General features: G+C 36.5%; 4 protein-coding genes, 1 long non-coding RNA gene and 1 pseudogene across 7 annotated transcripts in view; 4 read left to right on the top strand and 2 right to left on the bottom strand.

The window, feature by feature from the left end:
* LOC103322621 (xyloglucan endotransglucosylase/hydrolase 2-like) overlaps positions 1-506 on the top strand; it is a 2,261-nt gene extending 1,755 nt beyond the window's left edge. The window contains exon 3 of the mRNA XM_008224551.3: positions 18-506. Coding sequence (XP_008222773.1) covers positions 18-375 — 358 coding nt within the window. The 3' untranslated portion in view covers positions 376-506. The remainder of the gene's footprint in view (positions 1-17) is intronic.
* A 2,587-nt stretch (positions 507-3,093) lies between these two features.
* On the bottom strand, positions 3,094-6,992 carry LOC148920322 (F-box protein At3g07870-like). Its single transcript, XM_089044595.1, has 2 exons — positions 6,754-6,992; positions 3,094-4,106 (listed from the first exon to the last, which is right to left on the bottom strand). Exons 1-2 carry the CDS (start codon positions 6,990-6,992, stop codon positions 3,098-3,100), a joined length of 1,248 nt encoding a protein of 415 aa, XP_088900721.1. The 3' UTR covers positions 3,094-3,097.
* A 1,162-nt stretch (positions 6,993-8,154) lies between these two features.
* Positions 8,155-8,796, top strand: LOC107880328 (uncharacterized). The gene is given in 1 exon segment (XM_016791607.2): positions 8,155-8,796. A coding segment is annotated over 1 exon segment (642 nt).
* A 6,070-nt stretch (positions 8,797-14,866) lies between these two features.
* LOC103322628 (uncharacterized) lies at positions 14,867-19,465 on the bottom strand. Its single transcript, XM_089046687.1, is given in 11 exon segments — positions 14,867-14,996; positions 14,999-15,041; positions 15,163-15,261; positions 16,297-17,078; positions 17,190-17,299; positions 17,499-17,874; positions 17,877-18,332; positions 18,437-18,527; positions 18,731-19,026; positions 19,029-19,129; positions 19,131-19,465. Coding segments are annotated over 11 exon segments (2,622 nt in total). The 5' UTR covers positions 19,364-19,465; the 3' UTR covers positions 14,867-14,961.
* A 2,552-nt stretch (positions 19,466-22,017) lies between these two features.
* LOC148920321 (uncharacterized) lies at positions 22,018-27,047 on the top strand. Of its 2 annotated transcripts, XR_016124686.1 has the most exons (3): positions 22,018-24,861; positions 24,955-25,076; positions 26,831-27,047. It is a non-coding gene; the product is annotated as an uncharacterized LOC148920321 (long non-coding RNA). The 2 variants fall into 2 exon arrangements; XR_016124685.1 differs by lacking the exon at positions 26,831-27,047 and having other exon boundaries at positions 24,955-26,665.
* Positions 27,048-43,869: 16,822 nt separating this feature from the next.
* On the top strand, positions 43,870-45,898 carry LOC103322585 (phloretin 4'-O-glucosyltransferase pseudogene; annotated as a pseudogene). The gene has a single exon (XR_016124193.1). The product of XR_016124193.1 is annotated as a phloretin 4'-O-glucosyltransferase pseudogene (transcript).
* Positions 45,899-72,089: the final 26,191 nt, after the last annotated feature.

Genomic DNA, 72,089 nt, shown 5'->3' with positions numbered 1-72,089 from the left:
TGCTTCTCTACTTGCAGCTTCTTGGTTGACAACATTCCCATTAGAGTATTCAACAACGCCGAATCAGTTGGTGTCCCATTCCCTAAGAGCCAACCCATGAGGATTTACTCAAGCCTCTGGAACGCCGACGACTGGGCCACCAGAGGAGGCTTGGTCAAAACGGACTGGTCAAAGGCGCCGTTTACAGCATACTACAGGAATTTCAATGTCATAGAATCGAAAACATCCAACTCCTTCGCTGAGTGGCATACCAATGCGCTTGATGCTCCCAGCAGAAGACGTCTCAGATGGGTTCAGAAATATTTCATGATTTACAACTATTGCACCGACTTAAAACGCTTCCCACAAGGCCCTCCAGTTGAGTGCAGACATTGAAGGGGATTATTTTATATGTAAAATATTGATGTTAAATAATAAAAGAAATCTTTTCTTTCTTTCTTTGTGAGATTTTGGTGATGTTTTAAGATCTGTTTCATATAATAAAATTTCATTTTGGGCTCTTGTAATTCAATGGAACAGAAAAAACAGGTCTGGTTTATTTTTATGGGCTTTTGCAAAGTGGATCGGAAAACAAAAGCAGGGGTTTTTAAGGTGCACACAAGACCCATTCCACAATTACAAACACACTAACGCCCAAATTAACATCACAAAATACTACAAAAATTTGTTCAAGAGGCAAAAGTTGTAGCACTTTAATTTGAACAACCAAAACCCATTTTTATTAAACAATCTACCATAACATCCGAATAGTTATCTTTGGGCATCCAATATCTTTGGTCTAGATACTCTTGTCAAGGACAAAATAACAACTAGGTGCTTCCCTCTTGCAACATTCATCCACGGAAAGGACTGACCTTTATCTCTAGATAAAATATAGGGAAATTTGCACAAATGCCACATGAACTTTTAGGCACGTATATAATTACCACCTAAACTTTTAATTTTAATTTTTAACTGCTTAAACTTTGTAAAGTATTGCAATTCGCCACATATGTCTAACTCCGTTAAAATTTCTATTAAATCAAGTCATATACTGCATATGTGATATTTTATTTAAGGGCATTTCCATCATTTTTATTTTGAATGGAAAAAGCTTTTCAAATACCATAACTAAAAATTTAAAAAGAGTTATTTACACTACCACTCACTGACGTTTTTGGCTTTTTCACAAAACTCCTTGAGGCTTTAGTAATTACACGAACACCCCGTGAGTTTTAATTGTGATTGATGATTTCAAAATTCTCCAAATGACAAAGTTAACTTTGACCTATAGATGCATAAGAATGAAATCATTAATTTTTTTGACAAACAATTCAAATTGAAATCTCAATGTTTGAGCTGTCCTCAAGGGGTGTTAGTGTAAAAAACTCAATTTAAAAATGAACAAACAGAATTTAGTGCAAGATAAGATCCATGACGTCCCAAGACATTCCAAAACCTTTTCGTACCCACTAAACCCTTCGATCGCCCTCTCCAATTGCAGATGTTTACACCGTTTTTGGAATATCTGACAACTTAATAAAATTCAATTCTAGCTATACGCTCAATAGCTGTCGCTCATAGTGCAGCCAACAATTTCATGATTCAATGATCACCATTGCAGTATGGATCAGTGGAGAGAGATATGGAACAATGCGGTAGAATTGGTGTTGGAAAGGGGTGGTGGAGGTCGTGGGATAATTAGGTCAGTCCTTTAATTTTTTTTTTTTATGTTTAAATTTTGTGTGTTTTAGTTATAGTGAAATTGAAAAAAATGCCCTTAAAAATACACTTGACTTAATGGAAACTTTAACTAAGTTATATATAGGTGGTGAATTGCAACACTTTATAAAGTTTAGGTGGTTAAAAATAAAAATAAAAAGTTTAGGTGATAATGGCACACATGCCTAAAAGTTTAGGTGGTATTTATGTAAATTTCCCATATTTGTAGGAAAATAAAGTGCAATGAAAGTTTAGGAGTACGTCTGGAATGACGAAAACCTATTTATAACAACCAAAACTACTTTTGATTGCGTTTGATAGAACAATTTAAAAGTTCTTATGGGTCATAAAAGCCGTTTGTAGAGAAGTACATGGAGCTGCTTCTAAGAGTATCTCCAAGAGAGATGTCAAATGCAAAATGTTAAATTTGAATTTGATGGCTTATGCAGTTTGACATTTTGGAAAAATTTAACTCCACCTGGAATGCCAAATATCATATTATTTTATTATATTTTTAAAAGAAAATGGGGCTCATATGATAAGTTTTAAAAGAGAGAAAATGATAGTGCGGTCTATGACTAAACATATATTAATTAAAATAATATTTGACATCAAGCTTTTTGATATGTTATTTTTGACATATTTCTTCTGACCTTCAAATCCTTAGTACGATTTGACTATTCGGTTAGAGTAACTTTAACCTTCAATTTTTGTCATTTTATGTCTGTGGCAATTTGACATATCGGTTGAAGATGCTCTATCAATAGTGCTTCAAATAAAACCAACAAATTATGAGCAAGAGTATTGCCTCTTGTAGCAGTCTTAAATGGGCCCTGAGAGTGAAATGTGGGACCCATGTACGTACTTAACATTTAATACTGGATTGGCTAACAGTGTTGAATATATATGTAGGTTTTTCAAGAGTTCATGTATGAGTTTGAAAATGTTGAGAAGTTCATAGCTAATCGGAAAATGACCTAAAAATTTGGGTAGATTTATGTAGTTGAACCGAAAAAGATACTAACGGAAATATAGCCAATTTGTTTCATTTTAGCTCTTCATTTTTAAAAATCACAAAAATAGAGACATGAAGGGGTTTACCACCTTAATCAACTAAGCCTCCCAACTGCAACATGCATCCAATGAACGACTAAACTTATATCTAGATTCTAGATAAATTATATATGTCTAGGATATTTATATATTTCTACGAACATAAAAGCAATCGAAATTTGAACGGATGCAAATTAACACCAAGGATTATTTGCAACTAATTGGCGAAAGTAAAACGTAGTAATTAAGCATCATATCAGTAAGAAAAATAACCCCCCAAACGAACATAACTTGAAAATCAAGTACTTGAAACTAGCTATATGACACATGATATTACCATCCACTAACCCTTTATAACATCCTTAAGAGAAACTAAGCTTGGAATATGGACATTTGCATGACCCACCAAAGGAACCCTATCAATCTCAACCCTCACAAATCCCTTTGTTCTACTTGCAAATACGTGCAAGTCAGACTTATCTAACAACAACACTTCCCCTTCCTCTGTAAGATTCAACACTTGAGGAAAAGATAGAGACCAAAAAAACAGGCCGTGGATAATAATCCTAAGCTCTGGAGTCCAGGACTCTTTAACGCCATAATCCTTCATCACCCAAACAATCATAATATTAAGCATCTGAACAGTTACAGAGAGCCGACCTTTCAAGACTCCAAGCTCGAAACTAGGAGGCGCTGTCCAACTCAAACAACAACCAGGCGGTAGTGGAATTGGTTGGAAACACTCACATTCCAAGTCAAGAGCACATATGAAATCGGGGCTCTCCCCGCTGTAACCAACCCAATGAAGAAATCCATTAAGATAAACCCCATATGGCTGATCCGCAAAATGGTATGCAATATGGTATGCATAATTCCCAATGCCCCTCCAAATACCAGAACCAATCGTCATAACTGTTACTTCCGGTTTCTTAGACCAGTCATTTGCAATCTGAATCAGAACCACTTTATAGACATCACGCACGGGATAATACCTAAACCCCCCAAGCCTTCTGAAACCAATTTGCTTATGCACAGGGTGTATTGGAAGAGGTAAAGACTCCCGAGTAATGGGATTGGATATGGAAAGACTCGGCAATCCCCTTTGCTTTTCTAATACGCAGATGATGCCGTTGCATGAACCCACGATGTTGTTTACACTGACAGTTTGGGAATTTTGGTCTTTAAAAGGCTTCAACGTGACGGAGTTGTTGAAGTCCACCAAGAAGAGGCTCGTCGACAAGCCTATGCGGGATAAGCCGCCTTGGATCAGAAAGCAAGCAGGAGTTCGAGAAAACAAGTCTTTGCTGAACTGGGGATCGGAGAGCAAGCAGCGCCAAGACTTGCACACGCACCTGAATTGTATGAACCTTTTTTTGTTGGGATTTTGCAGAAGATCTCCACTATGATGTGGTCTGGCAGATGGAGAATATAGGGCTTCTCCTCATGGTCTTCTTCTTTTTCATCTTCTTGTTTTGTAGGTCGATCAGATTCAATGCTCTTTGGGGAGTGGCTTGGGGTCAGTCTCTTTCTTTACATTCTTAAGTATACGTATGTTTGTATGATATAAGTTATTAAGTTGTATTATACTTGTGTTATTACATATCTTAATCTGGTTGATTATATTTTTAATTATATATATTGAGTAGTTTTTTTTTACTTTTTTAGATATAATATTTATTTTAAATGGTGGATTAGTTTGGGTTATAAAGTTGACAAAGAAAAGAAACATAAAACAATGCTCTTTTATCATTGCTTGATGGCGTGGGAAAACATGAGTTGCTATCATTAGTGGGTTTATATTGAGAGAAATTATAGAATATTACGGTAGTATTATACTCGTTATATTGGAATGAAATTTATACTCTACACCTATAGAGATAGATTTATGTAAATCTTTTTCCTAGGAAAAAACGTTGATTTAGGGATGAAAAACTGAGCTCGCACGTTGAAGAATATAAGACCTGAGCTCATCAACTCATAGCTGGTGAAAAAACAACTGAGCCACTCGTGAAAATGTTTTTTCGAATTAAAATATTAAATTTAAAAAGTAATAGATAATAATGGTACTTGACACATATTTTAAAGGCTTATTTACTGTAGCACTCCCTGAAACTTCGGTCAAATCTCACTTAACCCCCCAAAGTTAAAATGACTAACTTAACTTGTGTTCCACTTTCCTCCTACCATTAACGCCATCCAAAAGACCGTCAAAAAAGCTAACGTGGCAGGGTCATTATGGTAAAAACATCCATGCTGGCCAATTATTGATCGTAATAAGCACCCTACGTGGCATAGTGGACCCCACATGCGTTGAAAATCCTAATCTAGCTGGATTTGGGGGTTTGTTTTCCCTCTAAAAATCATGTTTAAGTGTTTTTTTTATATAATACTAATGCTAGAACTGGTTATATCTATATATTTGTAAGTTTTTTAATGTGAAAATATTGATGATCGAGTGCTGGATATTCTTTAATTATTAGTGCCTAGTAATGTTTTATGTTTCATATAATAAAATTTGAGTTATGCTAAATGAACTCTAAAATTAACTGAGTACACTCTATGATTTAAGTACACCTTAATATTTTAATCAAAATGTAAAATTAACTAAGTACACCCTATTTAACTACCAAAAATACCCTTGGTACATCCTAATATACTATCACGCAATACCCTAATACCAATTCTAAACAGGTTTCTCTTTTTACATAAATTTGTGCCCTCTTTTTAGATTTTGAGTTTGAATCAAAGTCTTTAGGGTTAATTATAGTTTAGTACCATGTGGTTACACCCTTAAGACATGTTAATTCCTATCTTTTTAATTTTTATAATCACATACCCTCATCTTTTAAATTTGTTACAATGTGATTCTACCATTAGGGTTTCTGTCAGATATCTCTGTTAGTTGCCTACGTGGCATTTATGGGTCCCACATTTTTCTTTTTTTAATTTTGAATTGATTAATGTATGAATAAAATATTATTATTTTGGAAAAATTGAAGAAAAAGAAAAAAAATTTGTAGGAACTGACCAAACCAATGCATTTCTTTTCCCCCTTCTCCCCATGACCATCACCCCCTCCACCCCACCACCATACCAACCACAAAGACCTTCCCCATCTTTCTTTCAACTAATTTGCCGAACCATCACAAACCCAACAAGTCTATGCCACTATTCACGTGAATAGTGTCAGCCTTTGCATTTGTGGTTCTGAGGGCAAAGTCTAGGGCAAGTCTAAGGCAATTACTATTCATTGTACTTTATTTCCTATTTGTTTATACTTTAAACTATTAATTTTGATAAGCTTTTTAGATTATATTTTCGGTTGTCACGTGTCACTATTTATTATAAAATTTTCATTTAAAATTTAAGATAACATTTTTCGAATAAAATTTTCAAATAAAATTTTTGGATAAAATTTTTCGAATAACATTTTTGGTTTTGCCTTGACTAATCTATTAAAAAAAAAGAAATTGGAAATGCAAGAAATATATATATATATAAAAACATTAAATTGAATAAAACGGATTTTTTTTTTTTACCTCGTTGCCAAGATTTTGATGTGGAAAGTGAAAAATATTGGAAGGAGATGAGTTTTTATGAAGATTTGGTGTAGAAAGTGAATAAAATGGTTAGGTATTTATAGGGAAAAATAAAGAATTTTTGGTATTTAAAAAAATTCAGAATTTTTCAGAATTTGGGCTTATTTAAACCCCATATTTTTAAATATGCATATTAATATTTCATAAAATTAAATATTTATAAGTATTAGTTTTCAAAACTATATAATTGATAATTAATTTATATATATATATATATATATATATATATATATTAGTTGTATGGCGCGAATAGTGAGGACCAGAGTGATGGCTGGGGCAGGATTGATTTGGTTGGTTGTTGCGAGGTCCTTGATGGAAAGATCGAGATTGCAGACCAGTATTTGATGTGATCACAAGTCCAGAAGTGGCACTTTCTTCTCGTTCGAGGGCTGCTTCATACTTCACAAGTTTACCATGAAGAATCTCAAAAGAGATGCGCGAATCACGAGCACGGACAGTTGCTGAAATTTCTTTGAACTCGGGGCCGACGCCATTAAGGATGTGGATGATGAGATCGTCATCAGAGAGAAGGACATCAATGAGAGCAAGTTCATCAGCTATGGCTTTGACACACTGGAGGTACTCAAAATCAGTTTTGGAGTCGCGTCGCATGGGAGAGATGCGCTCTTTGAGGCCCATGACTTTGGATCGAGCCTTGCTGGCATAGAGTTGGTTGAGTTTGTCCCAAGCAACCTTGGATGTGGTGGCGGTGGCGATAAGAGATATGACTTACTCGGACAGGAAAGCGAGAATCGCATGAAGTAATAACTGGTCTTGGTGCACCCAAAGAGTATGGGGCGATGTTGGGGAGGCAGTGGCTGGTTTAGGAGGGCAAGAATGAGAGCCATCTATATAGCCCAAAAGATCATACCCCAAGAGGAGGGCATTGAACTGTGCATGCCATGACAGATAGTTTAGAGGTGTGAGTTTGATGGGTAATTGGGTAGCAGCGTTGATTGCAATCAACGAATTTGAGGTGTCAGTGCTGATCACCAAACTGTTGGGAGTGACGGTGGGGCTGGGTTCAGAGGTCTGTGTAGACTCAGTACTCATTGTGAAGGGTAAAAAGAAAAAAAAAAAAAAGGGAGGATCACTAAGATATACTCGTTGGAGCTTAAAGCTCTAATACCATGTAAATAATAGTATTGGAAAGGATGTTTTTGTATTCACTTAATGAAAAATATAATGAGCAGTACAAAGTTTATATACAGAGTTGAGGATGCTAACTAGAGTAACTAGATGTGTGATTGAATAAAAAATCAATTAGAGTTAATATACAAAGTCAACCTAAAGATAAATTAGGAAGGGAAGCCTTTGATTGATTCTAAGGAGTTGACGATGGAGCTGCTGGAAGAGCCTTATTATTTGGCAACGGCAAGATTGCTAGAGATGAGGCATTGATTTGCATTGACAGACAGCGGTGGTTCCCTTATATCCCAAACCTTCCAAAGGATAATGAGGAATTTGCTCTGGAACTTACTTATGAGTCTACTTGGGAGCCTACTGAGTCAATTGGATCAATCACTAGGCCTATAGAAGTTCAATCATCATCCGAAGTGATTATTATCAGTTCGGATGAAGAAAACTAGTACTGAAGAAGGAGAGTTGTATAAATGTTTATAGTTGTAGAAACAAACCATTAAGTTTTGTAAGATAAGTTTAAGTTTTTGTAAAATTGTGTGTACTTTTGTAAAAATTTTGAAATATAATAAATGAGTGTTTTGTTTATTCTTTCTCTTAAACATATATTTTACTATTTCATAATATTGTTTTTAGATAATTTTCTTTTTATTCATTTAAGATGGCTGAATTTGGAAATGAGTTCAATGGAAATGTTGGAGTAATCTTAGCCATTCAAGATATGGCTTCAGCAATTATAGAAAATAGTAACCAAGATCGCCATCATGAAACTAAAGAAGATCGAGTTATGAGGATACAAGGACAATTTTGTAAGACGAAACCAACGATATTTAAAGGTGAACTAAATCCTATGGCAGCTGAAGAATGGTTTAGGCAAATTATGAGAAAGATGGATAATCAAAGAATTCCGGAAGACATTAGAGTTGTTATTGCTTGTACCTATCTGGAAGGACAAGCATACCTTTGGTGGGAGTCGATTCTAAGTATGCCTAATACTGAAATGACAACTTGGAAGGCATTCGAAAGTATTTTCTTGGAAAAGTATATCCCAAGTACTATGAAAGCAATGGACGCAAGGGAGTTTGTTAACCTTGTCCAAGGCAACTTAACTGTTGATCAATATCAATCTAAGTTTGAAGAACTCATGCGTTTTGCACCATATATGATCTCTAATGATGTAACAAAAGCAAAATGATTTGAAGAATGATTGAGACAGTCAATTTTGGAAAAGGTTGCCATTTTGAAGTTAAGCAAGTATGCTGATGTGGTTGATAGAGCACATATAGCAGAAGCAAAGACCTAAAACTAAGAGAACTTGGGATTCAAGTAGTGGACAAATAAATAAATGGACAAGATTTAATACTCCTCAATGTCAATCACAAGAAAAGTTCGTACCACCACTATATTATTACTACAAACAAGTGGGACATGTAAAGAGATTTTGTCCACAACTACTCAGATATCAAGGACCTCAAGTATAACAGACATTCTATCGTCCTCCACAAGTACCTTTTTGTGCTCCACCGCCACCTCAAAGTTATACTACTTTTCAACCTCAGTCTAATTGGGCAAGGCCAGTTACTAGCCAATCATCACAACGTCCAGGAGGACAATCTTCTCAAATTAGACCAAGGGTCCCTACAGTTGGAAAGAAATCTGGACAATTCACACAAGGAAGAGTATACGTTGTGGGAAATGTGACAAATCAAACTGATCCTAAGACAATAGAAGGTATGTTTTTGGTATTCAACTCTTGGGCTAGAGTGTTATTTGATTGTGAAGCTACACACTCTTTTATATCCACATCTTTTGCATCAATGCTTGAGTTAGAATATGAAAATATGAAACCTTCTTTGTTAATTGGATCTCCTTTGGGTGGTAGTCTAGAAGTTGATAAAGTATGTAAATCTTGCATGATAAAGATGTCGGGCCATAGAATTGTTGTTAATTTGATGGTATTGGAAATGTTGGAATATGATATTATTTTAGGAATGGATTGTCTTATACATTACCAAGTTACAATTGACTATGGTACCGGTAAAAGAAGAATTACCATCAATACTCATAAGGAAGAAACCTTTAGTTTCTTTGTGAAAAAGGAAATCCATAAATATAGTGTTGGAGATTATAAATATTTGAGTCGGATAGCTAGAATCGGAATTGAAGAAGTAGAAAAATCTCCAATACAACTTATTCCTGCAGTAAAGGAATTTAACAATGTTTTTCCAGAAGATTTGCATGGCTTACCTCCAGAGTGTGAAGTAGAGTTTGCAATAGAAATATACCCATGTACACACCTATTTCTATACCTCCTCATCGGATGGCCCCAGCAAAACTGAAAGAACTTAAGATACAACTCCAAGAGTTACAAGCAAAGGAATATATCCATCCTAGTACTTCACCATGGGGTGCACCTACTATTTTTGTGAAAAAGAGAAAGATTTAACTCGTCGAAAATAGAATAGTCGCAACTGTACTCGCTTTTTCCTAATTAAAAAAATGTATAGCTAGTCAGCTATACTTATTTTGACACGTGGGCTCCTAATTCCTCTTTTTTCAAATGAATCTTAGTATAGCCACACGGCTAAACTCAGTTTTTTCTTATTTTTTTCTCGAAAACTAGTACAGCCGGCCGGCTGTATTCGGTTTTTACTTTTTTTAAAAATAACTAGTATAGCCGGATGGCTATACTCGCTACGTTAATTATTTTTAAAAATAGTATAGATACGGCCAGCTATACGTATTTTGACACGTGGCATCTAATCACAAGGGTCCTCTTTTTTATGTGTACAAATCGTATAGCCGCACGGCTATACTTGGTTTTTTATTTTTTAAAAATTAAAAATAGTATAGCCAATTGGCCGTACTCGGTTTTTCAGATTTTTTTTTTAAATTTCTCCCGACGAAAGTTGCCTCTACCAGCAAAAGTTTGTCGATAAACGTCTAATCCGTAAAATGTCGCCAGGCTTATCTTTTGAGATGCCCTTTGTGAAAGTTCCATATTGAAAATCCATACTCCTATAAAGGTGTTTATAAACAAAGTACTATGATGGTTTGGTAAGTGTGGTTAAAATTGGAGAGTTGGGCTAATGGGCTTGGCTATAGGCTCGGCTTTGATTAATAATAATTATATCAATCAAAAACTAGGGCCTTGGGACTTGGGGCTCTTGGGATCTGGAGGAATTTAATTAAGACACCCAAATGAAAATACGTAATTTACTGGGATCCTGTTTTTCTTTCAAATATTTTTCCCGCATTTTCATTTATCGATAAGAGTAGTTTAAGACACCCAGAGTAATTACTCGTACAAAGAATTTAGTACTTTCACATTTAATAGTGTGTATGTACGTACGTAATTTCATGTTTAATACACGTATTTTTAACAAAAGTGTCAATAGGACACACAAATTAACATATTATACAAATAATTCTCACCTATTATTGAATAAAAATAATATATATTAAAATATTATATAGTGACCTAACTTTTAAGTTGTGAAGAGATCCTTTTTTAAATTTAAAAAAATAGTATTTTTTATTTGATTATTTTTTTCAAAAATAGTATAGCCGAGTGGCTGTACTCGCTTTTATCCGGTCGGCTATACTTATTTTGTCACGTGGGCTCCTAATTCCTCTTATTTTCATGTGAATAACTTAGTATAGCCGTCCGACTATACTATTTCCTTTAAAAAATTGAAAAAACAAAGTATAGCCGTGTGACTATACTATTTCTTTTATTAAAAAAACCGAGTATAGCCAAGGCTATACGATTTTAAAAAAAAAATTGAAAAAACAAAGCGTATAGCCTGATGGCTATTCGTTGTCTTTTATAAAATAATTAGAAAAAACCGAGTATAGCTAGAAAAAAGACCCTCTTAGCTGCATAGTGTAACCTTTATAGATATTATTTGGAATGGCCGCATGTCTACGTATTTTATTCAAATTTTTTTTGGCAAATTACAATTTAAAAGATCGGCTACTATATAATATTTTAATATAATTTATGTAAAATGTTTCATGTATATTATTTGTATTCAATAATATGTGTATAGACGCTCGGCTATACTGTTTCTTTAAATAAAATTTGAAAAAACCGAGTCTAGCAGTCCGGCTATAGAATTTCTTGTTTTAAAAAATTAAATAAAGTCGGGTATAGCCGCACGACTATACTATTTACATTAATTTTTTTTAATAAAAAAAACCAAGTATAGGCGGCCTACTATGCGATTTATTTTTTAAAATATTTCAAAAAACCGAGTTCATAAAAAAAATTAGGAAAAAAGACCCTCCTAGTTTCATTAGTGTAACCGTTATAGATATTATTTGGTTATAGCCATGCGACTGTATGAATAAATAAGTGTTTTATTCAGAAAAGTTTTGGCAGATTAAGACTTAAAAGTTTGGCCACTATATAATATTTTAATATAATTTAATGTTTCATATATATTATTTGTATTCAATAATATGTGAGAATTATGTATATAATACGTAAATCTTTTGTTTATTATTAAAAATATTGTAAAAAAAATAAGTGTATTAAACAGAAAAAATATGTACATACATGTTCAATATGATTATTTAACATTTGATATACTATTTCTTAATAAAAATAGAAAAACTGAAGTATAGCCGTGCGGCTTTACTATTTCTTTAAAAAAATTGAAAAACAAAGTATATCCAGCTGTCCTTTTTTGGGTTTTTTTGAGTTTATTTATAGAAATTCAATGGTGTAAGGTTTATCTACATTATTAGTGCTAACAATGGGTATATCACTAAATATCTCAAGTTATAGCCATGCGGCTATAAGATTTCTTTTTTAAAAAATTATAAAAAAAACTGAGTATGGTCACGCAGAGACACTTTTTCTTTTTTAAGAAATTGAAAAACAGAGTATAGCTACCGGGCTATACTATTTCTTTAAATGCAATTTGACAAAACTGAGTATGGCGGCTATTTATTTTGAAATTTTGTTTGAAAAAAAAAAAGGAGTATAGCCGTGCGGCTATAATATTTTTAAAAAAAAAATTACAAGAACAGCGTATAGCCGTGTGGCTATACGATTTGAAAAAACCAAGTGTATCCATTCAGCTATACTATTTCTTTTTAAAAAAAAAATTAAAAACCATGTATAGCAGCTGACTATTCCATTTATCTTTAAAAAAATTTGAAAAACACAGGTCTAGTCGTGAGGCGATACTATTTCTTTAAAGAATTGAAAAAACAGAGTATAGCTGCTCGGCTATACGATTTCTTTATAAAAATGAGTATAGCAGCTCGGCTATACGATTTCTTGTAATTTTTTTAAACTATATATACAATTGCTTTTAAAATTGAAAAAGCAGTATAACGCCACGGTCTTTTCTTTTTGGCTTATTGGTCAATTCTCACTTTACCTGGACCGATGTTTTGTGTCTCACTCACTAATGGGATCCACTATTTGGCTAAACTAAGTGCCATGTGTGAAAAAAAATATTAAAAATTAAAAATTGTCTTTTAAAATTCTTAATTTAACTATTAAAAATAAAAATAATTCTTTAAAACAAAAAAATTCTTCCCCTTCCCCAACCCGATTATCCCTTCACACGCCATCACCACAATTACCACTCTCTCTTCCTTTCTCACAGACCCAAGTTCCACCCCTCTACTTGAGCCTCTTTTCTATCAAACCTTACAACCCACCATCTCCATCTCGAATTGGAAGCCATCAAATTTTGTTGCACCTTGAGCACAAAACATCAAAAACAATGAATTTTTTTATAAATTTGTTGGTTTTGAAATATCTGACAGAGAGAGGGAGATCACAGAGAAAGGAAAAGAGAGAGAGAGAGAGAGAGGGAAAATGAGGGAGAAGAAATCTGGGAAGGGTGGCTTGGGGATGAAGACGATGGGTTTTTTATTTTTTTGTTTTTTTAAATTTCTTATATTTAAATATTCATATACACCTAATTTATTAAGAGAAGGAATATTGGTGGGGGATGAGTAAGGTCAAAGCCTTAAATCCATAATTTTTAAAAGACAATTTTTAATTGTTTTTTTTCACACATGACATTTAGTTTAGCCAAATAGTGGGTCCCATAGGTGCCACATCAGCTTTTGAATTTTTAACAGACTTGATGGTGGGGGGCAAAGTGAGACACAAAACATTGGTCAATGGGGTAAAGTGGGTTACTTTAACTTTGAGGGGGTAAAGTGAGAATTGACCAATGTTTCAAGGGGCACTGTAGCACTTTAGCCTTCTTCTTTTAAATCGAGTATAGCCGGTCGGCTATACTATTTAATTAAAAAATTAAGAAGAAAGACCCTCCTAGTTGCATTAATGTAACCTTTATAGATATTTTTGGATATAGCCGGCTACTATACGAATAAAATACGTATGTGTTTTATTCAAAAAAAATTTGGCAAATTACAACTTAAGGTCATCCACTATATAATATTTTAATAAAATTTATTTAAAATGTTTCATATATATTATTTGTATTAAATAATATGTGAGAATTATGTGCATAATACGTAAATCTTTTGTGTATTATTGAAAATGTTGATGCCTTTTTTGGGAGTCAACTTAGAGAGAAGTATAGGATCTTCAATAGGGAAGAAGGTGAGGACCTTTGGAGTTGGAAGAACATGCAGAGGACAAGAAGGAAGGAGCAGTCGTCAAGCTTGACACCAGTGTGGTGCTTGCAAAGCTCTCCGATGATTAAGTCAGCTATATGTGGTAATTTTGGCAGAGTAACAGTAAATGTGAGAAAATAGTTATCTTTTTACTCGGGCACTGTTCCCTATTTATTGAGAAGCGAGAATGGAAGTTTTGCACAAAGTTTCGATGTGGGACTTTGTGCAAACTGTTGTGGAGATGACACATGTCCATAGCTCTAGGTTATGTAGTTGAGAGCTTCGGCAGGTGGTTACCACTTCGAAAAGGAGGCCTTCCTTTGGTAGATTGAGGTGATGATGTCACTCGTCTTCTAGGGGTTTGTCTATGTGTCCCCTTGGGTGTTTCTTTCCTTTTGCAGTCGGCATGTCTAATGCCGAATACGCTTGGTTGATTATAGTGTAAACAAAAAATATGTATTAAACAGGAAAATACGTACATACATGTTCAATACGAGTATTTAATGTTTGCTATACTATTTCTTAAAAAAATAGAAAAACCTATACTATTTCTTTATTTCAAGGTCAATTATTTAAGAAAAAATATTCAGCGGCTATAAGCTGACGAAGAAGAAACTCTTAATTAAAGTTAAAGCTGTTAAAAATTCAAGATTCAAGTGAATAAGGAATTTTTACAGAAATCTGGAATTTTTACTTGAATCTATAAGAGTGTAACAATGGGTACACACAAATGCAGATAAAACAAGATCATCTTTGCGTTCTTTTGTAATTTTTTTTGCCTTTAAATAGCAATATACTTCTTAATCTTGATAAGCAGCTTCTCAGTCCACTCTCTTTCTTGACTCATGGCTTGAGACTAGTTGCTTGAAAAGTTTGCTTTTGGGATGACATTTCTTCTACGTAATTTGCAAATGTGACCTTTGGTCCATGCACGCACTGTAAGAAATGAATTTAGCTAACACTTGATGCTTAAAAACCTAATTTGGGTATAAACACACAACAGAAGAACTTCATACATGCTAGAAATACTTTCTTACAGAGTATTTGGGACACTTACTGTGATTCTGCAGTGAATGTTGAGATCATAATTCATTTCATCAAGACGGTTTCTTGCATTCTCTTCTGCTTCAGATGCTTTCCTGCAAGCTTCTTTCACCTGAAATCAATAGAAAATAATTCTAGAATTCCATAGTCGAAGAGCAAAATCAAAGCAGAATACTTTTGAATAATCATGGAGAAAAGGTAACTGAAAATAATAAATTGTTCAATAGCAAAAGTGCTATGTCTAGAAAGAAAGATCTCTTGATTCTTGAAAAGATTCTTTCTTGGTTTCGGAAAAGAAAAGCAATGAACTGCCAGAAAAATAACATCCAGAAGGCCTAAGAATTTTGGTTTTCCAAATGAAAAGTTCAAACCAGATGGTAACATTTTGAGCAGATGTAGATTAGAAGTTGTTTAATTTAGTAACACCTAAAAACAAGAGCCCAAGATTCAGGGGATTGAATTGGGCATGTAAACGATGCAAAATCTAATTTAAACTGGTGTAAATGCTCTTCAAGCTTCTTGATTAGAAAAGTATTCTTCCATTTGCTTAGCATACATCCGAATGCTAGTTTTTTCAATATGACCAAAAAAAAAAAAAAAAAACAAATAACTGGCAGAATACAATAGTAATGTCACATGAATTGGGAAAATTAGTAGAGCATATCCCGTTTAGAGTACTATTATACTTTTGGTCGACTTTGGTGTACTACTGTATTGAATTTGAACTTTTTTGAAAACCTGCACTTCTATACTAACATGCTATGCATGAGACTTTTCTATTGTATACAGGCTAGAGGCCAGCTTTCAGCAAATATACTCAAGCTGTGTGGTCTGCCTTGGTAATCTCACATTCCTCATAAAAACTATGAGATGGAAGGCAACCGGAAACTGAAAGTCCAAAACATCAAATATAGTTTTGATTTCTATTGTGAATCAACAGTTATTCTAGTAAATAAGCATTGTGAATATCACTGAAGCATATCCAATTCAGGCGTTCAAATGCTGTATTAACCGAGCATACAAATAAATATGGACTGGAACTTGAAACCATATATTTTGATTAGTGTAGAAAAGACTTAGCACAGCAAGAGCCAGAAAATTAAAAATTTGTAATTGCATCTTTCGTTCAAGCTCAAGTGAAACTGACCTCATTTAAATCCATGACGGGAGTATTTGCACCAACAGCTGACATTTCTAACATCTTACGTAAACTTGATAGTTCCTTCATCAAATCTAAAGCTACTTCTTCAGCATCTTGCATCTGATTTCTAGAGAACTCAAATGCTCTCTCTGCATGGAGTCGAAACGAAGTGCAATTCAAACAAGTGCAGAGTCCTCTGCATCCTCGTGGATTTCTTTTAAGGATCTGTTTTCTGAGTCCATCTGCATGAATACCAGAAGAAACTGTTGCATCAATTTGGGATGAGTTCTGACACAAACTGTCGGCTTGAACTGGCAATGGCTTTCCCCCACTGGACAATGCTATTCTTGAGCCTATGTGGTCCTCTTCAGGACAATCAGATGATGAATTTGTGACTGATATTGCACCATCTTTTATCGAAGTAGCTTCACAAGTGCTAGGGCAGAACAAAGTGATTGGATCTTTTTCATGTCCCAAACTCACAATGTCAGGGGAAGTTTCTAATTTACTTTGACTACCTGATGCAGCCTGTTGAACATGTTGTTCCTTTTGTACATCAAATGACATTTGAGATGCAGCCACGTGTTCAGGAGATGTTAGATTATCTCCACCATAATTGGATGAGCCATTAGCACTGGTTAATTGAGGTGTTGGTAGAGTACCAGGATCACAAATCTGATGCTCGGAATGAAATCTGAAATCATTTGATTGATCCATTAGAGTTTCTTGCTGATTAGGAGTCAATGGGGGCTGTAGCCTATGCTCCAAATCCTTACTAGTATTTGCACCTATGAAAATTGATGATAAGAAAGGTTAGTTTAAATCCACTAAAGGCCCCAGGTTAACAGAACTATAATGCTGTATGATTATAAAGATACTTCAAATATAGTAGAACTTACAAGAATTATTTTTTTCGATATCCAAAAGATATGGAAGCAATCTTCTGTAGCTGACTGAACCTGGACTTCTAAATAACTTCAGGCGTGAACATGGATTCAAAACCTGTTTTTAGAACAAACACAACTTATATTAGTAGAAGGATAAACGAAAATTTAAAAAGATCATTAATCAACCAGCTTCTTCCTAGTACCAGAATGCCCAAAGATTTAAAGATATGTTCACTGGAAGTTATGATTTTCTAAATGAAATGGTATTCTACAGACAGCCAGACTGAGAACTTGGAAGGTCTGATAAATTCTTACCCGTTTCTCTTCGGAGTAGATTCCTGTTTTTTAACATCAACGCAGGTAGCGTCTGTATGATTAAATACATTGGATGGCTTCCCAAGACTTTGATTTGTAGTCTGAAGAACATATCCCGCTCTACTAATTCTTTTCACTTCCACCTCTAGTTTACCTAACATTTCAGCATCTGGTGGTGTCCTCTGGACTGATTCTTCATTTGAGTCATCTATCTGATTCAGAACCAGAACAGCATTGTTAACTCTCTGCTCGTTTATATGATTTTGATTTGAGTTCTCACAGTTCTGACCCATGACATTAACCTTGCATGAGTAGCACTCATCCATCATAGATGACGACAAGGAATTCATATCTTCCGCATTTTGAGCTTCGCCATTACCAGCTTTATCAGAAGTCCCGCATCTTCGGCTGGTGTATCACAATCAATATGCATGTCAATTACATGATCCTTGTTAACTTGAGAATCCTCCATAGCCGAAGAGGAAAGGGGTGAGGCATTTAACTTCTGAGCTTTACAAGAAAATCCCACATCAAACTTTTCATTCTGTCCATCGACAGGTGGCTTTGACAGACACTCATCCACCACAGTTATAGATGGTGACGCAGGAACATATTCAGGAGATTCTGAACTTCTCTCATTACCATTAGATGTTTCCTGGAAACAAACTTGTACATTTTCTAGCAAAGTAGAAGAACCACTGGTATGATACTCCCTGGAAACTTTGTGGGCATCAAATTGATGTAAGGAACCCGGTGGATTTTTCAAAGCTCGCATACCCTGGAATGGTTTTCCTTCTGAACCTTTATCAAGATTTGGATGTTGACAAAAATCAAGCGCACCTGTGGACAAAGAGTACTACAACTTTTAGTTTTCTGAGTAAACTTCTCATCTTGGCATTTGATAATCTTGACAACAGAAAAAGGTAAGAGAGTAAAGCAGTTACAAGAAATATCTTCGGCCTTAAGATATGGAAGCAATCTTCGATAACCGAATGATCCAGGAGCTTTGAACACTCTCTGTCGAGGCTTAAGGACCTGCTATTAGCACAAATAATACGACAATAAGGCACACACCAATTTGCTCAATTGTCTTGTATGACCCATAAATGTTACAATCCTATCTCAAGTTTATAATCAAATGGTAAAATTAAAACCAAAGTCCAGCAAAATTTCCACACCAGTAAAAAGAAACATTAGTACTTCAATAAAAAGCCAATTGAAGTGATAATTATACATACCAATTTGGTTTTATTTTCAAAATTGAGACGAACACCATTTTCCTTCACATCAGCCGATGATTTCTGCACACAATCCTGATTTGCATCACCACTCCTCTGCTCCACATCGGATGATATGCCTCTAATCCCTTCTCTCACTGGAGATTTAAGACTCAAATGATCTGTTCTTCGGGCTTTAGACACAAAACCCATATCCAATCTCTCAGTCCCTTTGCTCTCCGAATCATCTACATCTGGACCTGAGCGAGAAAACCCATTTCCAGAACTCTCAACCCCACCATTCTTCACCGACTTGGGCCATTTTCTTGTTCATACGAACCGAATTCGGCCCCAAATTTGTGGTGGTCAGTCAGATTCTCAAGGGCCTTAGAGGTTGGGGAAAAGACCCTTTTGACGCGGATCCTTAATCAGAGAGTGGAGGGGCATGTTGCCATCCAGAGAGCCTTGTATTATCGGCTCTACTGATCTGGGCCTTTTCGGGTTCGATTGGTGGCTCAGAAGCCCGGGATGGCCGTTACTATTTCTGACCAGACCGGAGCGATTGTTGTGATAGATCTGAGATTTGGTGCGGGTGCTGATGTCCATTGAAGGTGAAGGTCGCTTCCATTTCATGGAAGTGTGTTTTGCTTCCATGGCAGCTTCAGACTCAGATGGAGAGAGAGAGAGAGAGAGAGAGAGAGAGGAGGGTTTGGAGAAGGCCAGAAGCGGAAAAAGGGGTATTTCGCGGGAAAAAAAATGTGTGAGTGGGGTAGTTGATGGCGGGAAAGTAAGGCGTTAGGTTAATTTGGCGGTATTTTTATTTTGTGTGACAAGTTGATGTTTACATTGACCGTGTTTTTTGAAAAATTTTGGGCGAAGAAATTGGTTTCATTATTGGGAAATACCGTAAAATACCATCCAGGCCAAATTTACTTCTCCAAATATCATCCTTGACTTTGGACATTTTGGGAAAACTAAGTACTCTCTCTCTCTCTCTCTCTCAATGGTCGCTCTGCGACCACCACCACTCTAAGTCTGTTTAGCTGTTCTTGTGTAGGATTTATGGAAATTGTGTTTGTAATTGTTAGCTAAACCATGAATGCGCGAAACAAATTTAACATATTGTTGGCTTGTGCATTGAGGTGCAAAGTAAACTTTTTTCTTAAATGCTTTTAGGCTTAAGAATATCTAGGACCACTTTCTCTTTTATTATCTGCTCAAATCGGAGTTGATAACAAAACCCACCATCAATCCCCATGTTCTAAATCTCTCTTCCGAATCGCCTAAGTGAGTAGCTGGTTTGAACCATTGAAGCTTTAATATTTTTTACAAAAAAATGAAAAGAAAATCTCCATCGCCGACCTCCAATAGGTTGTTTTCTTGTATTCTTTTTGTGTTTTCTAAATCTATGTGGGTTTCTATCAAATGGGTTTTGTTTTGATTGCTCAGGTTTTAGTTTTGATCGTCATTTTCTTCATCTCTGTGGGTTTATATTTTGCTCTCAAATTGGTTTTATTTTGATTGCTTTTTTTTTCTAGGTTATCTATTTTTAATCTTCATGCTCATTTTTTTGTATGAAATGGTATTAACTTCATGAAATGATATTAACATTATATTTTTATGACATGGTATTAACTGTATTTTTATGGTTTAACAATTCTCAAATGGATTTAGATTGTTCTGGATATATGAATTTTGAAATTTGGAATTTTTTTTTTAGATAGTAAATGGTTTTTGGGTGTGTTTCATTTTCCATATAGGGTTTTTTTATAATTTCATGTCCTATTTTGATATTACTAAAGTATTTTGATTTGTAGGCGAAGAAATTGTATTATTGGGAAATACAATTATTTACTTCTCCAAATATCATCCTTGATGATTTTGGGAAAACTTTCTCTCTCTCTCTCTCTCTCTCAATGTTTGAAACAACCAATGCAAAACCCACCATCAATCCCCATGATTTGTTTTTTGTCGATTGATTCTTGCATTTCATATTGGGCTCATTTGCTTTTTCTTCATCTCTGTTTAAATTGGTTTTATTTTGATTGCTACTATTTTTAATCTTCATGTATTACTTTTGTTTTTCTCATAATTGTTTTATTGAAATTTGAAATTTTCTTTGTTGTTTGTATTGCTGATTCTGATGATTTGTTTTTTGTTGATTGATTCTTTGTGGTCACTAATATAATTGTTTTATTGCTGTTGTATTGCCGGATACTTATTTACAAATAAAGCCACTTGTCAAGGTATATGATTCTTTTGATGTTTTTCAATTTCATGTTGTTATTGGTTTTTATAAATCTTGGATCTGGTTGTTCAATCTAATGTAAAATTTTTGTCTTTCTAGTTTGAATTGTTCTTTTATGGTTTTTCAATCTGAGAATCTGACAAGGGGACATGAGGGAGATGGAAGAAAATTTCAGTTGAAATATTTGTTCCCTTTGGTTGTACAATAGAGAAACTTTTAGCCATGTTAGACCACATTCAGTCCTTTAGCAGCTTTTAGCTAGGGGACATAGGAGTCATGGTATTACATCTGCAATTGGTAGGGATTAGCAATCATATGACAGTTTAATTTGCTTGAAGCAAAATTGTTTGTATGCATGTTCCAATTTTTTATTTCCTTTTTGATTTTATGTCCATTGAATTGGAAAGAGGTATTTTGCAATTGTGATAGCTTGCTCTATTGTACGTATTCAAATTGCCTCAAAATATTTTCATCATTGTCTGGAGTTCAATACCAGCAAAAGTTTTTAAATAATAAGAAATTATGAAAAGCTTATACATAACAGACATATAGTTGAACTGAAGGAAACATGCATCCAATACTTAGGAAATGAACTTTAGCCACAACTTATACAACAAAAACATTCTAAATGGCGGATTCATTTTGTTTATACTAGTTGAGCTAAACCTTTTTCATTTTAAACAAAGTATCTTAGCCCAGTCTCTTTGAACACAAATAGAAAAAGGAAAAAGGGAATAGATCTTTACCTTTGATGACATTTTCTTAATTTCTCAAGAATGAATACCTTTGTTGGAAAGACATTTTGTTTCTCTTGATTTTGACTCATTCACCTTAAGGCTCCAATATTAGAGTCCTTTATCTCACCACACCAAATGCTTAGAAGTATGGATGCTAGTCTACTTCTTGATTTGACCAATTTTTGGTTTATGGAAAATGAGATACAAAGATGATCACTCATCAACCAAAGTAGTCCCTAGCTAGGTTTTCAACACTCATATATAGGACAACACTTATTTGAGGCTCCATTTGGTCCATGAGTCATGTCATCTTATGCGGGCCCAATAGCCTTTTGGGCTATTTTGTCCATTTCCTTTTAAATCATATTTAAAAGCCCAATTCAATATTTCTATATGTCAATATTAATTCCACAATTAATCTTTTAATTATAATTTAACTATTAAATTATAAGTTATAGTCTTGCTTAAGTGACCCGGTCGAACTATTTGACTTTAATCAATTGCTCCGGTCAGCATGTTGACTTTGACATTTGATTATCAATCATTGACTTGTGTCTCCTCATTTCATTTCTTCCTCATTTGTGCATCTAATCACATTCTTTGGGTATGCAGATCTGTAGGTTCCCTTTAGTAAGGTAGTGGGTTGACTCAACTCCTCAAAGATAATATACGAATTAAATTTCACAATTTAATTCTTTCTATTAATAAAGGTTAATTGAAACCTTTTAGGACATCCACAAACCATGGTTGTAGCCTAGTAGCAAGTCACGGTTATCCAAGCTAAATGAGACATTGTGAAAGAACCTATTCAAATTGGAATGACCGTGCAATTGAATCCTTCTCTTTTGTCAAACTCCTTATTCACATTATTAGATCATGAAATCCGATTGTCAATATCCTAATGTGAATCATTTCTTTTATATGATTATCTTGGTAAGATATGAAGACTTCTTCTTTCAAGTCTTATCTACTACTTTGCGCAGAGATTTGACTAATCATATCTTAGAGTATTCTATCTCCTTTACTGAGAGTAGAGATTCCTTATTACACATTCATTTGCTTCCATGACTCTATTGAGAATCCTGATGAGCACCTTTAAGTGATGCCTAATTCAGCATAATCGTATAGTGCCCTCAAAGATTAACAACAGTTACAAAACATCTATGATGTCTTATGTCTAAGGATTAGTTTGCACAATTACAATTTATGAGTTCTAGCTTGACATGTGAGTAAAGACTTCCTTGTTGAAACTCATGTGTTAGGATCGCGTCCAGTGTACTTGTTCTTCTACAAGCGCCTATACACATATCGATGTGTCTCCACACTTAATAACTTGAGACCTTATCATTCCCTACATATAGAGACGATACTGCGTGTACTGATCTTTGCGGAATATTAACGCTCAATCAATATTCCTATGACTAGGAACATATTCAAGATTTAGGGATGATGAGAAGTCTCCATGTATGAAATCTCATTACATAGCTCTCATATCCATTTGGTATTCCTTGGACTATAGTTGTTCTACATATTGAAAGACAATATAGGATTATTTCATGTATAAAACAACCTTTCTTGCCCATTGATAACATAATATGTCTTTTACCAAAGATGTCATTAACTCTAAATATTACATAATTACTTGGCTTTAAGGGCATATTTCTAACATGAACATAGTTAGCAAATTTGTGGGGTGAAAGCACAATGATTGACATGCCAGTCTTCATTTGATGAAAATAATTGATAACTTTGTATGGAAGTAAGCTTATTAAATATCTTAGATTCTATCAATGAATGAAATATTTGGCGTTGAGAGCTTCATGTTTTTTGGTTTGTTTTATCAAGTATCTTATATTCTATAAATGAATGAAATATTTTGATAGATTGGAGAGACTAGTTAGCTAGTGGATTTTGGATCATGACTTTTGAGGAGAACTAACAAATAAGTTTGGCTTATGCTTGTTATTATTAGGCCCTAAAAATTAGTAATTGGCTTATTTATTGTAGTGCCTGTTGTGAAATTATTGTAAGCGCACAATTCGTACAAGTAATATAGAAATAAGTAGAGTGTCGTTCCCACGAAGACTGTAATTTCCTATTAACTACCAATTATGATTAATTCATACGTTTATTTGAATAGATGATTAAGAAGATTGATTGATTTAAGTAAACTAAAACAATTATGAAAAATAGCAATTTAATTAATGATAGAAAATTAAGATGATGAGACACTAGAGCATCCGATTTCACCATAACCAATTCTACTTAATTTCTATAGCCAATTAACCCTAATTACTATCCATGTTGACAGTTGGTTTCTCCTAATTCATTCGATATCCCCTCTCGGGCTCAACCAAAAGTATTCTCAATTAACAACCAATTCTCTCTCGAGCAACGGATTTAGAAAACCAAGAACCCATTAAGTTCTATGAGAACCTACAAGAAAACTGCATGAGTCATGTTAGTCCCTCTCGAGCACTCATTCAAGTCATGGTATTTGTTACAAGAAGCAAACACCAAACATCTCCTCTCGGTCTCCACTTGGATCATCAATTAAATATTAGCTAGATATTTAAATCATTAAGAACAGTAACAAATACTCAACATGGGATAATAATCATAAATTAATATAACTATAAAAATTAAGTATTCATGGTTAGGCTACATCGTAGCCCTAGCAAGGGAAATTAGTTCATGACAGAAGAAAATATAAACAAGAGAATTATTGTCATAAAACCAATTTGGCCGATGGACTTGATCTTCAGAATCTTCACAGGAACACCTTCAAAAGCTCCTCAAATAATGCAACAACAAATTCTTGGCTCTCTCTGATATTTCTCTGGTTGTATGAAAGTTGGTGGAAAAATATAGTAGAGAAGACGATGGTGGAAAAAGATGATCTGGCTCTTAGGTTAAAGGTTTTTATTTATAGGCCACGGGAATCCTTTAAAAATAAGGAAGATAATATTTATTTAGGAAGGAAAGGAAAAATAGGAATATTAGAAAAACCAATACCTATTCTCAAGAGGAAATAACATGCGGCTTTAAGTCAAAGAGGGAATTGGCTTAGGGGTTTTAAAGGAAAAATAGGAAAGTATTCTCAAGGGTCCAGCCGATACCCATGCTTTGCTCCAAAAGTAGCTGACGATGGTAGCTCAATCAAAAAGGTAACCAACAATTGTTTCACAATTGCAAAGCCAATCAGCTTTTAATGATGACGATAGTGCAATTCTCATTCATATTGCTTTCTTTCCTTTCAGACCATCTCATTATTTTGTCATCTAGCATCTCTTGCAATTGCTCAGATGATGCAACCCACCATTTCTACAGTATCAGCAATTTACGTTGGGTTCTTCTTCATGAGATAGGCATTAATGTGATGGTAAGCTTCTCTAACTCAATCTCTCTGGCGCTGGTCACTGAGACTAGTTGTGGATATAAATTGACACTTGCATAGATGCACTCCAGGTGTTTGATGAAATGACAGAGTGACTTCTTGAGATTTTGTTGAGATGATAATTCCACCCATTTTGATCCCTTAAGCTTCCAAAATTATAGTTTTTGCTCCAAAGCCTTGCTAAGTATGATTTCCTACAAAATCTTCACCAAGCACATTAAACTAACCAATTTCACACGAAAATAGTGCAAATAGAGATAGATTATATACGCAAAATATGAATATATCAAACTACCTCAAACCTATCTTTTGCTAGTCCTCGAGCAAAATTAGAATTTAAAACAAAAACAAAACAAAACGAAAAACTAACTAAACCACTTTCGCAGGTAAACTCAATGGCACTTAGCATGTGCCACAAGCCGTTAAACCTCTAGGTGTCCCTAGTAGGAGGAGTTGTGTCTCCTGAGGGTTTACCAGTTACGATACCCACAAACGTTTTACTACAAAACAAAGTCATTAAATACACCACTTTAAGCAAGCTAATAAAAACCAATGCATGCCAATCATATTTGCATCACTACAGCTATGCCACTTTAAGTAAATAAATTATTGGTATGGACGATAAACCCGCACCATACTTTAAATAAATGTAAATGTGCAGTAAAATAAATTCATAAATTAAATTGCTTGTAAATAAATTGCTGGTATGGAAGATAATCCCGCAACCATACTTTAAATAAATGTAAATGTGCGGTAAAGTAAATTCATAAATTAAATTACTTGTAAATAAATTGCTAGTATGGACGATAATCCCGCACGATACTTTAAATAAATGTAAATGTGCGGTAAAGTAAATTCATAAATTAAATTGCCTCATGTATGGACGTTAATCCCGCACCATATCCTTAAATAATAATAAATATGCGAATAAAGTAAATTACTTGCTATATAGATGTTAATTCTGCACTATACTTTAAATAATAAAGTAAATGTGTGATAAAGTAAACGTGCTTGTATGGGCACTAATTCTACTTCATACTTTTTAAATGAAAAGTAAATACAGTTGTGTGGACGATAAACTCGCATCACACTTTTAAATAAATATTGCTATATGGGTAATAAACCTACTTCATACTGTAAATAAAATAAATGTGGGGATAACACCACCACCTAATACATATGAAGTATATAACATATTATATATTATGGGCAATATAACTGCGTCACTGTTCATATTATATAATAGATGAGGCATATGACAGAGAGGAGAAAAAGAAATAACCACATAGTGTTGAGCTGAAGAAAATTTAGAAGTAAAGGAGAGAGACTATCGTGCTGATAATGTGTTATAAAAATAAAAATAATAGAGTATGAAAAGTACCTTTGAATATTGGGAGTAGAATTGTATTTGCTCTTGTGATGTTTATACTGACAGAATTTCCTCTCAGATAGAACTCACTCTCTTTTGTTTCCTCTCACTCTTCCTTTCTCTTCTTTCTCCATTGGTGTTATTTTACAAGTGAATGAGCAAACCTATTTATAGGAAAATTGGATGGCTTCATTACCCAACATCATCATTAAGCTTTTGACTAATCTTCCTTCTTTTCCAACACCATCATTTCTCTTTATGTGGGCTTCATCTATATTATTTACAACAAATCTCTAGTTTTTAATTTTTGAAATGGAAGTATTGGGCTTGTCCATGGAATTATTGGCTTTGTTGGGAATCGGTTGTGCAGGTGAGGTGGGGATGTCAAGTTTATGGGTTATGTAGTGGAGATGGACTGTTCCAAATGAAAGAGGGAGATATTTGGGATGTCTAGAGAAGACTTTGGTTGGATAGGGACAAATCTTTCCACCGAGGAGGAAAGTGGTTGGAATGGCCGGGATGTTGGTTCTATAGAAGAAGGGGTTTTGTTTTTGTTATTGGGTTGCTGGGTTGTTTTTCAATTTTTATTTGAAACCCAAAATGGGAGTTGAAATTATAAAAAAACCCAAGCACTATTTAAACATATAAACACACCCAAAACCCATCATTACACACACTCAAAACCTATTTATAAACACACCCAAAAAGTTGACTTTGGGGTTGATTTTGGGTATGTTTCTATGTTTAAATAGTGCTTGGGTTTTTTTATAAATACATGTCTAGGATTGGGTTTATTTATAAATTTGTATTTTTTTTATAGCTTTATTTATTTATTAATTGTTTACATGTTGGAGGTGAGCTCCACTTTGCTACGTCACCTATTCAGGTTGGTGGGTAAATTGGCCACATGTATGGAATTACAAAAATATCCATATCATGTCAGTAATTTTAACAAACATTTGGATGGAGTCGACAATGGGGGGCCAAAGTGAAACGTAAAATATCAGTCAATGGGGCAATGTGGGTCACCTTAACTTTTAAGGGGCAATATGAGATTTGACTATATTTTCAGGGGGCATTATAGTAAATAAGCCTTAGTAATTTTAAGGACATCTGAGACATTATGTATTCTTCTTGTGGAGCCTTATGACATGATGTTTTGTTTAATTGGTTCTTGTGTATTCTTCTTATAGCAATTCTATGAGATGTAGGTGAACTAATTGCTTGCAATTAGCTTGTACTTAGTAGCATGCAATAGTCATCTTCTTAAGTTGTCTAAGAAGTGGAAATTATTTGGGCCTTTAAAATTCAAATTTGTTTTTTATTGCTTGTTTATTTCTATTTTTTTTTTTATCGTCATTCTATTTTATTACTTGTGCCATTTTATTGCTTTGTGGTGGACAGTTAGCTTCACTCTTAATATAAGGCTACTTGTTTAGGTGATTGTATCTTTCCCCTAAGTTCACCTAAGCTGGACAATTCCAGCACTTACCAGCATCTGGATCTTGTTAATCACCATTGGGTTCTTTGACACCCCACTAATTTAGATTTAACCAGCAAATCTCTACTACAATTAACTCAACTAAAAGATCACGTTGTCGTCAGTATAATTGGGTAATAATCATTTTCAGCATAATAGTTAGCTGAAGTCAGAAAAAATAAACAAACAAACAAAAAAGAACTCTTGCTTCAAAATTAGAATTGGAATTCACAGCAAAGGAATTAGAACTGCACTTAATTACTATGTTCAAACACAAAAATCCCAAGAAGACAACTATGTTAATCATTCAAGTGTTAAAACAAGACCTAACATCATTGCTATGGGCATTAAGGATTTTTTATCCCCTTGTTAATTCCTTTCAGTTTTCACTTTTAACATTTATGAGACTACTGCCATTGCCAAAACCATTCAATCTTATTGCGCATTTCACCTTTTTTTCCTTGTACAACATACAAAAATCCAACTAAACTAATCATCGGCTCATCAATCAAATTGAAAAGAGCCAACATTAAGAACTCATTTGATAAAACTTTCCATTTTCAAGGTTTAAAGCATGAGACATGTAGTAATGAAAAAAAAAACAAGAAAAAATAGAAAAATCTTAAAGATAAGTCAACTATGCAAAAGAAATGTAACCATTGTATAACAAAATAGAAAAAGCTCACATAAAACATACAATGTAACCAAACATACAGAACACAGACCAATTTTCCCAAGATGCACTGATGGTTGTTTTAAGATAAAAGACCAACAAAAAGTAGCAGTAGATTCTGAGGTCGCATTTGTATCTACTGCAATGTGTTATATTCCAACATTTGAAACGAGCTCAACCAAACCAGTTAGTACAACAGTGGGCAGTCACTAGCTGCAAAAAAATTGACAAAGAAATGGGTCAACCTCATATGGCCAAAAGAACATGCTTATTCAAAGGCAAAATGATGTTAAACATTTACAGAAAGACGAAGTTTTCAGCATGGCATATCTACAGAGAATTTATTCAATGGATATTTCTTTAAAGAACAATCTATCGAATCTCATAATATGCAGAGATAATATCTTCCAAAATCTGTTGGAAAATTTAATATTAACTAATATTGATTTTCCTATTTGAATGGAAATTAATAAAATCCATTGGGTTAAAGACATGACCCTTGAGTTAAAGACATCTTCACATGGGGGGTGACAACTCTTCAAACCAAGGGATGCATTGTTTGGGGTGACAACTATTCAAACCAAGGGATGCATTGTTTGCCTTTTCAGATAGGGATACCTTTTTGGAAAGGGTATTTCATCATCTATAAATAGATCAATCTTCCTGCAGTTTTAGATATTCAGTTTAATTCCCTACATACAGACTTTCACATATAGAAAGCATTAGAGTTTTCATAAAGAGAGGTTCCTGCATAATTTGGTTCAAAGTTCCTTGTGAATTGCAGTGCTTCTTTCACAAGGAGGGGAGTCGTTGTATCCTGGGAGGCGAACGCTAGTGAACCACAAGCACCAGTGTGGGGCGTAATTCGTCTTAAGGTCAGTGTCCAACACTTGCCTCGACTCAATTGAGGTTCTTCTAATTCAATTCTCCTTTTGTAAAAATCTGTTTTATGTGCAGTATTTATTTTATAGCAATTTAGCACTCATATTTCCAACAATCTTAAGACGAATTATATGTGTTAATTGCTATATACATTAATCTGTGTTTAATTGCCATATACATTAATTTGTGTTTGTGCATTTAAATGTTAACGTTGCAAAGGTTTGATTTTGGTACAAACAGAAAAACATCTTTTAATGAGTTGTTTATTCTATTGAATTGGTTTCCTGTTAGTTTCTTTTGTTTTATACAATTCAAAGTTAAACAAATCTAAATAATCGGGACCATTCAATAAAGTCTGCCACAAACACTAATTGCCTTCTGTATTGTTAAGAAAAAGGTGCAAAACAGTTTACATATGCAGTATGCACCCGTGTAGGGAATTTATGTATATTGGCATCACTGATTTTGAATCTAATGCATATAACAGTTTTAGTGCATCGTTGACTTGAGATTAAATTAGTTGCTTATATCGAATGCCTAGTTTAATTTCAACTCCATCTTTTGAATGAATACGCTGTTGCTACTGCACTCTAATTTTAAGTTGTTTCATATTGTGACTCTTGGATATGTCATAATCAATTAAGAGTTGTCGTGGCCAGTGTATATATTTGTGAGAGTTCCATGCATTGGAAGAGACTAAAAGTTGCTATGATATTTGCCATGACGAATTGCAGACCAAACTAAGTGGTTTCGAGTTCCACTGTCATTATGCAGATTTGGATGCCTTCAAGGTACTGTTAAGAAACCATTTGATGTTTTTTCATAAACGGGTCTTAAGGCTATGAAGATGTCCATTGGTTACACAAAACCAGATTTTGGGTTGAGTCGATGTTTGTTAGAAAATTTGATACTTAGATATTAAGTTTTCTAAATTAAAGGAAAGTGGACATCAAAATTTGGAAGTTTTGCTGGTGTTAGGCAAAACAAAATTTTGTGAAGGCAACCCATTTTATGACAAAACATATATTCTATGATTTTGTATAGAATATTAGGTTCATGCAATGTGCTGGGGCTGTTGGAGATATACTACCTATAGAATGAGATGCATATGTACAAAGGGTACCAAAGCCTTACCCTATGTATAAATTGATGTGCACTTTATAAAGAAAAATTAGTTTTATAATGATTTGCTTTAATCAATTAATGAGGGTATGGTAACTAGAACATGTTAATTATGTTATAAACATGGTTCTATTACTAATGCAACATTGAATTGATTTAAAGGAAGTTATAAACTAATACTATAGAACTATTATCTCATTCTTTAGAATAAAGTAAAAGTTTTCTCCTTCTTAGGCATATGAAAAAATGATTAACAGATTGCTTAATACCTTCCACAATTATGTGAAAATTGTGGGGGTGACAGGCATGATGGAAAATTTGGAATTCTATTTCCTGACAAAGAAAATAAGTTTTCTAGATTAGTACATAAGCACCACGTTTTTGTGGAGAAAGGCTTTGATATTCATAAGAGCCATTTAAATTTCTCTTATACAAGGTATGAGAAGGTTAGAGACCTTCCTATAAGTACCACAAATGTGGGGGTGTCTAACATATTAGAAGGTTACTCAGTTGACACAATTATTAAGTCTTAACAAAATAAATTAAAACTACTCTTGAATGTAATTTATTTCCATATATGAAATTATTATGGCAATATATTACAGAAATAGTCAACCTAGTTGATCCAATATTTAAAGGTCAGACTAAAGAGTTAGTTGATCATCGAGGGGAATAGGAGTATAAGCCTAAATATTTAAAGTCTCCATAGTGGATACCCAACCTGACCTGGAGATCCCAAGATCTAGGTTCAAAAGGGACAACCAAATTATGGATGACTAAGTAGTAGCACTACCGAGATTACATCTCTTACCCATGTCCTATGATGAAACAATGAAACAGTGCTGCCTGTAGCATGTTTTAGGGTAATCTTTGATTTTAATGATTCCTATAGCTTGGAAATCCAAGTGGGGTAGTGCAGGATACTCTTAATAGGAAGTCACCTATGTGAGTGTGAAATGAGGCCGTTTCTATGAGAATTTTTTAAGGCTTGAATTCTCTAAAGCTCTCATGAATACCAGGAATCGCTCACGAGCACAACCGATCGAACGGATATGTTTAGAAGGGTGTTGTGTGAGTGCTATTGTCTGGGTTTACACAAACGGCTGAACAGTTCAAGACATCACGTTCACTGATTAGCCAAGTAAATCCGATAGTATTTCACTATGGAAGGTTCAAGGCCAAAAGCTACCTATCCAGATGCAGTATTCTTCTAATAGGAACTCTCTCTAGTGTCTTCATTTTTTGTTTGCATATTGTTGAGTCAATTTCCATTCATGTGGGGGATTGTTGGAAAATTTAATATTAACTAATAGGCGGTTGATTTTCCTATTTGAATGGAAATTAATAAAATCCATTGGGTTAAAGACATGACCCTTGGGTTAAAGACATCTTCACATGGGGGGTGACAACTCTTCAAACCAAGGGATGCATTGTTTGGGGTGACAACTATTCAAACCAAGGGATGCATTGTTTGCCTTTTCAGATAGGGATACCTTTTTGGAAAGGGTATTTCATCATCTATAAATAGATCAATCTTCCTGCAGTTTTAGATATTCAGTTTAATTCCTACATACAGACTTTCACATATAGAAAGCATTAGAGTTTTCATAAAGAGAGGTTCCTGCATAATTTGGTTCAAAGTTCCTTGTGAATTGCAGTGCTTCTTTCACAAGGAGGGGAGTCGTTGTATCCTGGGAGGCGAACGCTAGTGAACCACAAGCACCAGTGTGGGGCGTAATTCGTCTTAAGGTCAGAGTGTCCAACACTTGCCTCGACTCAATTGAGGTTCTTCTAATTCAATTATCCTTTTGTAAAAATCTGTTTTATGTGCAGTATTTATTTTATAGCAATTTAGCACTCATATTTCCAACAAAATCAACCTCAATTTCTGAAATTCTTGTTACTATAATTCTTCATCCAGATATGACAAGACATTTCCCAATCCATGCAATGTATCCTACATCAGTTTCTGTAGAAATAACTGAATCATACCTTGGAAGAAGACTTCTTATTAGCCAATGAAACTCTGTAAACCACTACAAAAGCTCCTTCACCCAACTTTTTCCTCATAGTCAGTCATGGCCAAAAATAAAAATTCCAGCCGTCTGTAAAAAGTACCCACATTGTTTGGTTGTAGAGAAAATTCTACAAAAATATGAAATCAAAAAGTAAGAGTTGAACAAGCAAATCAAAAGGGGTAGTCATATTTGAGAAACCCAACCGAGCAACTTAACACTAAGCCCAAACACAGCAAGTGAAGGGCTAGGGGGTGAGAGGGCGAGAAAGAGAGAGGAAGATAAAGAGATATGTTACCTTGCACGAGTAGCTTAGAGAGAGAGAGAGAGAGAGCTGAGAGGGAAAAGAAAAAATGATAAGGGTCCAATAAGTATGTTATTTATACTTAATACTCCCAAAATGTCTAACCAAGAATGATATTTGGAGAAATAAGTTTGGCCTTGATGGTATTTTACGGTATTTCCCCTCATTATTTTCAATTACAAATTTAGGAAATTAACTCTCCCGTAGCTTTTGTTTTTCTTATAGCATAATGTAATAATACCACCGTTTTTCATAAGCCCCTTTCATCTCATGCAAAAATAAGTAGGACACAGGCTATAAAGGAGCCATTTCAATAACAATATGGTAGATGGGGGAACATGAATTTTAACAACCAATCACAAGGGAAATTTGCACAAACAGCAGACATGGGTAAAATTTCCCCAATGACCTGAGTCAGCCAAAAAACTGGAATGATATAGAGAGAATCACTCTTGAAAAGAAGGAGAACTGCTGGGGGTTCTTGGTCTGGTGTGACGTTGTCCTTAGAATTTTATTTGATCGTAATTTTCATTTCTTATTGAGGTCGTACATGGTTTAGATGAAATTGTTGTTGACAAGGAAATTATGGCTGAGTTATTAAGGGCGTTTGGTAAGGTGTGGGTTTGTCCTCAGAGTCAGAATTGTTATTTTTTGTTTGTTGAATAATACAAAAAGGCGGTTACTCTTTTGAGTTGCGCGGTGTTGGCTCTCATTTGGATAATTTGGTTGGAACAAAATAAGACGGCCTTTGAAGGCAGGGAAGAGGAAGTGGAGTTACTTTGGGATATAGAGCGATTAGAGCATCTCTAATAGTAGTACATAAATTTTTTTAAATTGAAGTTTGTTGCCCTACGTGGAAACTTGAAAAGCCTTATTAATTTTTGCTCCAACATACTCTTCAATTCAATTAATGCAATATCATGAAAAATAATGAAAACATATGAAAAATATCTAATGTAGTTATTATACAAAAAGAAAAAAATGTAAGTTTTTTAAATTTTCAAGGTAGGTTTTGTTTTTTCAAGGTAAAATTAAATATTTGAAGAGTCAAAGTCAACTTACCAGTTCGAGAGAGAGAGAGAGAGAGAGAGTTGCAACTTTGATGGTGAGGTTGAAGAGGGTGTTGGAGAGTTTTTCTGACGTGACTCGCCTATATTGCAAAACCACTTAGAATTCCGAAGCTGTTGAACAAGCTATTAGAGATATTATTTGAAGTGTTATTCTTCTTGATAAGAGCATTTCACCCATTTGCCATGGCAAAAGGTAAGGGGAGGAAAGAGCTATTACTAGATTCATATGGTAATAGACAAGACCCGAAAGCCCATCAATTCCACTTTGAAATCCGAGCCGAACAATGTGAGTGTTCGACACCTGCTAACACTGGGCACAAAGGACTAAATTGCCCTTTTAACTGAAATTAAAAGAAATTCAAATGTGACTTCTACGAAAGTGAGTCTCACAATAATGAATATTTCCCAAAATATCCACCTGTGAAACAAGCATATATGTTTAAATATATATATATATATGTATGTATCACAACTACCAGCATATATCAAATAATATACAAAAGAAATTAAGCATCATATCATTCTGGCCTTAGGCTGCAACAATGATCAAATAAATCAATCTGCTAATAAAATTCATCTCAACTACCAGAACAACAATAATGCATTGGAAATCTCAACCATTGTAACTCGTGGCTGCACCTTGTAAACATAGGCTGCCTACGTACCCTTACTGAGGGATCAAGCCACACGTAGTTCTTTCATTGCAAAACCACTCTAGTTCTCAAGTTTCATCTCAGCTTCTGTTTCAAACTTCCTGGCATTTCTCATATGGCAATATATAATCAACTAAATAAATAAAAGCATTTAGATTCAGGTAATAACACTTGGAAAGCCATAACTATCAATTCCTCGTGACATCATTGGTGACACGTCGACTGTAATCCTCACTGGACTCGGAGACATCAACCTGGTCCACAATCATCGCTCCCATAGTCTGGATAACTCTAAGACTCATGGGGCAAAATATGCTAGAAAAACTTATGATATTTAATACTATATAAAACAATGAAAGATAAAGATGAATAAACATACTAAAGTAAAATAAGGTGAAATAAAATTAGTTAAAGATTTATAAGTTCCAAAAACCCTTATACTCTTGCATCGAAACTTACCTAAAACATAAATATAAATATACATATATATATCCAACTTTCTCTTGTGACAAAAGTATATTGATTAAGAAAATAATAGTAACTGTATAAAATCCTCAATTTAGTTTAAAGCATCTCAGAACTTAAATCCTCTCCACCTAGGCGTACCCCTTTATTTCCGTCAATTCCTAATATCCGTCAATTCTTCTTGCAGGTCTCGGTGACACAAGGTCAACCCGAGCCGTAAGCAAGATTTAGAGGACCGTAGTCAACCTGATCCATAAGCTGGCGTCTCGGAGATAACACTTCAATCTGAGCCATAAGTGGCGAGTCTCGAAGATAACACCTCAATCCGAACACAAGCGGCACCACAGTTCAGCGTCTTTGAAACTCATGGGGCATACACTGTCTCAAGGCAACTGGGGGGTACCCTCGCGGTGGGTTTGGAAACCATAATATGTTATTTACATAAACTTTCAATAAATTGGTTCTCAACTAAACTTAAAATATATATACGAAAAGCTATAATCCTTCCTTTTCAACCATTGAATATATGTATCAAATACTTAGCTAGTTTGCTAGCTATATTAATCTTTGATTAGCATATCATTCCAATATTACATTTATAATCTTACAACACAACTAACCACATGAATAAATAAGCATGTGATAAATGAACAGATAATTAATTACTCATACTCTTCACATATGAACACAATAAATAAATAACTTCCAAAAAACTCCTAAGGTTGGAGCCACTAGCCAAAAACCAACTGAAACCGTCAGCATAATATGGGTACATGGGACAATCTGTAAAACTTCAAAATCGATCTTCAATACCTACATAAATGGATCAATACCTACATAAATGGATAGAGCATGAAGAGTAGATGAATTTTCATATCTTACTCGACAGATTCTGTGGTCGTGGTCCGAAAAATGCAAAAATACCGCCAGAAAAAGCCTAACCATGTTTTAGCTTCAATTCGAACTCATCCTTAGCCAATCGGATCATGTCTTAGGTGGGTTTTATAGAGGAGGACGAGATGAACACTTTTCGTGAAGGTGGCGTGGCCACCCGGTGAACGATAACATCGATTTTGTGGCTTGAAGTCCAATCACTGCTGCTGGGAGGAAGAAGGAGAGAAAAAAATAAAAAGAGTTCGGGATTGTAGCGGATACTGTAGCATTAAGAAATTTTAAAATTCAATTTACGTCCTTTTCGTTTTTAGACATTTTCTCCTTCGTTATAATTCAGAATTGGGCGTGCCGCATGTCTACGAACTCGTATCGTCGAGCTCTACACAATGGTACCACCCAAATCCCCAAATTCCTCCCCCGGTAAAAAAATAATTTTAAACCTGATAAAATATTCTAGGGGTATAATTGTCTTTTACTAGCATAATTTAATAATTAAATATTAATTAAGGACCGGGTTGTTACATGAATAGTGCCTACCCTAGCAATTTTTTTGTTAGTTTTCCACCCATTTTCATGGCAACCCAAAGGCAACTACTATTCACATGAGATATGAGGAGAGGAACTTGTATAGAGTTTTGATGTGGGAAGTAAAGAATATAGGTTAGGTATTTATAAAAACAATTATAAAATAAAAATATGAAAATTTTGGTTTTTTCCCCTTTATTTTCAATTTTTATTATTATTTAAATTGGCTGCTGACGTCACAATGACATCAGCATTAAGTCATCTAACCTAAGCAGTAGCCCAGGCTGGTGGAGCCCAGACTTACCCTGTCAAGCCCATGGCCATTGAAAATTGGAATTGGGGGTCTAGGGCCGGGGCCTCTTGCCCGGGCTAGCCCCTCCGGCTGAAAATACTCTTAGGAGGAACTTTGGTTTTTATTGTAATTTGCATTTATTAATTAGCAAATGTGAGAGACATAGAGCTTTTAGAGGGACAATCAATTGATTAGCTTTTTCAACAATTTCCTCAAGTATTTCCAACGCCTCATTAGGATCCTTTTGCATAAATTCTTCATTACACATGGACTCAACAAATGAGCGATCTCAAAGAAGAAGTCCCTCATAGATCTAATTGGCAAGCGCCAACTCTCAAAGTCATGGTACTATGGGCACATATTCAAAAGATCTTCTCTCCCATGTCTAATACAACGACCCTATTTTTGAGAAAAATTAGAGATTTTTTTTTTCTTCAAAGCCATTGTCTTATAATTTGGAAAATATTTATTAAAGAAAACATGAGTCATCTGATCCCAAGAACCTATAGATTTAACCAACTTTTTGCATTTTTTTCCCAAGCGAAATGAAAAAAACTTAAACCTTTAATTATTGAAGCAGTTGCATCAGTTCAGTTATAAAACAAGCTAATTGCATCTTCAAATTCTCAAACATGCACATATGGATCACTCTCCATCCCATAAAAAAAGAAGGTGTTGAATCTTGTGCTAGGTTTAAAATCATGTTTTGCCATTTTAGTTGGAAACATTTTGCATGAAGGGGACAGCTAGGATGCAAAGAATGATACAATGTTTTAATAAGATCACCCATAGTCTCAGATTTGCTACAAGTATCAAAAATATAGAAGTATAACTTGGTAATATGAGAATAATTGTAGCAAAATAAGTTTAAACAAGATTAAGTTTATTAGATGAAAAATATTCATTAATATAAAAGCACTAAGACGTCAGGCTACCACCTTTAATATACATATGTAATCCTGTCAATCTGATTCGTTTTTATAACTCAAATCAAAGTATATTTACGAAGTTTCCTTGACCGGAAAATTTGAAAATTATTTTCTTAAAAGAACATCATAAAAGATAAATTCTGATTACTATGATTATTCACAATCAAAGCTTAATTTCTTTTTGGTTACAAAGAATTCCAAGCATAACCTTACATGACAACAAACTATCATGACAACAAATCTCATATACTATATATAGTGGCAATAACTACGTAGAGATATTACATTGAAAAAATATAGAGCACAATATCTCGAGGTATACAACCAGTAAAAGATCTAACTAGACCCCTTATGCAAGGAGGTTCATTGCAATACCAGAGATTAAATAACAACAAAGCCAACGTACAGCACATAAGTATTACAAGATAGCTTAGAATTACAAAATATACCAATTAACTGGGCAAATGCTTGCCAACTAACAAGGAGATGCAGATCAGGAGGACCCAAATCCTTGCAACAACCAGTGCTTTAAGACGATCAAGAGAGAGAACAATCTCTCTAACTTCATGGGATAGGAAATACCCCAAGAGTGGAGAGCATAACCGCTCAACTTCCACCAGGGCATTCCAAATAATTCCCACTTGACCCCAAGGAGGTTTTTGCACAATAAAAGTATATCCACCAAAATCAGCAGCTCCACCTCCAATGCAGAGAGATTTACATGAAATCTACCACAAAAGCAACAGATCTAGCAAGATCTTCAATAACCAGCCCCAAAGACTGGGACATAAACCCTAAAAAAAAGGGGAAGAAACAAATGCAAGGAGTAGACAAAACCCAACAAAAGGCTTTAGTCACCTTTACCCGTGACTAAAGGATCTAGTCACCCTGCATGCAGTAACGATTAATCAGTGTGTTACATATAAAGTACATCATGTCCAATCACTATTAGTCATACATAATTTATTATTTTGTCAGTCAATACGCCTTTTATTATTTTGTCATGTCCAGTCCCACAGATTATTTCGAAGCATCTTGTTCAATTCAAAAGCACTCTGCTTTTTTTTTTTTTTCATATCATCCTGTTCATCTGGACAGTCTTATCCGTGCTATTTCCTTTTCATTGCAAGGTACATTCTGCACTGATGGACGGTTGTTATTCTACTAGCACATAACAATAGTGTCGGCATACACTTCCTTGGCTTAAGGCTACAATTAGCACGTTTGGTAATGTCAGGAAAGTAATTGAGAAATATCACTTTATTTTATTTCCCATGTTTGTTTTGAGTAGGAATGGAAAATAAAGTTTGTATAATTTTTCAATTATACTCATATTACATCAAATAAAAAAAGAATGCATTTAATAGTATATTGTAATTTCAAATTGTTAATGGGGACAAAATGGTCATGAAAAATGTGCATTTAATATTGGCTCAATTTTCCCATGAGGAGGAAAAACAAACCCAAGTTGGGAAGAGGGCTTCACTTTCCCCCTACTTTCTCATGTGCCAGAATAACCATTTTTCATATATGAACTTATTAAACATGAAAAAATAATTAATTTTCCATCTCTAAGCCTCCTTTTTCATAAATCAAACAGGATCTAACGATGAGTTCCACATTAACTAGTATTATATAATTAAAGTCCTTAATTTATCAACAACAAAAAAGGTGCAAGCAACACAAAGACAAGGAAATTTGTTGCCTAGTTTGGTTGCAAATTGATATTTTATTGTGCACGCCTTCTTGTGGATATGGGATCAAACGTCCGGATTGAGACGATCTATTTCCTTTTCTGATAAGATTTTCTTTACTTGGCTGAGTTGGCTTCGAGTTCTGTGTGCTACGCCTACATATAGCCAAGAGTCAAGAACTGTTTGGATCATGCTCTTTAGGTCGCTATCTTAATTTTTGAAATTTTGGTTTTTTTAGCATATTAAAAGGCCATGCAAATAAGAAAGAACCAGCACAAGATGTGTAATATATATTCGTATTATTAACTATTTGGCTCAACTGCATATTGTACATAGTCTAGCTAATAGTTCACAGTTAAATTGCTCTTTTAACTTGTCAAAAAATTTATACTCATACACTGTTCATAGAACTCGCAAAAAATTTAATCATATGTGTTAGCCACACTGGTAGTGAATTTGATAACTACTTGTATGACAAAAATAAGTATATCGTGTGCACTGATGTGGTGTTCATGTAGATAAAAAAATAATAAGAAATTAATTATCTTTCAACCGGGGACGGACTCAGGAATTGCAAATCGGGCGGGCTAAAATTACCTTAAGTACAAACCTATTAAGAAAATTTGGTGGCTTTTGGTGGGTTTTTGTAGATTTTTAGGCTTGGACAATAGATTGTTGGAATTAAAATCCAAAAGTAACATTTGGCTCAGCCCAGGCCCACACTCAACCCCTTCACTCATAACTGAAAACCCCATTTAAGATCCTCAAACGTTATAGCCCAGGTTAGTAAGGAAATTCATGCTGGGCTAAATGTTATTTGAGGCTGAAAAAAAAAACAAAAAAAGCCCCTCGGACTGTAGCCCAGGTTGGGCTGTACTAAAGGTCCGTACATGCTTTTAAGATGATTAAAAGAATGGAAAGAATAATTATTTTTGTTAAATTTTTTAGTTTTTAATTGTTTATATTTTGTGAGAGGACTCCATAAACTCGCTATAATTTAATGTTGCTTTGTTTTATGCATAGTTTAAACTTTTAATTAATGTTAACTATTTTTTTAATTTTTTTTATAGAGAGCTCCTAAAATAACTTTTATGTGTTTTTAGCTACCTTAAAAATAAGGAGCATGATTGTAGATGCTCTAAGCAGTACACTCCACAAAAATTTTAGAGAACTTTAGTCATTGTACTTCTGATTATAAAAATTGATTAGGAAGATTTTAGTCTGATTATAAACTTTTTATAAATTTACTACAATTTTATATTTTCAACAAAGAATAACGAAACAAATAATTTATCTTTAAAACCTATTAATTAGAGCATCCACAATGGACTCCCTAAACCACATTCTTAGATAAAATTTAAGGAGGAAGTGAGAAAACCGACCTCTAACCGTGCTCCCTATCCAACTCCTAAAATAAGGAGACCTCTTAGGAGCTCCTAAATTTGAGGAGAGAAAAGGGACTCTTAGTGGCTCCTTATAATTAAATGTTGCTTTACTTTAATATCATTTTAAGTATTTATTTAATGCTAATAATATTTATTATACAATATTATTTTATACGATCAGAGAAACTGGAGAACACGATGCTTATGCTAACTTAAAACAAGAGTAATAAATCATTTATGATTCCCTAAATTAGAAGGGGAGCATTTATGGAAATAAATGGGGAGTTGAAATTTTATAAGGAGTTCCTAAAATAGCTTTCTAGTGTTTTTAGCTAAATTTTAACTAAAAAATAAGGAGCATGATTGTGGATGCTCTTATAAATTAAATAGTGTTTGCTGGAATATAATTTGGAGGGAGCAATTTTGTTTTCTATTTGTTGTGGATGTACTGGTACTCTTTTTCTTTGACCGAAATTTTTTTTATTAAAAATTTTATGGTGATGTTTTAACGAGACCACTATTTTAGCATCTAGATGGTACTATTTGGATTTTGTTTTAGCATCCGGCGAGGTATATTATCTGGCTATTTCATTTCGCACACAACACTACATAATGCGATTTAGTAAAATACAGGTCCAATGCAATTCGGCATACCGGATCTAACTAGGCAACCATAGCATGTGTATTTTTCAGTATTGCCGTCGTGAGTTTATTACTTGTCCCTTTGACCACATCACACCTACTAGTCCATGTCGTGTTCTATTGAATTTGATGAGAAACTAAAAATGACACACGCACGAACACAAGAACACATGTGACGACACCAAGAAAGTTAGAAATTAGAAATAAAGGGAGATGATGATATGAAATAGCATCAACTACTCCTCTTAATCAATCTAACTCTTAATTTTTATGGTATTGAATTACGAATTTTGATGTGAATTCAAATGCGAAATCAAGTAGGTTTTTTATTCTACGTTTTTTTGGTGGAATAAAAGTGAAGTTAGGCATAGGGGTAGACTAATTCTTTTACTAGACTTTTTTATTTGTGGAAAAAACAAATACAGTGGAAAAAGTTGCAAATAGAACACTTGCATGTGTATTAATCAGTTGTAGTTACCAAATTTGCTTCTCCCTCCCTCAGACCCTGTTAAGACCCACTAGTCCATGCTACGTTCTTTTGAGCTTTGATGAAAAATTGAAAACGAATACATGCATACGCCTGAAGACAAGAACACAAATTATTAATCATAATATTCTTCTCATCTGATTACAAATCTTAGTCTTGTGAAAAACAAACTAATACAGCATTTTGGGTCATTTCGTAATGAATATTTAACTACAATTATTTGGTTTATTTTGTAGGGTTTACATCATACTAGTTTTTCTCTTATGCAGATGTTTAGATGTTATTGTGTTAACGTCATTATAAACAGAGAGAAAAGAAAAAGGAGGTAGTAGAAAATACATGGCCTCCAAATGATAATAATATCCAGACGTTCACATAGGAGAAAATCTGACATATCATACTATGCTATATAAGTGACAAAGCAACATATGTGTAAACTACGCTATTGAAAGTATATTGTTTTTCGTACAAGCAAAATCAAAGATTTTGAACTTATCCAATACAGAATATAAGTATAATACAAAATCCTAACTATTACAAAGTGATTTAATATTTAGTAAATTTGGCTTACACCTTTCAAATTCAATTTGCCGTACCTAAAACCCTTCACTCTTTGTTCTTATAAATAATACCCAATTTGTATAAGTAAAAACCCATGACTAGGATCCAACTCAGCAAGTTACCTAATTAAGCATAAAATCTGATTTATTGTACTTTTCAGATTCCAAAAATACCCCCAACTAAGCCATTATTGCATTTTGTATATTAATGTAGGAATCAATATGGAAATAGTTTTTAATTGGATTGTATATAATGACAGATGTTGAATTTGGAAAGATCTCCAAATGGTTGTAATGGATGTATGAATTAATTTTGAAACATTTTTAAAAAATTTAAGAATAAATTCAAATTTAGGTAATCGGTTTGTTTAATAAAATGTTTATGTTATTTTCTTTTTATGAATTATACATGACTAATAATTGACTTTATAATTGTTTATGAATAAAACTGTACATACTAATTATGTTGAAAAAATAATGTACCTATTACTTGTTTGTTTTATGAAAAACATAATTTACTAACCTAGTATGAAAAGTGTACATAATTATCTATTCCAAATAATGTACCTATACACATTTACAGGTATATTGTAAAATAATTTACTTGTGGGTAAATAATGTACCTATATTTTATATAAATTATTGTGTACCTATTTTTAATTATGAAAAATATACGCAATTAACAAAGTAACTGACTTTGTTTTTGTTTTTGTTTTTGGTAAATAATATACCTATATTTTATATGTATATATTTATATTATATTTTTCATAGGTAAATTATTGGATATGTAATTTACAGATTTTTTGTTTGTTTGTAATTTTAGGGGGCGAGATGTGAGAGGGAATGACAACTAAAAGAAATGGGGTGATTGATATGCTATTAATATGAAGCATATTAATTACAATTATGACAGTTAATGAAATGCTTGAAATAAATTATAAATAAAATATGAAGTTTAGTGGCAATGATGTAAAACATAGAAATACTACGACCTCTTATATCCTACTAATTATTTAAGTTTGAAATTGGGTTTTACTCATAGATTTATAGAGTGATGGGTATATGTCTAGGAAATAGAAAATGTAGGGATCTATATTGGACAAACTCTTTAATATAATATAATTCAATCTCATCCAATGTATCTAACCACATTTAATAATAAAGTACACAAATCATATACTACTTTGCATTAATCAGTCTTGTGATCATGAATTTATGTACTACTTGTCTCTCTCACCAATCTCGGACATGTGCTATGTATATATATTTTGAACTTGATCACAAATTTGAAAATGATACTTAAGACATGCATGCAGACAAGGCCCACAAATTGCAAATCACACAAATAACCACGTCATCTCTCTTGTCGTCAGTGTTTTCAATTCGTCTCCACAGACATCACTTTTCTCTCCCCAATCCCCTATTTAAGTCTCCCCAACAATTTCACTTCATTCGGCTACGCCCACACACAAACACCCAATATTGTCTTTAGACACCCAAAAAAAAAAAAACAACAAACAAACAAAAAACCCCAATATTATCCCAACAACTCCACGCTCAGCCCCGCGCCTCCACTACCGCAACTACAGCCATGGTGCAACACCGGTTCCTCCTCGTGACATTTCCAGCCCAAGGCCACATCAACCCTTCCCTCCAGTTCGCAAAGCATCTCATCCGCACTACTGGGGCACATGTCACATATGTTACGAGCCTCTCTGCCCATGGCTGCATAGGGAATGACTCAACTCCTCATGGCTTGACCTATTCGTTTTTGTCTCATGGCTACGACAATGGATTCAAAGATGGCGATGATATCGACCACTACATGTCGGAGCTTAGGCGTCGTGGTGCACAAGCCATCACCGACCTTATTGTGTCTAGTGCAAAGGAGGGCCGCCCTTACACTTGCCTAATCTACACAATACTTCTCCCTTGGGCCGCGGTGGTGGCGAGTGAGCTCCACCTCCCATCCGTGCTCATGTGGATTCAGCCAGCCACTGTTTTCGACATCTACTACTATTATTTTGGCGGTTACAAAGACCTCATCCAGAACAGTACTAGTACTACTCATACTAATGGCGCTTTATGTTCAATAGAATTACCAGGATTGCCACAATCCCTCGCCAGCCGCGACCTTCCCTCTTTGATGGTGGATTCAAATCTGTACAGTTTCGCGCTTCCCTTGTTTGAAGAGCATTTTAAGCTGCTTGAGAGAGAAACCAAGCCCATCATTCTGGTGAACACGTTCGATGCGCTGGAACCAGAGGCCTTGAAAGCAATTGACAAGTACAATCTAATTGGAATCGGGCCATTGATTCCATCGGCTTTCTTGGACGGCAAGGATCCATCTGACAAGTTATTCCGCGGCGATCTTTTCCAAAAATCAGAGGACTCTTCGTACATCGAGTGGCTGAACTCGATGCCAGAAGGGTCCGTGGTTTACGTGTCGTTTGGAAGCATGTCCGTTCTGTCGAAGCCCCAGATGGAGGAAATCGCGAAAGGGTTGCTGGACAGCGGGCACCCGTTCTTGTGGGTGATTAGAGAAAAAGAAAACAGCAATGGACAAGATAAGGAGGCCGAGAAGGAGGAAGAGAAACTGAGCTGCAGAGAGGAGTTGGAAGAGCTTGGGAAGATAGTGCCATGGTGTAGCCAAGTGGAGGTTTTGTCAAGCCCTTCATTGGGTTGTTTCGTGACACATTGCGGGTGGAATTCAAGCTTGGAGAGCCTGGTTTCCGGGGTGCCTGTGGTGGGGTTTCCTCAGTGGACAGACCAAGGGACCAATGCCAAGTTGATTGAGGACACGTGGAAGACTGGAGTTAGGGTGACACCAAATGATGAGGGGATTGTGGTAGGTGAGGAGCTCAAGAGGTGCTTAGAATTGGTCATGGGAAGTGGGGAGATTGGTAAAGAGTTGAGAAGAAATGCTAAGAAATGGAAGGGTTTGGCAAGGGAGGCTGTGAGTGAAGGTGGGTCTTCTGATAGGAATCTAAAGGCTTTCTTGGATCGGATAGAATGAGAAAAACAAAATGACAAAAAAAAAAAAAAAATTTTGGTATGGCTAAGATGGAAGGATATGTTTCTTGGTTTGATAGCTGGCTTCTTGGAACTTTAGACTGTAATTTTCTCGTTATTGTCAATGTAAATTTAACCCAACCGGTCGACTTTAGTAAATTGTCTTGTCAGGTTGCATATACAATTAAATGAACTTTTTTCTTTCAAAAAATCCGTAATTGCCAAAGTTAAGAAGAGAAGAGAGAAAACTTATACACACATATACTACGGTGGTTTGAACATGGGATTATTTGGAACGCACCAAAAACCTATGCCAGTCGAAACACCCATTGGTATGTAATTGTCACCTTTACTATATTCATTGCGCATTGTGCTTTTAAATGTTTTAATTGGGCACTACCAAAAATCTTAGCAACTCCGTTTGTGGGTTGTGGTGCTTTTAAAAGAAGCAGCTTATTTTTAAAATTCTGAATGAGAAGGGGTTTGCTAAATCAAGACAAAAGTGCTTTTCTTCAAAATTCTCGGTCACAGGCAACAGCTTTTAAAAGCAGCTGAGATGGAAGCATGCGAAGCTCTTTAATGAATGTTTCAATATGCCCGTATTGTCCTCGTTTATTTTAGAACATGACGTGATTTACCCTCTTAATTTTTCACGATCGGATCTTCATTCCCACCTCAGTCCACTGTAGCTCCTCTTCCCACTCTTCATTAATCTCTCATTTTTCTCACAGATCTCTCATCTCTCCAAATTATTTTTTCGACATTTCAACAAACCCGACCCACCATCCTACTCACAAACCCAACCCAACCCAGCACCTACACCCACCCAGATCTGTTTTCTGGGCCGAGGAGATCTTGAGGTGAGGTGCGATTGTTTGGGAGGCGGTGGCTGGAGGCTGACGGGACAGAGGGTGAATGGTGGTTTTGTTAATTTTAGGATGGGGGAGAAAGGGATAGACTGAAGAAGGGATGATGAAATTAGGGTTTTTTTCAAAAAGTTTAGGCAAGCCTCCTCCTCCACCTCCTCTGAATCTTGATGGCACTGTGTTTTGTATAATTCGGGTGTTGTTTAAAAAATAAAAATAAAAAATTATAAAAGGATTGTTGAAATATAATCACTGTTCGCCTGATTTCTTAGAGCAGAAGTCATGTTCTGCCTGATTTCTTAGGCAGAAGTCATTTTCTATTTTCTGTTCTGTCTATTTTAAATGATGTAATGAGAATCATTAGATCATAGTCTAGGTGGATTCTCTAGCTTAGATTTGGTATGACACGTGTAAGCACCTAATAGGGTGACAGTTGTAATTCTGTTAGAAGAGAATCACATTTCTCTCTCTATCAGACACACTATGTAAGCTGCAGATTGTAAGAATTCAATAGAACAGTGCCTTCCTCATTTCTCTTCATTCTCTCTAGCTGAAATCTCCAGAAAATACATCTCTTCCTAATCTGAAAATACATATACAAACTAAGAATTCTAACATGGCCTCAGAGCCAGGTTCGATTGTTTGTTGGGCGTGAATCTGTGAAGATCGAGCTGGTGTTTGGCTGGGCTGACGTTGAGCTCACTCAAAATTTCACGAAGCTTTTCTAGCTGCATCGATGTCTAACATGGCGAGGATCAAGCTCTTGAGCTTCGTACACCATTTTCAATGGAGAAAACTATGAGTTTTAGAGCATTGAATGAAGACCATTCGAAATCTCATGGGTGTGGGATTTGGTTGAAAATGGTTTTGATGCTTGGATCCAAAGAAAAAAAAAAGGAAAGGAAGAAGGATCTAAAGCTGCTGAAGAAGAGAAGTCTATAGCTGAGATTTTGATGAAAGATGCTCGTGCACTTGGACTGATCCAAGGTGCAGTCTCAGGACAAATTTTTCCCAGAATAGTGAATGAAGAAACCTCAAAAGGTGCATGGGATATTACAGGCGAGTTTAGAGCGATAAACAGTACGAAGTGTGAAGCTACAAGGCTTACGTAGAGAGTTTGAATACACTCGTATGAAGGATAGTGAGTCATTCTCTAGTTATGTTGCTAAACTATTTGATCTAATTAATCAAATGAAAAGTTATGGTGAAGAGTTACCAAGAGAAAGAGTTGTGCAGAAATTACTTATTAGCTTGCCTAGATCTTATGACTCTATATGTTCTGTGATTGAGCATTCAAAGGATCTTGACACTCTTGAAATTCAAGAAGTGGTTGCGTCTCTCAAGAACTTTGAGCTCAGGTTGGATAGGCACACTGAAAATTCCACAGAAAAGGCTTTTACTAGCCTGAACATAGAGAGTAAAAGCTCTAAGAATGGAAGTTCTTACTGGAGGTAACAAGTCTCAGAGGAACTGGAAGGGAAATGGGAAGAATTGGAATAACAAGTCCAATTCTAATCCCAAACCAAATGCATCAAATGATGGAACTAAAACACCTTGCAAGCACTGTGAAAAACTGCACTATGGCAAGTGCTGGTTTGAAGGAAAACCAAAATGCAGAGGATGTGGAAAGTTTGGTCACATGGTTAGAAATTGCCATGAAAATCAACCTGTGCAGAAGGTGAATTATGCCAATCAGGCTGAAGTAACTGGAACATTGTTTTATGCATGCAATCTGTGTGACAGATGTGAAATTGAACAATTCTTGGTATGTGGACAGTGGTTGCAGTAACCACATGACTGTGAGATGAAATGCTATTGATAGATATTCGAAGGGATGTAACTTCCAAGGTGAAAATGGGGACTGGAGAGACAGTTCAAGTTGTAGGAAAAGGCACACTTGTGATAGAAACCAAGACAGGCTGAAAACACATTCAAGAAGTGATGTTGGTGCCTGGTTTAGAAGAGAACTTGCTCAGTGTTGGTCAGATGATGGAACATGGGTATTGTTTAGTATTTGGAAAGGGAATGGTGACAATTTTTGATGATTGGTCACTGCAAAATCCTATAGCTAAGGTTCCAATGACTATCAATAGGTGTTTCTCTCTCACAATGGTACCTGCTACTCAGTTGGTGCTGAGAGCAAGTGTGACTCACAGTTTGCAGACTTGGCATAAAAGGCTGGGCCATCTTAATGATCAAAGCATCAGGATGCTGGCAAATCAAGACATGGTTCATGGACTGCCTAGTCTGGAGAAGGATTTTGCAGTTTGTGAAGGCTGCAAGGTGGGAAAGCGCACGAGACTCATTTCTGCAGAATCTACTTGGAGAGCTCAGTTTCCACTTGAATTAGTCCACACTGACATCTGTGGTCCTATGCAGATTGCATCAATGTCAGAAAACAGATATTTCATGTTATTCATTGATGACTATACAAGAATGGCTTGGGTTTATCTTCTCAGAAATAAATCCAATGCTTTTGAATGTTTCAAGAAGTTCAAAGCAATGTGAGTGCAGTGGACACAAGGTGAAATCACTTAGAAGTAGCAGGTGGAGAATTCATGTCAAATGAATTTCTTGCATCTTATGCAGTGAGGCTGGAATACAAAGGCAGCTGTGTAGCATATTCCCCTCAACAAAATGGAGTTGTTGAGAGGAAGAACAGGACTGTAATTGAGATGGCAAAGTCTATGCTACATGAAAAGAGACTTCCATATGAGTTTTGGGCAGAAGCATTCATCAGAGTCTATCTTCTCAACAGGTGTCCTTCTAAGTCTCTTAAGAAAATGACACCATTTGAGGCCTTCACAGGAAGAAAGCCAGGTATTGCACACTTGAAAGTGTTTGGATGCCTATGTCATGTGCTTATTCCTTCTGTTTTGAGACACAAGTTGGAAGAAAACAGTCACAAATGCATTTTTGTGGGCTATGGATTGTGTGAAAAAGGCTATAGACTGTATGATCCTAAGGCTAGAAAGATTATCTTGTCTAGGGATGTCTATTTTGATGAAGAAGCCTCATGGACATGGGAGAATCCTAGCAATGCAGATGTGAGAATGCCTATGCCAGATGGAAATCAAGGTACTGCAGAAACTAAGCAGAAGGTATTAGATGAACAATCTCAGTTTTTGGATACTCAAATGCAGATGGAAGAAGAAATTGCACCTCAAGGGGAAGAAATGCTTGATGAGACTCAAAGGGTTGATCACACACCTCACAAGTGGAGGAGTATTAATGACATCATGACACAATGCAACATGTGCATTGTAGAACCTGACAGCTTTGAAGAAGCGATTTGGATGAATCATGGAGAAGTGCAATGGAGGCTGAATTCGAGATGATTAAGGAGAACAATACATGGAAATTAGTTGTGGACCATTTGACAAACCGATGGTGGTGTTAAGTGGGTCTACAAGGTCAAGCGAACCTAGATGAGTACTTGTGCGAGAAAGAATAAAGCTAGGCTTGTGGCTAAAGGCTATTCACGAAGCTGGAATCGACTATAATGAGACATTTTCCCCTGTGGCAAGACTTGACACCATCAGAACCTTGATAGCCCTTGCAGCACAAAAGGAATGGAACCTATTTCAAGCTGGATGTGAAGTCTGCCTTTCTCAATGGCATTCTAAAGGAGGAAGTTTATGTTGAACAACCTCAGGATATGTTCAAGAGAGCAAGGAAACCAAGGTGTCTGAGGTTGAACAAGGCTCTATATGGACTGAAACAAGCCCCAAGGGCCTGGTATGATGAAATAGATGCCTATTTCAACACTGCAGGTTTTAAGAAGAGCTTAAGTGAAGCTACTCTCTATATCAAAACAAGTGACACCTCAGGTATTATCATTGTCTCACTCTATGTAGATGACATTATATATACTGGAAGCTGTCCTAAAATGCTTGAAGAGTTTAAACAAGATATGATGCAACACTATGAGATGAGTGAGACTTGGGTATGTTGCACCATTTTCTTGGCATGGGAGTGGAACAAGCTGATAAGCATATTTTCATTCATCAAAAGAAATATGCCATGAAAATTCTTGAGAAGTTTGGAATGAGAGACGCAAGTCGAGTGGCAATTCCATTAGTGGTGAATGAGAAATTGTGTAGAGAAGATGGAAGTGAAGCGAGAGATGAAAATGAATTGAGACAGTTATGCAGTGCAGCTTTATCATTGCCACAAGACCAGATGTCATGTTTGCATCTAGCTTGCTTGCTAGGTTTATGCACAATCCCTCAAAGAAACACATAGGAACTGCTAAAAGGGTGCTGAGATACATACAAGGCACATTAGATTTTGGAATTGAGTTTGCAAAGGGGAAAACAGCTACTCTAATTGGGTATTGTGGTGGTGAGGTGGGGTGAGGATGATATGAGGAGCACCTCAGGATATGCCTTCACACTAGGCTCAGGCATGTTCTCTTGGGCTTCCATCAAGCAAAACACAGTTGCTTTATCTCTGACAGAAGCTGAGTATGTGGCTGCAGAAGCAACTTCACAAGCTAAGTGGCTCAGATTTGTGCTTGAAGATTTTGGTGAAGAACAGGTAGAAGGGACTCCAATTCTATGTGACAACACCTCTGCAATTGCAATGGCAAGGAATCCAGTTCATCACGATTCATCACCAGTTCATCACCTAAACCCTTGAAATATAATCTGTACCTTTGATTTCTTAGAAGCGAAGTCATGTTACTGCTGATTTCTTAGGCAGAAGTCATTTTCTATTTTCTGTTATCTATTTTAAATGATGTAATGAGAACCATTAGATCATAGTCTAGGTGGATTCTCTAGCTTAGATTTGGTATGACACGTGTAAGCACCTAATAGGGTGACAGTTGTAATTACTGTTAGAAGAGAATCACATTTCTCTCTCTGTCAGACACACTATGTAAGCTGCAGATTGTAAGAATTCAATAGAACAGTGCCTTCCTCATTTCTCTTCATTCTCTCTAGCTGAAATCTCCAGAAAATACATCTCTTCCTAATCTGAAAATACATATACAAACTAAGAATTCTAACAAGGATATGACGGAGGAGATGAAATTCAATGTGCAAAGTCACTACCAGGCAATCTCTTGGTCGTGATGGGTGGGGTTGAGTTTGTGTGTAAGGATGGTGGGATGGTGCCGGTTGGGTTGTTGGTCTCTGGGTTGTTGCTGTGCCTTTGTGATGTTGGTTTGTTGAATGAAGAGGCTCAGAGGAGAGAGAGAATAATGGAGAAGAAGGGTCGAGAGAGGAGGAAAAAAAAATGAGCAGGAGAGAAAAAGGAAAAGGAGAAAATGGGCTTTTTACCTTCTCAAGTTTTTTTAATAAGTGTATATTTACTATTAAGATTATAAAAAAATGTAACACCCGACCCACTTTTACTTATTAATTTGAATTATTTATTTAAATTATTCAATTTATTTCACTATGAAATTACAATTTTGCTACAATTTTGCCTTTAGAGATATTGTCGATAAGGGAGAAGAAATAGGCTTACCTCTAGATTTGAAACCTATATTAAAAATAGTTAGCTGTATCGACACCTCTGCCGTCGCTCTGCCTCCCATGGCTGCCGCCCCTTCGTCTTAATTCCTTTGTCTCTGTACAGTGGACATGGATACTTGGATACATGAAAATGGATAGCTAGGTAGTCTGCGTGCACAGGACTTGTCATAGACACACGAGTATTGATGATTTTGTTATACGTGCTGATTAGCCCAGTCTCCCGGATGTGTATATTAATCAATTTTGTGATCAGGAATTTATGTACTACTTGTCTCTTTGACCATCTCAGACATGTGCTATGTATATATATATATATATATATATTTTGAACTTGATGAAAAATTTGAAAATGATATATACATAAGAGCATCTCTAACAGACTCTCTATCCTCTCATCCATAACTACTTTGGCTAAAAAGAAGGAAAATCCTCCTTCAGCAGACTCCCTACTTGGCTCTCTATTTTGTAGAACTAACTTTTGGTTTTCTACATGTAGAAAGGAAGAGAGAGAATTTGGCTAAGAGGAGAGAGAAAAAGGAAGAGAGAGATAGAGACATTTGGGAGGTTGGTGTGGTTGGATTTTTAGTTTTATTATAAATATATTTTTTTTGCAAGAGAAAGAGAGAGAACGAGAAAGAGAAAATAATAAAAAAATATTTTAGATTAGTTAAAATAGAAAACATTGCTAGAGAAAACTCTTTTTAAGTAGTTTTCTATAATAGCTTTCTATTTATTTTAGTTAAAATTTAACTAAAATTTGGAAACTAGAGTACTCTAAGACAAGCATGCGGACAAGGCCCACAAATTGCAAATCACACAAATAACCACGTCATCTCTCTTGTCGTCAGCGATTTCAATTCGTCGCCACAGACGTCACTTTTCTCTCCCCAATCCCCTATTTAAAGTCTCCACATTCTCTCCCTCACATGTATTATCCCACAACAATTTCACTTCATTCAGCTAAGCCCACTCACAGACACCCAATTTTGTCTTCAGACCGAAAGTACAAAAAACAAAAAAACCACCAATATTGTCCCAACAACTCCACGCTCTGCCGTGCGCCTCCACTGTGGGCACATATTCAAAAGATCTTCTCTCCCATGTCAGATACAAAGACCTTTTTTGAGAAAAAATTAGAGATTATTTTTTTTTCTTCAAAGCCATTGTCTTATAATTTAGAAAATATTTATGAAAGAAAACATGAATTTAACCAACTTTTTGTATTTTTTTTGGTAAGCGAAAAAAGAAAAAACTTCTGGAAAAAAAAAAGAAAAAAAAGAAAAAAACTTAAACCTTTATTGAATCAGTTGCATCAGTTCAGTTATCAAACAAGCTAATTGCATCTTCAAATTCTCAAACATGCACATATGGATCACTCTCCATCCCATAAAAAAAAGGTGTTGAATCATGCTAGGTTTAAAATCATGTTTTGCCATTTTAGTTGGAAACATTTTGCATGAAGGGGACAACTAGGATGCCAAGAATGATACAATGTTTTAATAACCCATAGTCTCAGATTTGCTACAAGTATTAAATTTTTTTTATAGAAGTATAACTTGGTAATAGAAGAATAATTGTAGCAAAATAAGTTTAAACAAGATTAAGTTTATTAGATGAAAAATATTCAATAATATAAAAGCACTAAGACATAGGGTTGTCGCCATTAATATACGTATGAAATCCCGTCAATCTGATTCCTTTTTATAACTCAAATCAAAGTATATATTTACGAAATTTTCTCGACCGGAAGATTTGAAAATTATTTTCTTAAAAGAATATCACAAAGATAAATCCTGATTACTATGATTATTCACAATCAAAGCTTCATTTCTTTTTGGTTACAAAGAATTCCAAGCATAACCTTTACATGACAACAAACTATCCGACAACCTCCCCAAATCTCAAAAGCATGCATGCTTTTACTAAAATATATAGGAGAAGCATGACTAAACCTATACATAAGATTACAATAATACTACGTGCATCAACTTATTTACCACTTTAGCGTATATATATTTGTTTGCGCTCAATTTGGCACATCCAGCCCAAAATCACAAGGCCCATGCCAATTTTGGGTAGCCACCAACATTCTTTTGAAATTGGGCCAAGAATGTGCACCCAGCCCAACATCGGAAAGCCCAGAATAAAGCCACGGGATCAAGCAGTCGGGACTTTGCGAAATAAACAGGAATCAAGGGCCCAAAATCCAACAAAAAATCAACCCAGAACCTATCCCATCGTGAGGAAAACTTGGGCTTCGAAGAAATCCAAATTGGGTTTGGCATGTTTAAAATAAAGAAGGATGAGCCCAAGAAAGAAACAGACCCACGTGAATCTTTTCTCTCTGAAAAGTCAACAATTTCGACTAAGTTGATTGGGAATTAATTAAAAACTGGTTAGTAGCAAAAAGACTTTTATGAATCTCTGCCACCAGAAAAACCAAATCCTTTATATATATATATATATTTAGAAAAAAATGTTTTTTACTCCAAAGAGGGTGATCCTTCCAAGAGATAAGCATGCTATGTTCTCAAGCAAAGATAAGCGAGAAGGGCAGTCGTTCAAGCGAGAATCAAACTAACCATCACTATTTGAGCTTTCACATGGGGCGGTTGAAATTAAAGAAGGGTTAGGCTCTCTTTCGGGAAAAGCAGAAGTGATCTTAAAAGCATTGTTGAGAGCTTATTGCCAGATTTAATTAAAACCCCTTTTTCTTTGTATTTAAAATAGAAAGATCTTTTGAGAATTTTGCCACCCATTATTAAAAAAAGAAGAAAACCCTACTCCAAAGAATTTCTTATAAATATAGGAGAGGGTGAATAGAGCAAACATGCAATTCATCAATCAATCAAACAGCCCGTTCAAAAAGCCTTCCAGGGCTTGAAATAGATTAAGGTTATGCCAAAATCAAGCTTTGGTATCGATTTACAGCTGAAGCTTAATAGTTAAGGTTGTTGATTCGATCTAGCATGGACATACTCGGTCGACTGGATCGGATGCTTCTATCGAGCGAAATGGAAATTCGACCCTTTTTTTCTTTTCTAGCGTTGTTTTTCTTTCTAAGTTTTGTAAAAGCGATTACTGTCTAAAACAATCCACTTTATTATCATTCATTCAGCGAGTTACCAATGTTTCTTGAGATAAATTGTGAAGTCCTCACCAGGCTGAGGCATATTCCTCACCCAAATTCACAATCGCTTAATTAGAAATTAGTAACTTGGGGCGCAAGTTATATATATTTTAAGAAGTCTGCTAGAATTGTTATTGCTAGCAGGTGACACGCTTGCACACTAAAGAAAGTTGATTGTTGACCAGTCAATGGTTTTCAAGGCAATGGGGAATTTTGCCATTCTATGACAGGAACAATATTAAACGGGTGAACAATTTGGCACGCCCAGTGGGACTTCTCAGTATACATACTCCTAAAAAAAAAAAAATTCTCTAAAGTATATGAATATTGGAAGTTCTAGCAAGAACCCACTCTACGCATTGGAAAGAAATTAGGTAGTTCTCAGAAGGATTGGAGTCGGAAGAGAGTGATGTCGGGCACTCGACTTATGGCGACATCGGGGCGAGCGTTCGAGTTGGCTCGGAGGTTGAATCGGATACAAGAAGCTGTATTCCGACAAGATGCTCTGGCACAAGCGAGCCAGGATACTCTAAATAACATGACAGCCATGATGCAATGGCAAGTCAACAGACAGTTCAGGAAGGACCGTGAGGCTGCCATGGCTAGAATTCCAAATCTAGATGTTGTAGTCTAGTAGCTAGACCTCCTTTATGGCCCTTTGTTGGGGTTGGCATGGCCATACCAAGAGAATCCTCTCATAGCACAGATAGCTGGAGTACAAGGGCATGGAGAGATCCAAGCTAGGCAGAGGGGAGGAGCCCTTCCTGTCCGAGAACATGAAGGTCCAATTATGCCATAAGGACCTGCACCAATTCAGGCCCAACAAAATCAGCTAGAACCTCAGCCTATTCCACAGACCTGTGGCCCCACGTGATCAGCCCTAGCACTTCTACGAGGCACCAATGTGTTACCATCTGAGACCCGAAGGATGGATCCTAATCCATTCCCTCCATTAGCAAGAGGCAAAGAGGCGGATGGGGAATCAACCCCTTTGGCAACAATGATAGGAACAGACCGGGGGCAAATTGAAGGGATCATTCGGACTTTGAAGAAGAGGAAGGGCACAGGAGGAAGCTCTGCCCATACAGGATGGAGTAAAGGGATTGACAAGATCCGGCTAGAACGAGGGACAAAATCTGCACCCATGTCAGCGCTTTAAATGACATAGGGGCACTCTGAGAATGATTAGAAAGATGATGGAGCTGAAGCGAGAGAGAGAGGCCCATTTATAAAAGCCATATCCGGCTTATATTGATCGAATACCTCTATCCACGGGTTTCAAGGTGCCAAACTTCACCTTGTTCAACAAAGAAGATCCCATGCTTCGTCGATCGAGCATATAGGCGGTTTTGTCGATGTATAGCCATAAAGAATAACCCTACATTAAAGCTAAGGCTTTTTGGGAATTCTCTCTCAGGACAAGCTTTCACCTAGTATACCAGTCTACTAGCCAATTCTGTTCAAACTTAGGTAGCAGATGGAAAATGTTTTTCATGACTACTATTTGAGGATCCAAATGAAGTCACCATCGGTGATCTTGCTGCCCTCAAGAAAAGTGAAGATGAACCTGCTCAAGACTTCATAACCAGGTTCAGAAAACTCAAAATGAAATGCCGGATCCCTATGGAAGAAAGGCACTTCATTCATATGGCTCAAGCCGTCCTTAAAATCTCTATGAGAAAAAAACAAATGAGGAGCTGCTTAGGGAAGAACAATAGAAGAGGAACTCTTCCAAAGGCACATACTACAAGACTCCATCTTCTTCAATACATCTGATTGAGGTAGAATCAGAAGAAGATATAGAAGGCTTGGAGGAAAGATAAATTACAGTGGCAGAAATGGCAAAATTGAAACATCCCATCAGCCGCAAGGGTCTCACAAAGCCACCTAAAGACCAAAAGCCGACACCATTCACAGGAGGGTTTGTTCCAAATAAACCAACGCAGAACAAGGTCTATTCCTTTGATTTGACTAAGGTGGATGCTTTGTTTGATGAGATGTTCCTACAAAAGGCAATAGAGACACCCCACAGGTTGCCTAAGCCAGAAGAACTCAAAGGTAGACAGTATTGTAGGTGGCAAAACTCTTGGAACCATTCCACCAATAGTTGTGTTGTTTTCAGGGATGTCATATAGGAAGGAATAACAATAGGAAGGTTGGCTGCCCGTGGAGAAACCTCCATCGATCCTGGCAGATCCTTTTCCCCAACCCAAGTCAACATGGTCAACTTAAAGCGGCGAGAAGAGAGGCAAATCAGTGAAGCTAGCTCCAGTAGAGACAGGAAGAGTCACAAGGGAAACTAGTCAAAGACCAAGGGCAACCATCTCGGCGGGGATAGTGCTTTGCAGCAAATGCAAGTGTGAAACTGAGTTAGAGGTAATTCTGGACAAGCAAAATCAGCCCACACCTAGTGTTTTTGATAGGATTGGGACATCATACCAACAAGCCCCAGTTCCAACTCTATCTAAAGACAGAGCAGACAAAAGGACTATCTTGGGCTGCTCGGCCAAGAAGGGTGATAGAGCAGCCGAAGAAGGAAATATCAATTAGGATGCTCGGGAATGAAAAGCCCTTGGCAACTATCATGGAAGACAGATGGTATTTTGTGGGAAAAGTGATAGACCAACTCTAGAATTAACCAGAACTTCGAGAAGATGAGGTTTAAGGCGATACTCCACGTTTCTCAAGAACCGGGGTGATATCTGGTACTTCCGAGACCGCAAGAAAAGGGAAGAATCCATAAGTACTCCCTCGGATAGAGCGAACAACACTGCTAGCCACAAAAGTTGGTAAAAGCAGAATCTCCAAGCAGATCCTCTATCCATCTTGCCTCATCCTCCGTCAATTAGCTTGAGCCTTCACAAGCACAAGGTGAATCCTAACCCATTCCAGTAGAAGAACAAGAAGACTGAACCATCTGCAGATGACCAGAATGGACTCTTCAAAACAGGAAAACAGGAAGATTGGACAGAAGAATATGGAGAAGAGCAGATGGAGTATGATGGAGAACTAGATGAAGAAATTGAGGCTTTTGGTGCGGTGGAAAGCTTTACAGGGAGATCTGGACATTAGTATGGTATTCATCTTGCGAGAAGAATTGAGGGTAGTAGAGGACAAGAAAACACGTTGGAGGGAGATGTTTTCTCCCGAAAGCTTTGAGTGCAAATTGGCGAGGTAGAAGAGGCACCAGAGGCAGCAAATACCTATTGCTAAGGCAGTGAGCGCCACAGAAACCAACTCTGAGAATAGCTTTGCTTCTCCAAACCAACCAAGGAGATGACCAATCACCTCAGACCTCTGTTCATAACAGCAAACTTTGGGGGTATCCCAATTCCCAAAGTCATGGTAGATGGAGGTGCAACCATTAATCTTACGCCTCACAGTTCTTTGAGCAAGATGGGCAGAACAGAGAAGGATTTAATTCCGACACGTTTGACTGTCACCAACTTTGCTAGGGGCATCACCAAGACTCATGGAATCCTGGATGTGGATGTCATAGTTGGAACCAAAGAGTTGAAGATTGCATTCTTTGTGGTAGACACTACTTTAGCACTCACAATGCACTGCTTGGCAGGGACTGGATTCACCAAAGCTTATGTGTTCCTTCCACTCTACATTAGCAATTAGCCCTTTGGAATGAAGAAGGTTACATGGAGATAGTAGAGGCCGACCCACGGCTGCCATGTGTTTTGAGGCAAGATATTATCATGATGACCTCGGTCCGTTCACCTTCCTTGGAGTCAACCATAATGGCTGCCCCCATGGTGTCATGGCCCAGAGACTTATTGAAGATGGTTTAGCTAGTTCTGTAGATGACTGGAATAGACCTTTTGTTCTAAACCTCCAGAACTCTGATGTTTAGTCCCAATCAACAAGAGAAGGATCGAGTTGCAATAATCTGATACATTACAAAAAGATTGTTGATATATTGGGAAGAAATGAAGCTCTTTATGCAGGATCCAGCCATCAATATGGCAGAATTCACCCATGAGAGCACTGAAGAACAAGAAGATGAGAGTTTACAAGAGGAAGCTCTAGATTTTGCACCAGCAGCATTGGATGACTCTCTACCAGAAGTGGAAGATCCATTACAGGAGATAAACTTAGGGACATAAGAGGATCCAAGACCTACTTGCATTAGTGCATTATTGAAGGAACCGCTCAAAAATGAAATCATTGCACTTCTGCATGATTTTAGAGATTGTTTTGCTTGGCATTATAATGAGATGCCCGGATGAAGTGGTGGAACACAAGTGGCGATCAAACAGCCGAAGAAGGATGTCTATGGACACAGAACTGAAGGTCAAGGAAGAAATAGAAAGATTGCTCAAAGTAGGATTCATCATACCAACCATTTATGCTGATTGGCTAGCCAATATTGTACCAGCTCTGAAAAGAAAAAACAGGGGTAGTTAGAATCTGTGTGGATTACAGGAATATAAATGAAGCATCTCCCAAGGATGAATATCCTATGCCAATGGCAGATATGCTGGTAGATAGAGTTGCTCATAACCAAATGCTATTTTTATAGATGGCAGTGCAGGCTATAATCAGATTATGGTGGCAGAAGAAGACATCCACAAGACATCTTTCATGTGCCCAGGACATATAGTTGCTTTTGAGTATACTGTAATGTCTTTTGGCTTAAGAAATGTAGGAGCCACTTATTAAAGAGCAATGAATTTTGTTCTTCATGAAATGGTAGGGCATTCTCTGGAAGTATATATAGATGATGTGGTGATTAAATCCCCGGAGGAGGGAGATCATGTATCAAATATGAGAAAGGCATTCCTAAGAATGAGACAACATAAGTTGAAAATGAATCCCAAGAAATGTGTTTTTGGAGTTTAGGTAGGAAATTTATGTGGTTTCTTGGTCCACCAAAGAGGCATAGAGATTGACAAAAATAAAGCAAAATCCATCATAGAAGCTCTACCACCCCGGAACAAGAAAGAACTGCAGAGTCTCCTAGGAAAAATTAATTTTTTTTAAGGAGAATCATATCCAATTTTGCAGGAAAAATCCAGGCTTTCTCTTCCTTGTTAAGGTTGAAACAGGAACAGACATTTAAGTGGGAAGAGCAGCATCAACAAGCTTTTGAGGAAATCAAGCATTACCTCTCACATCTACCAGTTCTGTCCCCACCAAAGAGAGGCAGACCACTCAAACTTTATGTTTCTGCATCAGAAGTGTCTATTGGAAGTTTGTTGGTTCAAGATAACAAGGAAGGAAAGGAACATGCAGTCTACTATCTGAGCAGAACTCTGACGGAAGTAGAAATGAAATATTCTGCAATTGAAAGGCTTTGCCTAGCCTTGTATTTCACTGTTGTGAAACTCAGACACTACATGCTGCCTTTCACCATCTACATCATTATTAAAACAGATTTAATCAAATTCATGCTAACAAGGCCAATGTTGAGAGGCAGAATTGGAAAATGGACTCTAGCTTTGATGAATTTGCTTTCAGATAGTTCTGTCCCTACCAAAGAGAGGCAGACCACTCAAACTTTATGTTTCTGCATCAGAAGTGTCTATTGGAAGTTTGTTGGTTCAAGATAACAAGGAAGGAAAGGAACAGGCAGTCTATTATCCGAGCAGAACTCGACGGAAGTAAAAAGAAATATTCTGCAATTGAAAGGCTTTGCCTAGCCTTGTATTTCACTGCTGTGAAACTCAGACACTACATGCTGCCTTTCACCATCTACATCATTACTAAAACATATTTAATCAAATACATGCTAACAAGGCCGATGTTGAGAGGCAGAATTGGAAAATGGACTCTAGCTTTAACAGAATTTGCTTCCAAATATGTTCCTCAGAATGCTGACAAAGGATAAGCTGTAGCATATTTCCTAGCAGATCATCCAGGAGAAAAGATTGAAAACATGGACTCTTTGGACATAGCAAACACAGATCTGCTGACTAGAGCTTATACTTGCCTCAACAATCCCATCAGTTCAGTTCACCTCACACCTTAGAAACTGTACATTGATGGATCAAAGATAGACATAGCCTCCGAAGCAGGAATTGTTTTAGAAGAACCACTAGGATTAGACACTTTATTCTTTCCAGATTAGATTTCCAGTGCACCAATAACAGGGCAGAATATGAAGCTTTAATCATAGGACTCGAAATACTAGTGGGCGAGAATCCAATCTGTGGAAATCTGGGAGATTCTATGCTTGTGTTAAAATAAATTGTTGGAGAATACAAGTGTCTGAGTCCTTCTTTAGCTATCTATTTAGTGGCAGCTAGAAACCTTCTGATAGAATTCAGAGAAGCTACTTGGGAACATATCCCAAGAGAAGAAAACTTTGCAGCAAATGAATTGGCTCAAGTAGCAACAGGTATACAAATGCCTGAAGATTGTGTGCAAAAGATCAGCAAGGTGGGAAAGAAGAGTCTACCATCTGTTCTGACCAGAGGAATGGAGATAGATGTCAATTCTGCCATAATCACGGAAGATGATTGGAGAAATTCTATCATAAATTACTTACAGTATCCAACCCTGCCCTCTGAGAAAAGAGTCAGAATCATGGCTTTAAATTACCTTATGTGGAATGGAGATTTGGTGCCTTGGAAAGAAAGAATACATGAAAGTCATGGGAGAAACTCATGAAGGAATCTGTGGAGCTCACCAAGGAGGAATAAAGATGTGCTGGTTAATTAGGAGGTATGGCTACTTCTGGCCAACTATGATGAAGGATTGCATTGACTATTCCAAGGGGTGTGAGGCTTGTCAAAGGCACGACCCAATCTAGCAGGCTCCTCCAGTGGTAAAGCCATGTCCATTTAGATTATGGGCAATGGATCTCATTAGTAAGATTTATCCAGCCAGTAGCAAACAATACTACTTTATCATTGTTGCTACAGACTATTTCACCAAATGGGTGGAAGCCAAGCCTGTTAAATCTACTACATCTCAAGAAATCATCACTTTCATAGAAGAATAGATTATACAAAGGTTTGGCGTTCCAGAATCAATCACAACTGACAGGGGATCTTCTTTTATATCTGGAGAGATGCTAGATATGGCAGAAGCGTTCAAATTCAAGCTGCTTCAATCCACTCATTATTATGCTCAAGCCAATGGGTAGGCAGAATCAAGTAACAAGGTTATCATCAACATTATCAGAAAAATGCTTGAGAAAAATCCAAAGCAGTGGCATGAGAAGTTGTCAGAGACTTTGTGGGCATATAGAACTTCAAAGAGAGAGGCAACTGGCATGACCCCATATGCTCTAACCTATGGTCATGATGCAATTCTGCCCATGGAGATAGCAGTCTAATCTCTCAGAATTGCTCATCAACACAATCTAATTGGAGAGGATTACTCTCAAGCCATGCTGCTAGAACTGGAAGGATTGGATACAAGCAGGATTGATACCCTAAACAAACTCTTAGCAAGCAAGCAGGCTATATCAAGGGCCTACAACAAAAGAGTTAGAAACAAGAGTTTTGAAGAAGGAGAAATAGTCTGGAAAGCAGTTCTACCCCTTGGAACACATATAGCAGGTTATGGAAAGTGGTCACCTACATGGGAAGGTCCTTTCATAATTAAGCAAATCCTTGGAATGGAGGCATACAGATTACAGGATCGAGATGGAGATGTTTATGCTGCACCAATCAATGGCAAATGGTTGAAAAAATTTTACCCAACCATGTGGGATTCAGGCTGCACCAACAAATCCTGGGATAGAGAAGAAACAAGATTGAAACTGTTTGTTTAAAGTTTTGTTCAGAATTTATTTTTGTCTGATTTGTTAAAATTTATTTCCCTTTTGTTTTTACTCTATGATATTTCATTAAAAGAAATTGAAAATCCAAAATTGCAACAAATAAATAACTTTTATTAAATATTAAATATTAGTCATTTTTCATGACTAAAGTTTATTACATTTTCATAGTTTAAAATTAAAACCCTAGTTTCCTAAGTCTGCAAGCTGGCATTCTTGATAGAGAGTTCCTTTTGAAGCAGCACCCCCTAATGGATTGAAGCCTCTACAATCTCCAAAGCTGGCATGGAAGCTGAAACCATGCTCTGCAGAAGGAAGGTGGCCTTGGTCTTAGAGCTCAGTCCAGCCCCAAGCCTGCTATGCACATCCCTACACTTTGCCAGCTGTTTTTGAAGTTCTTAGTAGGAACAAGCCTTCATACTAGGAACAAGGGGGCGAGGGTAGGTGTCATCATAATTACCTATGACGGAACTTAGTAGGAACAAGCCTTCATACTAGGAACAAGGGAGCGAGGGTAGGTGTCATCATAATTACCTATGACGGAACTTAGTAGGAACAAGCCTTCATACTAGGCTTTCCTGCTTCAAACAATGAGGCAGAATATGAGGCATTATTTGTCGGACTGCACCTAGCAAAAGAACTGTCGATCAAAAGATTGGCCATCTACTCAGACTTCCAACTGATCACGAATCAAGCCTCAGGCGATTATATGGCAAAACATCCAAGTATGGTCTAGTACCTCGACAAAGTCTAAGGACTTTTGAAAGAATTGCCTACTTTCACCATCCAGCAAGTTCCACAAGCAGAGAACACTCATGCAGATGCATTGGCTAGCCTAGGATTAGCACTAGACACCCAGTTCAGATCCTTCATCCTGGTCGAACACCTTGACTAGCCAAGCATTAAAGAAATCGAGCCAATCGACTCAATGCAGATCGATGAAGACCCTAATTGGCAAGACCTTATCATCGACTACTTGGTGAATGGAAATTTTACTAACGGATAAGTCTAAAGCTAGGAAGGTCTAGCAGAAATCCGCGAGATACTACGTGGAAGGAGACAAACTCATTTGTAAGATCATACTCCGGCCTACATCTCACCTGCATAAAATACTCTCAAACATTTTAGGTCATTTGCAAAATTCACGAAGGCGAGTGTGTCAACCACTCTGTGGGCAGGTCACTTGCCCAAAAGGCTCTAAACATAGGTTATTTCTGGCCTACCATGCACCATGACTCCACTGAATATGTCAAAAGATGTGATCGTTGCCAACGGTACAAAAAAGCTCCTAACCTGTCTGTCGAAGTCTTCCATCCGCAGAACAGTCCGTGGCCTTTCATGCAATGGGCCATTGACTTAGTAGGCCCCCTTCTAACATCACCTGCCAAGAAAGAAATGATGATTGTCGCAACTGATTACCTTACTAAATGGATTGAGGCCGAAGCTCTATTATCTACTAAAGAAGTAGATGTGGAATGATTTATCTAGAGCAACATTATCTGTAATTTGGCTACTCACAATCACTAGTTATCGACAACGGCTCACAATTCATCCGCAAGCAGATCACCGCATTCTTAAAAAATGTGGCATTTAGCGGCATCTGTCTACCTTGAGATATCCTTAGGGCAACAGCCAGGCCGAGGCATCCAACAAAATAATATTGGATTGCCTAAAGAAGAGATGAGAAGGCGCCAAAGGGAAATGGGTATATGAGCTCCCTGGAGTACTATAGGCTTATCGCACCACAAAGCGGAGATCAAGTTGCGAAACCCTATTTTCCCTCGCCTATGAAACTGAAGCAATCATTCCTCCTCACGTCACTATCCCATTCATAGGCATTGAAGTGGGCAGTATTGAGCCTAATGGAAATGGGTAGATGAGCTCCCTGGAGTACTATGGGCTTATCGCACCACTATGTGGAGATAAACTAGCGAACCCCCTTTTCCCTCGCCTATGGAATGAAGTAATCATTCCCCCTCACATCACTATCCCCTTTATAGGCAGTGAAGTGGGCAGTATTGAGTAGAACTCCAAGCAGATGAGGCTCAACCTTGACTTACTTCAAGGAGAGAGCGAGAAGGCCATTGTTCGAGTCACCTCCTATCAATAATTATTGAAGTCTTACTACGTCAAAAGAGCCAAGATCAAACAGTTTCAACTAGGCGACCTTGTACTAAGAAATACCTTCATCACTGCACAAAGACAAAGGTCCAAAAAGATGTAACCCAATTGGGAAGGTGATAGGATTTTTAGTACCTATGCGAACAGGGTTAAAATCACGTAAAATACTTGCAAGAATACAAGGCTATTGTAGTATAGATACTCATGCAAGGTCGTTCTCGACAAGGACTATTTAGCAATTTATGTGAAAACAATTTCCAATTTACTACCTAAAATTAAAAGTAGAGAAAGATTAATATGAACTTGTGTGATACTAAAAATAAATTTGAAACATAAACAATTACGAATGAAGGAAAGATTTTTAAATACCAAATTATAAAAGCACTAGGGTTTCACCATCACCTCGCAATCCTATGAATTTCTACCAATTACTTATGATTTGCACATGCCACTTTGAAGGTTAGGTTTTCTTAATTTATATTCTACTTGGAACCTCCAACATAGAACGTATATCCAACATGCAACCCGTCCGGACGTTCAGATCAAATCTGAACATGAAAGACTCATTAAGTTCTGTGAAAACCCTTTGAAAAACCATGCAACCCTTAAGACGTAGTGTTCATCTTAAGTGAAATTACAATTATTAATCACAAGAAGCTAGCATCAATTTCAGGGAACCTTCCGACCAAAATTGCATCCAATTACTTTTCTAAAGATCCTAATGGTGATAAGGCATTAAGACAATTAGATAGTTTAAAACAGTGATTAACAATTCAAAGTAGGCATGCACTCAATCATAAGAAATTAAATAAAAATCACATACTCATGCTAAGGTTCAAGGCTTCACCCTAGCAAAAGAAATTTAGTTACGCATACTCATAATTGAAATCCAAGAAAATATCATTAAGAAGAAAAGAACAAAAACACCTGAAAGCCGTGAAAATCCAAAACCCTAGCAATTGCTCCAAAAGCCAAAAAGAAGTTAAGTACCTAAATTGCTGTGAAAAGGAGCTTAAATACCTCCTAAAACCTAGCTACCCAATCCCCACAAGGAAACTAAGTTAAAATAAAATAAGAGTAGGAAATAAAGTCCAAATTGGATTAGGAAAATCTGCCCAGCCACGTTTTGGTCTCAAATCTCCTCCAAATCTGGCCCAAGATAGCTTGTTTTAAAGATAAAAATATTCCAAACACTTCTCCAGAAGGCCACGAACCCATCCGAGGTCATCTTGGGCTCCAAAACTGCAATACAAGCCCAAAAAGTCACTATTCCAGAACTGCACATCGTTCCTTCATTTATTCACCAGGAAATCATCGCTTGGTGGAAAAGTCTGATATTTTGATACGATCAAGTTAAGTGACTCACGTACGTCCTCCAATTGGAATTACTCCAAAATTTGTCCATTTGATTATGTTTTGCTCCAGAGGAAGTCGACAGTCCTATATTGGAAATATAATTCAAAGTATCAAAATTCTTTCAAAATATTAACCAAAATATACTAAAAATAGGGTTAAATATATAATATAAAATCGACTCATCAAAATACCCCCAAACTTAACTCTTTGCTTGTCCTCAAGCAAAACAAGACGCAAACAAAAATAAAAACTTAACAGACTAGACATCTGGCTAACACTTAACCTGGACAAAATTTCCATCTTCAAGTTGCAATCCATAGGAAATTTTAAAAATTAGAACATCTTTTCAATAGATCCAAGTAATCCCACCACCGAGTCTAAGCTATTTAGAATGAATTAGAAAAGAATCCACAAACTTCCTTCGGTGTAAAGTGAACCATTATAGTTAAGGAGACTCGACTAAAACCCTTACCTCTCATCCCTTTTATTCATACTTCACACACTTCACACTTTTTATGTTTCGACTTTTTTTTATTTTTTTTAGTAACAGTAGTGGTTGTGCAATCTCGGTTCCCTCGGGAGACGCATCCCACAAAGAAGAGTACTCAGGGAGACGCTAGGTGTGCCAGGAATTTACTAAATGAGGTATCCATGCTTCATGAGGGAGCATCCTAAGAGAGATGTAGGAAAACGACCAAAGCAACCTCAAAGGGGACCTTGGCTTTTGTTAATATCCTAAGGGAAAGGTATAGCCAAGACACTAGCTCCGCCTGCCTGATCCGTGACGTCTGCTACCACCTCATCAGCTGCATCCTCCTTTGCTCCATCCTCTTCAACTACCGCCTCTTTTGCCCCCTACTCTTCGGCTCCTTCCATGTTCACAACATTAACCAGCTCCTTCCATGTTCGCAACTCCTTCCAGTGGCATAGAAGGGATCACTTTCATTTGTGCAGTCTAAGTAGCCCACCTCGTATACGTCCATGGTAGCTTTGAACTTGGATTCTTTAGCAGACTTATGATAGGCACAAAATCTAGCCAAAAACTTGTCATAATTAAGAGAGATGCTGGTATTCTTGCACTCTAGATGGAAGTAAGCATCTTTTCAACTAGCCAAGTCAGCAGCAGAAGAGCTAAGCTCGAAATTTTTCTCAGCAAAGGAACTCTTCAGCTCAAATATCATCGCCCTTAAATCAAACGTCTTCTTCTCATAAAGGGTCTGCTTGGTAGAAGGCTTGCTAACTAGCTCGACATTCTTCTTCTCCAACTCATTGAGCTGAGCAGAAGAGGAAGCAACAATAGATGAGTTGCGAATGGTCTCAACAGCAAAAACTACTCCTATTTTAAGCAGATGAAATGTTGTTTCCCTTTGTTTTTCCAAGGAAAGACTTGAAAATGTACCAAGATCGCCAGCCTGGCGGATTTAATTAACCAGCTCAGCACAAATGGATGGACTTGATAGAAAGTGCATCTAAAGCAAATCAAACACGCATGCATGCCTTGCAGGGCTGGACTTGTCCACCTCTGGATCAGCCACTGATGTTGTAGAAGAACCTTTCGCTCTAGCAGATGACTCTCTTGTTTTCCTAGCTTCTGCCAACCTCACTTCCAAAAGGAATTGGCAACGACGAATCAACACCACGCTTAACTGCTCGTGACTCAACAGCTAGATCATCATGGTTGGATGGATAAGCAGACCTCCCAGATTATCCTCCACTCTTCGACTGGTGCAAACAACTCAAAATTCAGAGAGGAATATCTGCATCTCTTTGCCTCTCAATAGGTGAACTAGATCGGGCACGGACTACTTCACGGAACAAATCGCTATCTCTAAATTCATCAGAAAGAGGCTTAAGGGGAACATCCCTAATGTTGTGCATACCGCCAATCTTCTTGCTATCTACACCAATGAGATGTTTGACCCTAGCAGATGACAAGGGAACAACTCTTACTTAGGTCTTCTAAGCAGAATTGAGCTTTGGCTTTTTCCTTAGTGGAGACACATTCCTCACCTGTGAAGAAGTAGCTTGAGTTCTTGAAGCTTTGACATCAACCTTCCTCTTTGAGGGGAGTTCAGCAGAACACTCCTCTTATACAGCAAGCAGATCATCGAGTGCGACCATCCTGCTTCCATCTCTTGATGTCTTTGGCGGGGGCAGTCCACCGACTTTCTCTCAATACTCGCTCAACAGCCAGCACCACTTGCGAAACCTTGGGGAGATGCTCAAACCACGGCTGACCTTAGTCATATCATGTCCAAGCTCCACTTTATTGCAAATGTCACTCGCTACAAGCAAAAGACAGAAGTTAGTCAGCCACACTTCAAGAAATTCAAATAAAATGAGAGTAGATCAAAAACCGCAAAAATATGTACCATTGCAATAGGTGATGGAAAGAAGTGGACCATCACAAACGTCGCCTTCCCACCATCTGCTAACTTCCAACACATCATCGTGCCACACGTGATCTCCTTGACTGAAACTGTCAAGCGACAGCTTGGCACTGTAAATGCGAACTTAGGCATACTTCTCGAAGCATCTCACTTTGAAAAAGCAGAAGAACTCTCGCACTATCAACTCCAACATGAAAAAAATGGCTTAGATTTTCAAAACACATGATCGCCCAGTAGATGTTCAGAGTAAACTGACTCGGCGCACACCCCATGGCGCAGAACACCTCATTGAAAAGTTTTGGTAGTGGGAATGTCAAGCACAATGAGAAATAAAATGGACAAAAGGTGATAATCCTAGCATTTGGATCGTTCACATCCACACATGGTACGTTGTCAGTCAAAGGCTTTGCCAGCTTGACATGCACGTCATCAGGAATTGCGGAAGCATAAGCGGCCCGCCACTTTTGGAACTGAGCTTTAGTCGTAACGCGGTGCAGATTTGCCTTGAACCTCTTCTTGTACACTTGGGAGCCTCCCCACAAATACAAAGGCATTTGGGAGCTTGGTGACTTGCTACCATCTTCAGAAGACTTGGTCAAAGGATAACTACAAGAGGAGAAGAAAATTCTGCTAGTTAGAATACCAAAAAAAAAAAAAAAAAAAAGGCTAGCAGCAATTAAAAATAAATAAAGGACTAACAGCAAAATAAAAAATGGCCTAAGTCACAGGCCCACAGCCCAGGCAATCAGCCGCCAGGGTCTTGCAATCAGGCCTAGCTCCACCACCAAAGCGAGGAACCCATTTCTCCAACCTGACCCACGTTGCGCCCCTCCATGATGTGACCCACTCGGTCCAACACCTCTCCAAGTTCTTGTGGAAAGGCTATAATGAGGGTTTAAAGTAAGGAGCTTATTTGAGGAGGTCAAATCTCACTATCAATAAATGTAAAGAAATCATGGGACTTAAATATTTTAAATGTTTTGATGGTCGGATCGGTCTCCTCAAATAACCTCCTCACTTTAACTCTTCATTGTAGAAGCTCCCAAGTTCTTGCGCATGCACCATGCTTGCGTCACGCCTGCTCTAGCCTGGGCCATGTAGCTCCAAGACCAGCATGCGCCTCATGCTTCGCACGAGCGCTCCAGCAATATGTAGCCACTCAAATGCAATCAGTCATGGTGATGCCCACCATCTGCCCAGCTGGTCATCATCGAAAAAAATAGAGAAGAAAAAAAGAAAAGACCAAAAAAAAAAAAGTATATATATTTACGTGCTCGACTCACCTTGGGATGCAGGGCAACTCCTCTCTTTGACAAACAGTACAAATTCTCCAACATCTTTCTTGCGATGTGAGAAAGAGTGAAGAGAAGCTCCGTATTTATACAAGTTTGAAAACCCGGGTCAAGAAGGAATAGCAAGCTCATTGCTATTGGGAATCCAACTCCAAGAATAGTCAGAAGCCTACTCCAATTGGGAATCCGATCTACAAAAAGAGTCCAACTCATAGAAGAAAGCCCAGACAAAATTGGAGAGCCTGAAAATAATTTCATCTCCTACATGCCACACAAGCGCCATGTAGAAGCTGGGAAGGGCATTTGTGGGAGCAAATATTTTTCTCTTCAATCACAGCACATGACGTGGAAAAGAAGATTATCCCTTATATTAATTAATTGAACCAATTTATTTGGCCAATTAATTAATAGGGATAATATCTTAATTATCGGATATTATCTTTATTTAATAAGGTTTAGGGTTTTACCACGTAAAATAATTCTCTGCGTGTTCTTTTATTTTATACTTAGCACATTTCAGGATTGATAAGTCATATCAATCCTGCTACAGAAGTTTATTTTTATTTATTGATTATAATCTTAGATTGGCCTATTCACCCCTCTCTAGGCATTTTTAGTTATCCTACATGTAATTTTAGAACTTTCCTAGCTTTGTTGGTAAGGGAATCTTACGGAGGTCTATTCAATTATGATTCTAGAGCTTTTAAATTTTTTTGTTTTGTTTAAGTGCTAGATTTCGTAGAACTTATTGGAACTTGAAATTTCGTATAGAACTTGATAGACTTTCAGAAGACTTCTATATAATTTTTTTAATAAACTTTCTTACGATTTGTATGGCTTTTGTTCCATACTTCTATAATTTCTTTAACATATTTTTAAACAAATGAATGCTAAGAGCCAACTAATTAGTCACGCCGATTAGGGGTGGGCATATAAATCGGAAAACCGGAAAACTGAACCGAATCGGATGAAAAAAAACCGGAAAAAATCGAGTTGACTAAAAAGTCAACAAAATCGGACGGACCGACCGGACGGTTCAAACGTTCGGTTCGGTTCGATTTACAGATAGAACGGACCGGACTGAACCGGACCGGTCCAGATTTAATATATATTTTAAAATATATTATATATAATGTACAATATAAAAAATATTATTTTATTAGGCCAGTTCTATTTTGTTAGAATAGAACTCCATATCTCTGAGCCCACTTTAGTTACTCAAATTAGGTTTCGTTTTCCCCTCGACTCTCCTCCTCTTCTCCTTATCGCTCTGTGACTCATGCCTTCTCTTCTCTCGACGCACCACGTCGCCGCTCCTTGCCGCCGACAATGATAATCACGCAGCGCAGACCTCAAGTAAATCATGATCTTCCTCTTCTCTCTCTGTTTGCTTGCTATTATGTCTCCTCTTCTCCTTTTCTTTGCTGTGTAATTTTTTTTCTTTTTTTTGCTGTCATGCTATTGCTAAGAATTAAAGGGAAACCAAATTGAATACTAAAAACATCCAGATTTATCATTTCAAGGTATCAGAATAAGTTTGGATTACATGGAGTTTTGCTGAGTGCTACTATTGTTATTTTAGCTCCCTGTGCATACCGTGCTGTATATCGATTCAGAAAATAATGCATTGTTGTATAGAGAAGTGACCTGTGTGTAACTTCTGAAACATTGTGTGGTTAATGTTTCACTAAGATCAGTAATATAATTATCTATGAACATTTATTTTGCTTCAACAAGGAAAACGCTTTGGGTATTGATTAATTTGTGACATCGGCTGTTTTGAGTTCTTCAGGATGAATGAACTTACTAACCTGTTAACAATCTATCTCAATCACATCCCACATTTATAAATTTTTTTTTTCTTCAGGTTGACTTTGTTATGCATTGAAATTTCTGAAACATATATTGTGATTGAGAGGAAGCAATGAGCAAAGGGCCTTCCTCACATATTGAGTATTGACATTGAAAAAAGGCAGGGGTACGCATTAAAGACTGATTTTCTCAAAACTTGAGGAAGAGGTACGCATTATATCTGCAATACCAAAATTAATCTGTTGTTTTATGAGATATTGTGAAATTTTAGCTCAGCTGTGTTCAATTTTAGCTCTAGTTTCCCTCAATTGATTTACTGTTCGATCGATGTGTGTTTCAAGCTTGCTGTAGACAAG

This window comes from Prunus mume, linkage group LG2 (assembly GCF_029339155.1).
Source record: "Prunus mume cultivar Tortuosa linkage group LG2, ASM2933915v1, whole genome shotgun sequence".
Classification (NCBI taxonomy): domain Eukaryota; kingdom Viridiplantae; phylum Streptophyta; class Magnoliopsida; order Rosales; family Rosaceae; genus Prunus; species Prunus mume.
This window is presented reverse-complemented; position numbering and strand designations above follow the sequence as displayed.

Coding starts and splice junctions, on each gene's coding strand:
- LOC148920322 (XM_089044595.1), bottom strand. CDS start 6,992: ATGGGCCTCAAAGAGCGCATCTCTCCCATGCGACGCGACTCCAAAACT. Junction 4,107..6,753: donor CTTCATGGTAAACTTGTGAA/GTATGAAGCAGC, acceptor CATACAATTCAG/GTGCGTGTGCAAGTCTTGGC.